The sequence below is a fragment of the Acanthochromis polyacanthus genome, chromosome 18 (genome assembly GCF_021347895.1).
Source record: "Acanthochromis polyacanthus isolate Apoly-LR-REF ecotype Palm Island chromosome 18, KAUST_Apoly_ChrSc, whole genome shotgun sequence".
Taxonomy (NCBI): Eukaryota; Metazoa; Chordata; class Actinopteri; family Pomacentridae; genus Acanthochromis; species Acanthochromis polyacanthus.
This window is the reverse complement of record NC_067130.1, coordinates 33,164,654-33,235,726: the sequence shown is the minus strand read 5'-3', so window position 1 is coordinate 33,235,726 and position 71,073 is coordinate 33,164,654. Positions and strand designations below refer to the sequence as shown.

Below are 71,073 nucleotides of genomic sequence, written 5' to 3'. Positions count from 1 at the left end.
CAATGCGTGCCATTACCAGAAGGTTTGCTGTGTCTCCCAGCACATTCTCAAGCACATGGAGGAGATTCCAGGAGACAGGCAGTTAGTCTGGGAGAGCTGGACAGGACTGTAGAAGGTCCTCAACCCATCAGCAGGACAGCTATCTGCTCCTTTGTGCAAGGAGGAACAGGATGAGCACTGCAATAGCTCTACAAAATGAGCTCCAGCAGACCACTGGTGTGAATGTGTCTGACCAAACAATCAGAAAGAGATGTAATGAGAGTGGTCTGAGGGCCCAGCGTCCTCTAGTGCCCGCTGTGCTCGCTGACCGGCACCATGGAGCTCGGCTGACATTTGCCATAGAACACAGGAATCTGCAGGTCCACCACTGGTGTCCTGTGCTTTTCACAGATGAGAGCAGGTTCACACTGAGCACATGTGACAGACATGAAAGGGTCTGGAGAAGCCGTGGAGAACGTTATGCTGCCTGTAACATTGTTCAGCATGACTGGTTTGGTGGTGGGTCAGTGATGGTGTGGGGAGGCATATCCATGGAGGGACACACAGACCTCTACAGGCTGGACAATGGCATTCTGACTGCCTTTAGGTATCAGGATGAAATCCTTTGACCCATTGTCAGACCCTACATTGGTGCAGTGGTCCTGGGTTCCTTCTGGTGCACGACAATGCCCAGTCTTATGTGGTAAGAGAACTCATGCAGTTCCTGGAGGATGAAGGAACTGATACCATTAGCTGGCCCCCACGCTCACCTGACCTGAATCCAATAGAACACCTTTGGAACATTATGTTTTGTTCCATCAGACACCATCAGGTTGCTCCTCAGACTGTCCAGGAGCTCAGTGATGCCCTGGTCCAGTTCTGGGAGGAGATACCCCAGGACACCATCTGTCGTCTCATTCAGAGCTTGTCCTGACATCGTCAGTCATGCATACAAGCACATGGAGGCCATACAAACTACTGAATACCATTTTGAGCTGCTGCCAAGGAATTTCAGAAAGATGGACCAGCCTGCCACATCAGTTTTCACTTTGATTTTGGGGTGTCTTGAATTTAGCCCTCCTGGGGGGTTGATCATTTTCATTCCCATCAAACAATGTGGCACTTTTCATTCCTAACACATTATCCAGTCCATAGCAATGCTAAGATCCAGTTTGTTTTTCTCCCGTATTGAAATATGATGTATTTTCTAAGTGTTCCTTTAATTTTTTTGAGCAGTGTATATATATATATATATATCATGGTAGAGACTGCGATTTGGTAGAATTGGAGTCTCTACCAGTAGAGACTGTGATCGCAATCTCTACTGATAGAAACTCCAATCCTACCAGTAGAGATTTGTCAGGGCTAAGGTTAGACTTTTAAGGTTAGGGTCAGGGGTCAGGGGTCAGATTTAAAGGTCAGGGTTAGTTAAGGTTAGGGTCAGGGGTCAGATTTAAAGGTCAGGGTTAGTTAAGGTTAGGGTCAGGGGTCAGATTTAAAGGTCAGGGTTAGTTAAGGTTAGGGTCAGGGGTCAGATTTAAAGGTCAGGGTTAGTTAAGGTTAGGGTCAGGGGTCAGATTTAAAGTTCCATCTCTACTGGTAGACACTCCAATTCTACCAAATTGCAGTCTCTACCCTGACATATATATATACATATACACACATTTTTAATTATATATATATAATTAAATATTACAATTACGATACGACAATATTACATAAAATATAAAAAATGTACAAACTAATTTAAATATTGAGGTGAACAATGTTTTTTATTGTACAAATTTCCCAGATTTAATTCAAGATTAAGGTTAAAATTCAGCAATATATAAAATTAAGTAAAGTACTACATGAACTCATTTCAATATTATTAATTAGTACATGATGATGATTAATTAATCATTAAGATGTTTAAATATGAAGGTTTACACCAACAATATGTTACACACGTGGACAAAATTGTTGGTACCCCTCAGTTAAAGAAGGAAAAACCCACAATTCTCACTGAAATCACTTGAAACTCACAAAAGTAACAATAAATAAAAATTTATTGAAAATTAAATAATCAAAATCAGCCATCACTTTTGAATTGTTGATTAACATAATTATTAAAAAAAACAAACTAATTAAATAGGGCTGGACAAAAATGATGGTACCCATAACTTAATATTTTGTTGCACAACCTTTTGAGGCAATCACTGCAATTAAACAATTTCTGTATTTGTCAATGAGCGTTCTGCAGCTGTCAACAGGTATTTTGGCCCACTCCTCATGAGCAAACAGCTCCAGTTGTCTCAGGTTTGATGGGTGTCTTCTCCAAATGGCATGTTTCAGCTCCTTCCACATATGTTCAATGGGATTCAGATCTGGGCTCATAGAAGGCCACTTTAGAATAGTCCAACGCTTTTCTCTCAGCCATTCTTGGGTGTTTTTGGCTGTGTGTTTTGGATCGTTGTCCTGTTGGAAGACCCATGACCTGCGACTGAGACCAAGCTTTCTGACACTAGGCAGCACATTTCTCTCCAGAATGCCTTGATAGTCTTCAGATTTCATCGTACCTTGCACACTTTCAAGACACCCTGTGCCAGATGCAGCAAAGCAGCCCCAAAACATTACTGAGCCTCCTCCATGTTTCACCGTAGGGACAGTGTTCTTTTCTTCGTATGCTTGGTTTTTGAGTCTATGAACATAGAGTTGATGTGCCTTACCAAAAAGCTCCAGTTTGGTCTCATCTGTCCAAAGGACATTCTCCCAGAAGCTTTGTGGCTTGTCAACATGCATTTTTGCAAATTCCAGTCTCGCTTTTTTATGAGTTTTTTTCAGCAGTGGTGTCCTCCTTGGTCGTCTCCCATGAAGTCCACTTTGGCTCAAACAACGACGAATGGTGCGATCTGACACTGATGTACCTTGGCCTTGGAGTTCACCTTTAATTTCTTTGGAGGTTGCTCTGGGCTCTTTGGATACAATTCCAACGATCCGTCTCTTCAATTTGTCATCAATTTTCCTCTTGCGGCCACGTCCAGGGAGGTTGGCTACTGTCCCGTGGGTCTTGAACTTCTGAATAATATGAGCCACTGTTGTCACAGGAACTTCAAGCTGTTTAGAGATGGTCTTATAGCCTTTACCTTTAAGATGTTTGTCTATAATTTTTTTTCGGATGTCCTGTGACAATTCTCCCCTTCGCTTTCTGTTGTCCATGTTCAGTGTGGTACACACCTTTTCACCAAACAGCAGGGTGACTACTTGTCTCCCTTTAAATAGGCAGACTGACTGATTATGAGTTTGGAAACACCTGTGATGTCAATTAAATGACACACCTGAGTTAATCATGTCACTCTGGTCAAATAGTTTTCAATCTTTTATAGAGGTACCATCATTTTTGTCCAGGCCTGTTTCATTAGTTTGTTTTTTTAAATAATTATGTTAATCAACAATTCAAAAGTAATGGCTGTTTTTGATTATTTAATTTTCAATAAATTTTTATTTATTGTTACTTTTGTGAGTTTCAAGTGATTTCAGTGAGAATTGTGGGTTTTTCCTTCTTTAACTGAGGGGTACCAACAATTTTGTCCACGTGTGTATATGAATTTATATCATTTTAAAGTGTAGAATACTACATATCATAGAAGTAATCATATAAACATAGATTTTCTGATAGATTCTTGCTTCTTTAACAGTTTTATCTCTAATCAGAGTTTACTTTGACCCAGATGTTCAGATCTGAGGCTGTTCTTCAGGTTTTTCCAGTAACATCTGGATATTTCATCCTCCTGTCCAGCCGTTCTCCTTCTGAACAGGAAAAACCTTCTTTACTCCGTTTGCTGACTCCTTCCTTCTGCTTTCACTAAATCACAGAAGCAGCTCTCTGTTTGTGACGCCTGCAGCAGAGTTTAAACCTCCAGAACATCTCAGGAGGTTTCAGTCGGTTCCTTTGAGGTTTCAGCCTGGATGCAGCTTTTTCTTTTCTTCTTCCTCCTCCTGGCCTCGTTTTCAGTCCTCACATGTGCAGAACATACGATTGTTTTCAGTTTGTGTCTAAATATCTGTGCATTAAAGTTTATATTTACTGTACATCTGGACAGAAACGCTTCTCAGAATACAGCGCCCTCCATAGTTATTGGCAGCCCTGGGTAAGATGTGTTCTTCAGCTTCTAATAAATTCAGTTTTTTATAAATAATATAGGACCACAATGGAAAAAAAGAGGAAAATCCAACATTTAATTAAAGTACATTCATTCAGTGGGTAAAAAAAGTCCCACATTAAGAAATAATTCTCTTACATCAATTGTCATGGAACCCAAAATATTTGTCAAAGGTTGACAAAAGTTTTTTTGTGGTTGTTTCATGTCTCTCTGTGGTCATTTTTTGTCTCTTTGTGGACATTTTGTTACTCTTTGTGGACATTTTGTGTCTCTGTTGTCATTTTGTCTCTCTGTGTCTATTTGTGGACATTTTGTGTCTATTTGTGGACATTTTGTTACTCTTTGTGGTCATTTTGTGTCTCTGTGGTCATTTTGTGACTCTTTGTGGACATTTTGTGTCTCTTTGTCGTCATTTTGTCTCTGTGTCTATTTGTGGACATTTTTTACTCTTTGTGGACATTTTGTTACTCTTTGTGGACATTTTGTGTCTTTGTGGACATTTTGTTACTCTTTGTGGACATTTTTTACTCTTTGTGGACATTTTGTGTATCTCATCATTTTGTCTCTCTTTGTGTCTATTTGTGGACGTTTTGTGACTATTTGTGGACATTTTGTTACTCTTTGTGGTCATTTTGTGTCTCTGTGGTCATTTTGTGACTCTTTGTGGATATTTTGTGTCTCTGTCGTCATTTTGTCTCTCTGTGTCTATTTGTGGACATTTTGTGTCTCTTTGTGGACATTTTGTGTCTTTGTGTAGACATTTTTTACTCTGTGGACATTTTGTGTCTTTGTGTGGACATTTTTTACTCTTTGTGGACATTTTGTGTATCTCATCATTTTGTCTCTCTTTGTGTCTATTTGTGGACGTTTTGTGACTATTTGTGGACACTTTGTTACTCTTTGTGGTCATTTTGTGTCTCTGTGGTCATTTTGTGTCTCTGTGGTCATTTTGTGACTCTTTGTGGATATTTTGTGTCTCTGTCGTCATTTTGTCTATTTGTGGACATTTTGTGTCTCTTTGTGGACATTTTGTTACTCTTTGTGGACATTTTGTGTCTCTTTGTGGACATTTTGTTACTCTTTGTGGACATTTTGTGTCTTTGTGTGGACATTTTTTACTCTTTGTGGACATTTTGTGTCTTTGTGTGGACATTTTTTACTCTTTGTGGACATTTTGTGTCTCTGTCATCATTTTGTCTCTCTTTGTGTCTATTTGTGGACATTTTGTGTCTTTTTGTGGACATTTTTTACTCTTTGTGGACATTTTGTGTCTCTTTGTGGACATTTTGTGTCTCTTTGTGTCTGTTTGTGGACATTTTGTGTCTCTTTGTCGTCATTTTGTGTCTGTTTGTGGACATTTTGTGTCTTTTGTGTGGACACTGTGTCTCTTTGTCGTCATTTTGTGTGTCTTTGTCATCATTTTGTGTCTCTGTCTCTTTGTGGACATTTTGTGTCTCTGTCGTCATTTTGTGTCTCTGTTGTCATTTTGTCTCTCTTTGTGTCTGTTTGTGGACATTTTGTGTCTGTTTGTGGACATTTTGTGTCATTGTGTGGACACTGTGTCTCTTTGTGGTCGTTTTGTGTGTCTTTAAATAATGCTGATAAGTAAATGCAGGTTTATTTCCATCCTCGTCTCATTCAGTCTCTGAAAGCTCACAGTTGTGGAACTGAAGCTGCTGACAGACGAGCAGCAGTTTGCAGAGGAAGCATTTCTGAGCGACACACTTCTTCTTCTTCAGCAGATTCAGCCTGAAGACGAGTAGAAACGAGCTGCTAATGAAGAATCTTTGAAGCACATCAAGGTCAGTTTGTAGCTTCTGCCTGACAGCTCCCAGTCTGTGATCAGAGTTTTACAGAGAATCAGCCGAGTCATGATTATTAAACTGGTGGGAATTAAAACCCCGAGGAACCAAACACATTCATGAGCTGACTGATCCCTTTGAGTTAAAATAATAAAAATAAGAACAGAATTACATTCACGTTGCTACAACCTTTCTTTAAGATAAAAACCTCAAGCTTTTATTCAGTTACTCAGCAGTTTTCTAAGTACAGACTCTAACAGACCAGAAGCAGTAAATAAATCATAACTGGAACCAAACGACCACAAAGGGACACAAAGCAACAAAAACAAGACATAACTACATGGAACAGATGGAAAGCTTCCAAAATGTGACACAAAACAAACACACAAAGAATTAAAATCACCACAAAGGGACACAATGAAACAGAGCATGAAGGAAAGTGACCATGAAGAGACACAAAACAAACAAAAACAAACAAAATCACCATAGAGACACAAAATTACCAACATGAGACACTAATCAACTGGAAAAATTACCACATAAAGTGACACAAAATGCCAAAAAATAAACCAGAGATGAAGAAACATGACGACAAACAAATGCAAAACAATGAAATCGCCCAAAAAGAAACACAACACAACCATGTTTCTGTGGACATTTTGTGTCTCTTTGTCGACATTTAACATCGTTTTGTGCTCGTTTTGTGTCTTCTTGTTGACATTTTGTGTCTCTTTGTGGTTGTTTTGTGTTTTTTGTGGACATTTTGTTTCTTTCTGTGGACATTTTGTGTCTTTTTGTGAATGTTATGTGTCTTTTTCGGTCATTTAGTGTCTGTGTTTTTTTGTGTTTTTGTGGACATTTTGTGTCTTTCTGTGGTCATTTCGTGTCTTTTTGTGGTTTTTTTGTGTTTTTGTGGAGATTTTGTGTCTCTTTGTGGACATTTTGTTTCAGTTTGTGGTTGTTTTGTGTCTTTGTGGTCATTTTGTGTCTCTTTGTGGACATTTTGTGTCTTAAGGTTGACATTTTGTATCTTTTTGTGGATATTTTGCATCTTTTTGTGGTTGTTTTGTGTGTTTTTGTGGACATTTTGTATCTTTTTGTGGTTGTTTTGTGTGTTTTTGTGGACATTTTGTATCTTTTTGTGGTTGTTTTGAATCTCTTTGTGGAAATTTTGTGTGTTTTGTGGTTGTTTTGTGTGTTTTTGTGGACATTTTGTATCTTTTTGTGGTTGTTTTGAATCTCTTTGTGGACATTTTGTGTGTTTTTGTGGTTGTTTTGTGTGTTTTTGTGGACATTTTGTATCTTTTTGTGGTTGTTTTGAATCTCTTTATGGACATTTTGTGTCTTTTTGTGGTTGTTTTGTGTGTTTTTGTGGACATTTTGTGTCTTTTTGTGGTTGTTTTGAATCTGTTTGTGGACATTTTGTGTCTTAATGTTGACATTTTGTATCTTTTTGTGGTTATTTTGTGTCTCTTTGTGGTTGTTTTTGGTCTCTTTGTGTCTTTTTGTGGTTGTTTTGTGGTACAGGGAACACAGACAACATCAAAGTGAGAACCTGCCAAACATCTAGAACCCTCCAGAGAAATGTGGAAGCAAAGCGTGACTCTGTGACCCGGAGATCTGCAGAATCAGCAGAAGCAGCAGCCGGCTGCATAAATGCATGAAGAAGCGTGTTGGAGGAAACGTCCACCTTCAGTCAAAGACCTGCAGCTTCACACTACACAACCTGGACAGATTCAGATGCTGCAGATAAACAGCTAATTAAAGCAGATAAACAGCAGAATGTCTCCCAGATAAACAACACAGGAAGCTACCGCTGTGACCTTTAGCATCTTTTCATGCTAATTATTTACCTGAGATGTGCTCAGAAAACACACCACGTCACCTTCACTTCAGAATAACTTCTCCAGGTAATTACTGGGAAACTTTCCACCCGAGTTCCTCTGAGTTAGCAAGTATTTAGCTGTAAATGTCCACAAATGTTGGCGCTAATTACAAGGTAAACAGAAAAAGTTTTAGCTTCACTGCTACATAAATTATATATTAACCAGCTGGGTTTTTAGTCAGCTTCTCTTAGAATGGAAACAATACTGCTACCACATATTAATTCATAAGAGCTGGAAAACAAAGGCAAAAACAAAACTACAGTGGCTGCGCTATGGCTAATTGAAACTACATTAGCTAATTTTGGTTAAATCTACATGCAAATTTGGGGAATAAACTGTCTTACAGCTTCAAATTCTCCATAATTTAGTTTTATATACCACATTTAAAAGCTAATATCTAATTTTGTAATCATAATGGAGAAAAAAAGGAGCACCAGCTGCAAAAATCCTAGAGTAGGCTAGCTTAAAAACAGAGAAAGTGTTAGCTGCCTCACTGCTAAAAGACACTTAGCATAAATACATAAAACTACAAATGTGGTGGAGACAACAGAATCTGTTTTTTTTTGCCAACTTTTAAATGTTATTTAGTCACAAGAACTAGAAAACAGATTACAAACAAAACACTCCGGCTAGTTACAGCTAGCACATGAGAGCTAGCCTGAGCTAAAGCTAATTTTTAAAAGCTAAATTCTTAAAATTTGATTTTAATATTTGAAAAACTTAATAAAAAATAAGTTTGAATTCCAAAAGACAATGACTAAATCTTAAATTAGAATATGCGAAAATCATAAACACTAGCACCTAAATTTCAATTAGCCTAGCTTGGAAAGGGAGCTAACTTTTTGTTGCTACAAAAATCAAGAGTAAATTCAGAATCTGCCTTTTTGACATCTTTCATTTTGACAAAATATTTACACCATCCAAGTTTTAATATTCTAATTAATGAGAAGTATAAAGCAGAGGATAAAAGTAGAGCTACAATGGCTAATATCCAGCTAGATAAAGCTGGCAGGTGACAGCTAGCGTAAGCTAAAGCTAATTTCTAGAAGCTTAATTCAAGAAAACTTATTTTAATGCTTCAAATTCTCAATAATTTAGTTTTATATCCTGCATGTAAAAGCTAATATCTGAATTTGTAATTACAATGGAGAAAAAATTAACACCAGGCACAAAATACTGGAGTAGCCTAGCTTAAAAATGGAGAAAGAGCTAACTGCCTCACTGCTAAAGCTGAACGTGAGAGCTAGCCTTAAAGCTAATTTTTAGAAGCTAAATTCTGGGGGAAAAAATGATTTTAACAATTAAATTTTGGCAGAAATAAATTTTTCTCTCCAAAAAGACAATAGCTTAATGTTAAATTAGAATAAAGAGAAAGAATAAATATTAGCCGTTAAATGATAATTAGCCTAGCTTGTAAATTAAGGTCATTTTAAAAACAAAATGACCAGAATCTGTCCTTCTGACTTGTTTCCTTTCTATAAAAATGACTATGCTATTGTAATTTTACCTTTTTAATTCATAAAAACTAGAAGACAGCAGCAAAATAAAACTTGTTAAAGCAAACTGGACATATAGCTGCTGCTAAAGCTAACAACACCAACTGCTGTCTTTGTAGCTTTACTGATATTTAGCTGTAATTTAGAAAGTTATTTTGTGATAAAAATTGATAAGACAAAGTAATAAAAATGGTCTTAGGTTATTTGTTGTGGTCAGTTTTGGAGGTTTTTGTCTGAAATGAAAACAGTAAAAGTGCTACAAACCCAAAACAAAAAGCTCAAAGAGGCTAAAAGAGGCTAACAGTCCTGATGACAGCTGATGGAGATCATTTTAATTCAGTCAGTTCATCTATTAGTTCAATAAAAATAAATATATGAGGGCCATTTTAACCCTCACACAGATGAAAATATATAAATGAGGAAGATAAAAAAGTGTGTATTGTGTGTGTGTGTGTGTGTGTGTGTGTGTGTGTGTGTGTGTGTGTGTATTGTGTTGTGGTCCTTCCTTCCTCTGCTCAGATCCAGTCTGACATTTACCATGTGGCAGCAGTGAACCCCTGAAGCACCACGGCCACTTTAACACGATAAAGTCCTGATTCGTTTGAACTCAACACAATTAGATTAACACACACACACACACACACACACACACACACACACACACACACACACACACACACACACACACACACACACACACACACACACACACACACACACACACACACACGATGTACATGTATTGAAAAGTAAAAATATTGTTTTTACGTGTTTTAACTGCTGATATTGTTTTACACTGGAAACACAGCACAGCAGTGTTTCTAATAGGATTAGTTTAGTTTTATTTGTTTTCTGGCCGTCATGTGCTGTTTGAAAGAATACAGAAGAAGTGGTGCCTCAGTTTAGTCTTTCTGTGGTAATTCTGAGGTTTATTGTCTCTTTTGTGGAAATTTTGTGTCTATGGACAGTTTTTTGATCATTTTGTGTCTTTTGTGGACAGTTTGTGTTGTTTTTGTGTCACTTTTTGATCATTTTGTGTATGTTTTTGATCATTTTGTGTCTTTTCTTGGTCATTTTGTGTCACTTTTTGTTTTTTTGTGTCTTTTCTTGGACATTTTGTGTCCATTTTGTGTTTTTTGTGTCTGTGATCATTTCGTCTCTTTCTGTGTCTTTTTGTGGACATTTTATGTTCTTTTGTGTCACTTTTTGATCATTTTGTGTATGTTTTTGATCATTTTGTGTCTTTTCTTGGTCATTTTGTGTCACTTTTTGGTTTTTTTGTGTCTTTTCTTGGACATTTTGTGTCCATTTTGTGTTTTTTGTGTCTGTGATCATTTCGTCTCTTTCTGTGTCTTTTTGTGGACTTTTTATGTTCTTTTGTGTCACTTTTTGGTCATTTTGCGTCCCTTCTTGTCATGTTTTGCATCATTAATTAAATTATAATGAATTCTCTTTACTGTTTCAGTGTTGCTCTTTGTTGTGATTCTGGTTTTGAAGAGCACATTAGAAGGTAGACTTTATTATTTCATCTAATTTCATGCTATTGTGCGTTTTTATTACTTTTGTTGTCAGCACATCTCACTGTGACCTGTTTATTCTGTTCAGGATTTTTACTGTTGGATTCATTCTCCTAAAGTGGGTTTAATTTTATCATCCTTCATCTTTTATTGCTGTTGTAAAGCATCTGCTTTTATTATTTCTCTCTGATCTCAGTGTCTCATTTTTACCTTCCAGACCGTTCCTTTATCTTCTGCTCTGCCGACAGATTTAACACAACTGAACACTTACTGGCTTTTATGTGTCTGTCTAGTTGTTTGGTGTATTTTTCTGGTCATTTTATGGTTATTTTGTGTCAATTTTTTGTCATTGTGGTAATTTTGTGTCTCTTTTTATTCATTTTTTTGTCTCTTTGTGGCTGTTTTGTGCCTTTTGGGGTAATTTTGTGTATTTTTGTGTCTTTTTTGTGCCTTTTTGGGGTCATCTTGTGTATTTTTGCGTCTCTTTGTGGCAGTTTTATGCCTTTTTGGGGTCATTTTGTGTCTCTTTGCAGCTGTTTTGTGCCTTTTGGGGATAATTTTGTGTATTTTGTGTCTCTTTGTGGCTGTTTTGTGTCTTTTTGGGGTCATTTTGTGTCTCTTTGCGGCTGTTTTGTGGCTTTTGGGGATCATTTTGTGTATTTTTGTGTCTCTTTGCGGCAGTTTTGTGCCTTTTGGGGATAATTTTGTCTATTTTTGTGTCTCTTTGTGGCTGTTTTATGCCTTTTTGGGGTCATTTTGTGTCTCTTTGCAGCTGTTTTGTGCCTTTTGGGGATAATTTTGTGTATTTTGTGTCTCTTTGTGGCTGTTTTGTGTCTTTTTGGGGTCATTTTGTGTCTCTTTGCGGCTGTTTTGTGGCTTTTGGGGATCATTTTGTGTATTTTGTGTCTCTTTGTGGCAGTTTTGTGCCTTTTGGGGATAATTTTGTCTATTTTTGTGTCTCTTTGTGGCTGTTTTATGCCTTTTGGGGTCATTTTGTGTCTCTTTGCGGCTGTTTTGTGCCTTTGGAGATCATTTTGTCTATTTTTGTGTCTCTTTGGTGCTGTTTTGTGCCTTTTGGGGATAATTTTGTGTATGTTTTTGTCTCTTTGTGGCTGTTTTGTGCCTTTTTGGGGTCATTTTGTGTCTCTTTGCGGCTGTTTTGTGCCTTTTGGAGATCATTTTGTCTATTTTTGTGTCTCTTTGCGGCAGTTTTGTGCCTTTTGGGGATAATTTTGTCTATTTTTGTGTCTCTTTGTGGCTGTTTTATGCCTTTTTGGGGTCATTTTGTGTCTCTTTGCAGCTGTTTTGTGCCTTTTGGGGATAATTTTGTGTATTTTGTGTCTCTTTGTGGCTGTTTTGTGCCTTTTGGGGTCATTTTGTGTCTCTTGCGGCTGTTTTGTGCCTTTTGGGGATAATTTTGTGTATGTTTTGTCTCTTTGTGGCTGTTTTGTGCCTTTTTGGGATCATTTTGTGTATTCTTTTGTCTCTTTGCGGTTGTTTTGTGTGTTTGTGGCCAGTTTTCATGTCTTTTCTTCCCGTTTATATCTTTTCGGATTGTTCAGTGTCACTTTGTGGTCATTTCTTATCATTTTGTGTCTGTGGTTGTTTTGGGTCTGTTTCCAGTTTTACTCCATAATTTCTGTCCGTGTTTTTAGCGTCGCCGCTTTTGTTCTCTACTGTAAAAAAAACTTAAAAATAAAGAGAAATCCAGTAGATATCAGGTGAGTCTGGCCTTCTGAGCTGCTCCTGTAGCTTCATAAAGGACAGAAGTGATGAATCATTAAAGCTACAGTGGAAAAGCCTCATGTTTGAGCTGTATGAAGTGTGGTTTAACCGGGTTACTGCTCCATTTCCAGCCTCCATCTGTCCGCTAATGTTCGTCTCGGCGGTTCGTCTTAATGCCGCCGTTTACTGGAACGTCCCAGAACACATTCATGCCATTATTGTGTCCTCGGTGAGAAACACGGCGGGTTGCTGTGAATAATTCACTCTGATTACATATTGATGCTCAGAAACATTACAGGGCACGGAGGCGGCAGCATCATCTCAAACAGAGTCACAACAACACGTTAGCAGAAGATTCAGTCCTTCCTGGTCTAAAACAACATTTCAGAGATCTGCATCTTCATTTGTAGGGGACACTTTGACCATTAAAGTGTTTGTTATAGATTTTTTGTTTAACTTCAAGGTTGTTGTGTGTTACTTTATGTTTTGCGTGTCTTTGTGAATATTTTGTGTCTCTGTGGTTGTTTTGTGTATTTTTGTGGTCATTTGCCTCTTATTGTGGTTGTTTTCTGCCTCTTTTTGTTTTTATTTATCACTTTGTGGGTTTCTTTCAGCATTTTGTGTCTCTTTTTTTGTCTTTTTCACGCCTCTGTGGTCATTTTGTGTCTCATTGTAGACATTTTGTGTCCATTGTTTGTTGTCCATCATTTTGTGTCTTTTTATTGTGTTTTATGTTCAATTTTGTCTCAGTAGACATTTTGTGTCTCTTTGTAGCCACTTCATATCAATTTTTGGTCATTTTGTTTCTCTTTGTGGTCATTTTGTGTCATATTATGTCTCCTTGCAGTCATTTTGTGGTAATTTTGTGTCTCTTTGTAGCCACTTCATATCAATTTGTGGTCATTTTCTGTCATTTTGTGTCTCTTATTAGTCATTTTGTGTCAACTTTTGGTCTTTATAATTTTGTGGTGTTTTTGTGTTAACTTTTGGTCTTTCTGTATAATTTGTGGTGTTTTTATGTCCATTTTCTGTCATTTTGTGTCTTTCCGTATGCTGCACCATCATAAACATTTCAGGGCATGGAGGTGGCAGCATCATTAAACGTGAAACATGTTAACTGGAGGTGTCGTCCAAGGGCGTCAGTTTTTAAAAGTGGGGGGGATGGAGACCACAGCACTTTGAGAAAATGTCGAAGAACGGCGGCAAAATGCCACAAGTTGGGCTCGAACTCACAACCACCAAACCAAAGGCGGAGACTCAAGCTGTAGAGCTATCGGTACATGTGAGTAGAAGGGTCTGTGGGCCGCTATAGTACTAATTCTCCCGGGCCGAAATTTTGTCCCTGTACGCCTCTGGTCGGAGCTTCCACTTGGCACGGGCGCAAATTTAGCATCTGCGCGTTTTTTTTGTTTGTTTTTTTTTTTAACCTCACGAAGGTGTGCTGCGTGTCTGTGCAACTCTCGGCCGAGTGCAGATGGTGCGTTCAGGAGCGTCGGAATTTTCTATACTACTGAAAATAACTGGGTTTACAACGGCTTACATGTGAAGAATTTGAATGTGTTGGAGACAAAATGACCCCTGACAAAAAGTGGGGGGACGCATCCCCACCGTCCCCCCCTAAACTGACGCCTATGGTGTCGTCACTACGACATGTATATTTTCTGACCTCGGCATGAACATGAATTTAACGTGTTCATGAACATACATGAAGCACACGAGGTTGACCTGCAGCTGCTGCTTTAATATTTAACAACCGACTGCATCAAAGATTCAATCCTTCCTGCTCAGAAACAACAGTTCAGAAACCTACAACTTCCTAGATTTCATTTTATGTTGTCTCCTTGTTGTTATTTTGTGTGATTTTGAAGTGTTTTAATGTTAATGTGGTCATTTTTGTGCGTTTTTGCCGCTACATGCATTCTTTTTTGTTATTTTTGTGCTCATTTTGTGTGTTTCTGTGGTTATTTTGCATCTTTTTTAGTTGTATTTGTCTCTTTTTTGTCCTCTTTTAAAAAATGTATTTCTTTTGCTGACGTTGTCATTTTGTGGTCATTTCACAAATCATTATTTGTAAAAATAGATATTTGATGTGAACTTCCAAATAGTTTTTCCTGTGACTTTACTAGATATTATCTGTGATTTGACAAAATGCAAGAAATCAGTAAAATAACAGGAAATTGTTGGAAAAAAAATGAGTTTAAGAAAACGGATTGCATTTTTTAGCAGCATAATCACAATTACAGTGTAGATTTCTGAAACTGAAAGTAAAATGAGCAGATATTTTTAATGACCACTCATTACTGGTAACTCGCTCAGAGATGTGAAATGTTCTTTCTGACTAATTAAACTCCAGGAATCTGCATCTTCTGTCTGCTAAAAGTCGAGGTTTCGCTCCGACATTTTCCTGGAAATGTCCAAAGATCATTAAGTCCACTCAGGTGTCAGATTTTCTCCCGCTGAGCTGCAGAGAGAAAAATTAAATCCGTTTCTTCACGTTTATGACGACAGCTTCACGGCTCCGAGGCTTCGGGCCGCTCGCCTCCTAATGTCTTTTTTATGACGCCACATTATGCCTCGTTTCTGTCAGTCCAGAAGTTCAGCAGCAAAGACCCACAAATCTGATCCGCTGACACGTTTGACAGACTCCAAAACCATGAAATACAGACTCTAATCCCAGGTTTACTGTGATTTCACGCCCGCTGATGGTTTAAACGACAGAACTGCTCCTCCTCGGCTGAATCTGCAGCTGGAATCAGTGTTTTCTAACAGAGCATGAAACGGTGTGAAAACGAGACGATTGCATGAATTTCACAGCGATTTCAGCTCATTGTTTAACTGTTTGGCTGCTTTCCTGCATTAAAGCACATGAAAGAAACTCCAAATATGATTTTCAGGATAATATGATTTTCAGGATAACTAAACCATAATTTTCCTCAATAAAGATAAATACTACCAAATAAATGAGAAACAAAATGACCAAAACAGACGAAAAACGACGACAACGTGACACAAAATGATCACAAAACAAGCCAGACGCAAGAATTTCCCTAAAAATACACAAAATGACCTCAAGAGAAGCACAACAAACGCAGAGATGCAAAAAACAACCGAGATGAAACACAAAACAAAACAGCAAAATGACCACAAAACAGCCAAACTACGACACAAAGTGAACAAAACAGAAGCAAAATGACTAAAATACTCACAAAATAACCAAGAAATGATCACAGACACACAAAACAACCAAAAAAAGACAACATACAAACAACAGAGATGAAAAATGAGCCAAAAAATCTGAAAAATTACCATAAAGACACGGAAAATGACTAAAGAAAGGCAAAAAACTAAGATTAAAAAAGAAATAAAATAAGCATAAACTGTCAGAAATCAACCAAAAAGAAATAAAAATGACCATAAACGGACTGGCATTTGCCAAGAACTACACAAAAAGACGATAAAGAGACGCAAAATGGTAAAATATTTGTTCAAAATCTGTATAATTAGAGGCGGAGGAGACCAAAAACAGTTTAAAAAATGGACACAAACATGTTTTTTAACTGCTGGATGTAAAAATACATCAGTATCTGACAACAAATTCACCTTACTGATGTAAAATATGATGTTTTATCCGTCTGATATGCAAATACGTCAAGACTGCCAGAAACCGACAGAAAATGTAAATATATCGACACAAAGAACCAAAACAACCACAGAAAGACCCACAAAACAACCATAAACCGACATAAAACGATTCACAAACTGACTCACATTTGCCAAAACTCCACACAAAAAGAGCATAAGGAGATGCAAAAGAACCAAAATGACCACAAAAAATCCCAAATGATCAAAGAAAATCACCACAAAAAGAAGCAAAAAGACCAAAAAAATGATCACAAAAATAGGAGATAAAAATGATCACAAAAAGACACAAAATGACCAAAGAAGACTCAACTGGAAGTCAACCAATACGAGATAAAATGAGCACAAACTGACACAAAATTGCCAAAAACCACACACAAAAACACTATACCAAACAAAATGACCTCAAAGAGACTCAAAATGGTGAAATATTTGTTCAAAACCTGTGTAATTAGAGGAGAAGGTGGAGGAGACCAAAAACAGTAAAAAAAATGGACATGAACACGTTTCGTAACTGTTTGTTCTAAAAGTATGTCAACAAATTCACCTTACTGATGTCAAACATGATGTTTTACCAGGTTTTTATAAATATCTCCTGAACCTGCTGCTGAAATCAGAGCACTTGACCCTACGTTAGCGCCTTTAGCTCGTCTCCAGAGGAAGTAAACAACACTTCCTGTTCAGAGGTTCAGGCTTTAAACGGCTTCATTATCACCTTCAGATCTGAGGACGTATTTATAGATCAGGTTTGTTTTAGTTTCATCAGGTGTCACAGAAGGAAACAACAGCCACAGTAGATATCCGATTCCGTTATTACTGTTTCTAACAACAGAGTTTCTACAATACTGAGTCTGGTTGGGGGTGTTGGTGTCTTTCTGGTTTTTAGGTCTGTTTATGGTGGTTTTGCATATTATTATCCCCCGCCTCCATGAAGTGGAAAAGGGGGATATAGGTTTGGCCTCCGTGCGTCCGTGCTTCCATCCGACATGAAGGGGACAGCTTTTCTCGGAAACTATTACAGGTAGGATTACGAAATTTAGTGTGTAGCTTCACACCGTGGACACCTTGATCAAGTTCGAAAATGAGACCTGTGCGATAATATTTAACAGAGTTATGGCCCTTGATCACTATTTTGGATACAGACTCATAGACATCACATGTGGCGGGGGATATTGATGACCATGTCGTCTTGTTGTGGCAGTTTCAGTGTCTATGAGGGTTCCAGGTGTCTGTGGTGGTTCTATGTCCATTTCAGGTGGTTTTAAATGTCCATACAGCCATTTGTAGTGTCTTTGGTGGTTTAATGTCTACTTCAGGTGATTTTTAATTGTCTTTGTAGACATTTTTACTGTTTGTGGTGTTGAGAGTCTTCGTTGGTCCATTCGTTGGTTTTACGTATTACTGTGGCAGTTTCAGTGTCTGAATGATGGTTTTAAGTGCTTATGTTTTGGTTTTATGTCCATTTCAGGTAGTTCTGCGTGTCTTTGAGGCCATTTTTAGTGTTTTGTAGTGTTTTGTGTCTCTTTTTGGTGGCTTTGCATATTATTGTGACAGTTTAAGTGTATCGTGGTGGTTTCAGGCCTATTTTAGGTAGTTTTCTGAGTCTTTGTATAATTTCTACGTTTTTGTGGTGGTTTAATGTCTACTTTAGAGGGGTTTGCATGTCTTTGTGGTCATTTTAGTGGTTTGGGGTGTTTTTGTGTCCGTTTATGATAATTTTGTTTGACTTTTTGGCCATCTTTAGTCTGTTATGGTGTTTTTATGTAAGATTGTGGCGTTTTTGTGTCTCTTTGGGGTGCTTTTATGTCTGTTTGTGGGGTTTTTGTGTCTCTTTGGGGTGTTTCTATGTCTGATTGTGGGGTTTTTGTGTCTCTTTGGGGTGCTTTTATGTCTGTTTGTGGGGTTTTTGTGTCTCTTTGGGGTGCTTTTATGTCTGTTTGTGGGGTTTTTGTGTCTCTTTGGGGTGCTTCTATGTCTGATTGTGAGGTTTTTGTGTCTCTTTGGGGTGTTTTTATGTCTGTTTGTGGGGTTTTTGTGTCTCTTTGGGATGCTTTTATGTGCCTTTGTGGTGTTGTTGAGTCCCATTGTGCTGGGTTTGCATGTCATTGTGGTGTTTAAGTGTCACAGTGGTTGTTTTTTTGTCTCTTTGCGGTGGTTTTAAGTGTCTTTTTGTTGGTTTTACCAGAAAGCAGTAAGTTCCAGATTCCATTATTTTCTGTTTCAGTCGATCCAACGAAACAGCAGACGGCTCAGAGTCTCAGCGAGTCCTTTATTCTCCCTTGAAGCAGAACACCACAGCACAGAGAGAAGATGCACACCGAGAGCTAAAGTCCAACTGAAATCACACTCATTCCTTCACTCAGATTAGTCTCTAACTTCTGGTTCCCCTGCTGTGAGGACAGCCTGTTATTAGTTAATAATTTAAATCAGTCTTTCAACCACACTGGTATTTTTTAATTAAATCTGACTACATTCAAATCTCAGTACTCTTACGGAGCAACCTGAAATCTGGTTCAGTTGTGGAGAAGAACAACCACAAAGAGGCACAAAATGATGAAAAGAGCAAAACAAAGAGATGGAAATAAATAAGATAAGAAACAAAAGAAACACGAGAAGAAGCTAAACGACCCCAAAACCACATAAAATGACCAAATAATGAATAATAATGACAAAAAGGATGCAAAATGACTCAAAAAACACATAAACCTAACAGAAAATGAAGAAAAATGACTATATAGAGACTCAGAATGATCAAATAAACCAGAAAAATCACCACAAAAAGACACAAAATGACAAAAATAAGACAAAATACAAACAACAGAGACACATAATGACCGAAAAAATGTAGAAAAACGACCACAAGGACATGGAAAACGACTAAAGGAAGGCAAAAAACTAAGATTAAAGAAAAAAGATTACAACAAAAAGACTCAAAATTACCAGAAACAAACAGCAAAAAAAAAAAGACAAAAAAGAGGCAACGTGACCACAGAGAGACAATTTTCCTGAAAATAGATTAAAAAAGAATGATTAAATGGCGTATCACCAATATAGAGATGCAAAACAACCAAGAACAAACACAAAAAGAAGCAAAATGACCACAAAGAGACACAAAATGACTAATAAATGAAGAACAATGACCAAAGACATGCAAAAATAGTTTAAATAATACAAAAAACTAACAGAAAATAAAGAAAAATAACTTTAAATAGACAAAGAATGGTCAAACAACCAAGCAAAATGACCATAAATGGACACAAAACAACCAAAATAAGACACAAACTGACTGCATTGTGACCACAAAGAGACACAAAATGACAAAAATAAGACAAAATACAAACAACAGAGACACAAAATGACCAAAAAATATAGAAAAAATGCCACAAAGAGACAGGAACAACTGAAGCAGGACAAAAAAACTAACAGTAAAAGAAGAATAAAGAGCACAGAAAGACTCAAAACTGACAAGAAGCAACGAGACCACAGAGAGACAACAATTTGCCTGAAAATATATTTAAAAAGGACGATTAAATGGAGCCACACCAACATAGAAACACAAAACAACCAAGAACAAACACAAAAAGAAGCAAAATGACCACAAAACAACCAAACTACGACACTAAATGAAAGAAACAGAAGAAAAATGACTAAGAAGATACACGAAATGACCACAAAGAGATGCAAAAACAACTAAAATCAAACACAAAACGATCACAAAGTGACCAAAACAGCCAGCAAGATGGAATTAGCACTAAAGGAAGCAAAAATGACCAGAAAAGAGTCAAGAAATTCTCATAAAGGAGGCAAATAGTAACCACAGAGACACAAAACGATGAAATATTATGACTTTTTTGGTGAAATTATGAGTTTATAAATGTTTCTGTTGTTTTGTTGTTCTACTGTATAAGATTCATCTAATTAAAAAACAACAAAACATCAGTTTTACCTCATTTTCTCATCAAATATCGACATGTTTCTGCTGTAAAAATCAGATTCTGGTGGGAATAAATGATCTTTTGGGTGTTTTAGTTTAATTTCAGTTGGACTTTGTGAACAACGAGCACTGATACTGGTTTAATACTGTACAAAAGCCCAGTCTAATGGTACACATGTTTAGTTCATTTCTGAAAAACATGCAGCTCAAACACCTACAGGCTGAGGAGGAGGAGGAGGAGGAGCGTCTTCATCAGGGCTTCACTCAGTTCACTTTAGGGTTCCTGTATTGCTTCAGCAGGAGCTCAGAGAAACAAAGAAAACAACCAGAAACACCGACAATAAACCAGAAACACCACGAATAAACCAGAAACGCCAAGAATAAACCATAGATAATCAATAATCAATCCGTCACTGGGGGATCTACAGGGTTTCTGTCAGATTAAACCAAACAAAGACCTCCAACATCCTGTAGAACCTCCAGAATAAAAGACCTAAAACACCTTTTTTAATCTCGTTGTGAAGCTGTGACATCTCTGAATCCATGTTGGTTCTCTTTTTGGTGGTTTTGGAGCCATTTTCAGTGTTCTGTGGTGGTTTTGTGACTACTTTGCATGGTTTTGCATGTCCTCCTGGTAATTTTTACAGTTTGTGTGATTGTTTTGTATCTCTTTGTGGTGGTTTTGTGTACGTTAGGGTGCCACAAAAAAATTAATTTTATAATTTTTATTGTCCCACCCCCTAAATGTGTTCATAATGTGAAATGAAAAAAAATGCCAAAGTTTGGATGTATTAAAATGATTTTACTGGTAGCTCAACCATACCAAAGTTACAAAAGTATGTGTAATATTCTGAAAACCTCCAAAATGACTAGTTCTGTCTAATGCTGCTGCTAATTCTGGAGTGACAATATGATGGTTTTGATTTGATTGAGAATGACTTTCTTGCAGACGCTTCGGTTGACTATGGTACTTTTGCAGGCTGAAGTCATCACCATTACAACTGGCTTCCTTCTCACCATCACTGCAACTGCTGAACTCTGCATAAGCTGCTGCTTCCAGCATCCGTTCAGCCTCTTTTGTCCTGCGTGTTTCTTCCACCAAGTGACGTTTTCTACATCTTTCTTCTTTCTGAGCTAGTGCTATGTCAACTGGACCCATGCTACCACGTCTCCCTTTTCCTCTCTGTGCCTGAAGAAATTCAGCCATACATTGGCATACAATCAGTTATGTAATACAAAGAAACATCCATCAATCCTCTATACACCGCTTTATCCTCACTAGGGTCATGGGGGGTGCTGGAGTCTATCCCAGCTGACTCTGGTGAAGGCAGGGGACACCCTGGACAGGTCACCAGTCTACATACACAGACACACAATCACACTCACATTCACACCTACGAACAATTTAGAGTAACCAATTAACCTCAGCATGTTTTTGGACTGTGGGAGGAAGCCGGAGTACCCGGAGAAAACCCACGCATGCACAGGGAGAACATGCAAACTCCATGCAGAAAGATCCCAGACCGGGATTTGAACCGGGGATCTTCTTGATGCAAGGCGAAAGTGCTAACCACTAGGCCACTGCGCAGCCCATACAAAGAAATAGTTAAATAACATTATATTTTAATATATAATACAGTGTTAAACACGCAGGCAATGACCGACCACTGAATATTTACTCTATGAAAATATTCCAGCCAATTGAGCTGCCACAAAATATGCATATATTTCTATGAAACTTTGCGTAGTTACTTTGCTTCATAAAAGGAAAAAAAACTAGGGGGTGGGACCCGAAAAATATTGAAAAAAATTTTGGCCATTATAGCCTGTGGCACCCTAGTGCACGTTTGTGATTGTTTAGTGTCTCTGTGGTGGTGTCTATTTTACGTATTTTTGTGTGTTATTGTCATTTTGTGGTGCTCTGCCTGCTTTAGGTGGTTTTACATGGCTCTGTAGTCATTTTAGGTGTTTTGTGTTGGTTTTCTGACTCTTCATAGTGGTTTTGTGTGCGCCCTTGTGGTGTTTTGTGTCTCTTTGTAGTGATTTTTGAGTTTCTTTTTGGTAGTTTTCTGTCTACTTTAGGTGGTTTTACATGTTGTTGGAGCCATTTCGGTGTTTTGTGTTGCTTTTGTGTCTCTTCCTGGTGTTTCTGAGTTCCTTTGTGGTGGTTTTGAGCAACCTCGGTCTAATTTCACACATCAGTGTGGTGTTTGAATATCATTGTGGTGGTTTTGTGTCTATTTTAGGTAGTTTTGTGTGTTATTGTCATTTTAGGTGGTTTTACATGGCTCTGTAGCCACTTTAGGTGTTTTGTGTTGGTTTTCTGTCTCTTCATGGTGGTTTGTGGTGGTTTTATGCCTATTTTGTGTAGTTTATGCTTCTTTATAGCTACTTTCAGTCTATGTGGTTGGTGTCTTGGCAGTAGTTTTAAGTGTATTTAGGTTATTTTTGCGTGTCTCTGTGGCCATTTTGAGTATCTTGGTGGTTTTGCCAATAACTGTGATAGTTTGAGTGTCTTTGCAGTGGTTGGTTTTTGTGTCTCATTGTCGACTTTTTGCCGGTCTTGTGGGTGTTTCACGTTCCACTGCCCTCTTAGGTCCTGATGCCCTAAAGGCCCAGTCTAAGAATTATTGTTGAATACAATTAGTGTACTATTCTTGCATTACTATAAAAGTATATCAAGCCACTGTGAGTTGAAGGTCTTTGAAAGTCTTGGAGTTCATTGGACGAACACTGCAGAAACCCTGTGTGATCGACCGATGAACACATGCAGAACAAACACATTAAAGAGGAGGACAGATTAAAGGCAGCGAGTAAAAGTGAACAGCTCAGCCCATGATGCCTCCAAGTATCACATTCACATGTACAGTTTCCATCCTTCATGCAATCTCTGTGGATTCTCAGCTTCCTGTTAAGCCCTATGGCTTAATGAGGTATTCCCAGAGAGAGGTCTAACATTCAGACTGGGGAATATGCCGAGGACAGAAAACCTCTAACGTATGTATAATGCACAAATCTCAGCTTTACATGGAGGAAATAAACAGAGGAAACAGAGACCAGCACGCTCCCATTTTTCCTGATCTTGTGTTCCTTCGGTGCCCATTTTTATCTCCGATAAAGGACACTTAGTGATATTTGTTCTCTTCCAGTAAAACCCTGAGGCGACTCTCCTCCACTCCCATGCATTCACGCCAACACACACAAACACACAGTCCTGTCTGTACTTTAAATTACTGAACACAGACCCTGTAGCCTCCTGACTTCTGTTTCAAAATACAATCAAATCATTCCTCTATATAATTACACTGTATTCTTAAACAACATTAAAGATAATTGATGCAGCCACTTGACTCTGAAATCTCTCTCTTTGTCAGTGCAGCTCTGACTCAGCTAACGGCACAAAATGGGCACAATTTCCTCCCTAATGTCTCGGAGTTTATGTTGATGCCACAGAAAGCCAATCCAGGGCAAATGTAGAGTGTACATAAAGAGGGAAATCATTTCCGATAAAAAGGTCCGTCTGTCCGCCGGCGGTTTTAAAATTCAATAACAGTTTTCACTCGAGAAGAACGTTCCCTTTGAGTCCCTGTTTATCCTCATGAAGATGGTGTAAATAACCTGGCGGGTCCAGAAAAAGAACTTAAAAACGGGGCTGGAGAAGTGTTGGTGCACACCTCATGAAGGGAGTTAAAGAAGAAGAATCAACAGAACAAGAACAGATCCCACCAGGACAACCAGAACGAAGGTGAACCTCTTCTCCTGAGTCGCCATCGATCTCGTAAAGTGATGCAGGCGTCAATTGAAAATGAGCAAAATTTCCTACCTAATGTCCCAGAGTTTATGTCAACACCACAGAAAAACAATCCCGATCAAAAGTAGAGAAAGACAGAATTCGTTTCTGATAAAGGTAAATCTGTCCACTGGTGGATCAAGTGGCTCAGTTTCCTTCTGAAGATGGTATAAATGACTGGACTGAGGCACAAATTGCGGTAGCCAATCCAGAAGAAGAATCTGAAAGGGGAATTTGCAAAGTGTCTGGGAATGCCACCTGATAATACCAGAAAAAAGGGAAAACTCCCACCCTGATGGCCCGCTCCTGAGTCACTATTGGCCTTGCAACAGGATGTGGGCATCCATTGAGTCTCATGGACCTTCTCAGGTACTAGTTTGATGCCGGACAACATGACCATGATGTTTTGATGCCAACAGTAGATGGACACAATATCCTCCCTAATGTCCAAGACTTGATGTCGATGCCACAGAAAGTCAAATGTAGAGTACAGACTGATAGAAATCCTTTCTGAAAAAGGTCCATCTCTCCACCAGTGGCTCTTGAACAATGACCCCTTCATGTCCGTAATCAGGATCCTTTTGACAATCCTATAACTGACTTGGTTGAGGCACAAATTGTGTTAACCAATCCAGAAGAAGCATCTGAAAGGGGAATTTGGAAAGTGTCTGTGAACACCACCTGATAAGAATACCAGAAGAGGAAAGGGAAAACTCCCACCCTGATGGCCTTCTCCTGAGTCACATTTGGCCTTACAACAGGATGTGGGCACCCCTCGAGTCTCATGGATCTCCTCAGGTACTAGTTTGATGCCGGAGAACATCACCATGGTGTTTTGATGCAAACAGTAGATGGATACAATATCCTCCCTCATGTCCCAGACTTGATGTCGATGCCACAGGAAGCCAAATGTAGAGAGTACAAAAGGATAGAAATCCTTTTCAATAAAGGTCCACCTATCCATCGGTGGCTCTAGAACAACAAACCCTTCAGGTCTCTGCTCAGTAGCCTTTTGATGATGCTGTAACTGACTGGTTGGAGGTGCAAATTGCAGTAGTCGATACAGAAAAAGAATCTGAAAGGGGAATTTGGGAAGTGTCTGTGAACACCACCTGATAATAATACAGAAAAAAATGGGAAAAACTCCCACTCTGATGGCCTTCTCCTGGGTCACAATTGGCCTTGCAACAGGATGTGGGCCTCAACTGAGTCTTGGGGATCTCCCCAGGTACTAGTTTGGTGGTGGATAATATGATCATGGTGTTTTAATCCCTGCATGTCAGCTAACAGTAGATGGACAAAAGATCCTCCCTCATGTCCAAGACTTGATGTGGATGCCATAGAAACTGAATCACAGTTAAATGTAAAAAAAAATACAGAACAAGGGTCCTTTCTGTCCACCAGTGGTTCAAAACATCATAACAGTTTCCACTCTAGAAGAACGTACCCTTTGTGTCCCTGCTCAGTATCCTCTTGAAGGCCCTCCTGAAGTCCTTGTTGAAGATGGTGTATATGACCGGGTTGAGGCACGAGTTGCAGTAGCCAATCCAGAAGAAGAATTTAAACAAAGGCTTGGGGATGCTGCAGGTGTTGGGGCACACCGCCATGAGGGAGTAAGAGAAGAAGAAGGGGAACCAGCAGATCACAAACACTCCCATCACGACGGCCAGGACAAATGTAAACCTTTTCTCCCGGTTTACCATGGCCTTGCGGCGGGATGTGGGCGTTCCCTGCACCTTGGGCATCTCCTCGGGTACCAGTTTGGTGCCAGATGATGTTGCCATGGTGTTTTTGTACCTGCAGGCCAGTTTCAGTGCCTGAACTTTGAAGCTTTTGCTTTGGGATGATTCAAATGTTTGTTTATCCGGCTTGTTTGCTTTTTCTCCTGTCGGAACACCTTCCTCACCGATATCCAGCTCGGCATCGGAGCCAAAGCTGGAGGTGTTGTCGGGGAGCGCTTCCCCGCCTTGGTCTGGGTGTTTCTGGGGAACTGGTTGGACTGTGTCATGAGGAGGATGGTGCTCAGCTGTGTCCTCAGTTGGTTGTTGAAGTGATGGCAGGTTGGAATCCGTTCCGGACATCGCGGCGTCGGCTTTCTCCCGTTGGCTGGAGCTTCGTTGTTCCCCATTCTGTTGTGACTGTTCAGACAACTTTGCGGCAGGTTCACCAGCGTTTCCTCCTGCTGCTGCTGCTGCTTTATGCTTCTGTCCAGGCAGACAGCGAGTGTGCTGCTTGGCGATCTGATAAATCCTTATGTACACCAGAATCATGATCACACAGGGGGCGAAGAATGAGCCAATGGTGGAGTAGAGGATGTACCAGCGCTCGTCATTTAGCTCGCAACCCTCTTCACCTCCTTCACTCTTGTCCAGCGTGAGAAGTGGCGGGAAGGAGATGACCGCCGAGATCAGCCACACGACGATAATGGCCGCCTTGATGCGTAGCGGGGTGCGTTTGGCACCGTAGGACACGGGCCGGGAGATGGACAGGTAGCGGTCCAGTGCTATTGCACACAGGTGGACAATAGAGGAGGTGCAGAAGAGGACGTCCAGCGCCAGGTAGATCTCACACCAGATGGAGCTGAACGCCCAGTAGCCCTGCAGCTCGTTGGCCAACGAGAAGGGAATGATGAGAGTGGCAACTAAAATGTCGGCGGCCGCCAGCGACACCAGGAAGAGGTTTTGAGCCCCCTTCAGGGAGCGGGACGTCAGGACGGCGATGATGACCAGGATGTTACCGACGATGGTGAGGAGCATCATGGAGGTGATGGCGATGGCGAAGGCGGCGGTGGCTTGAGGCGTGTAGGGCGAGGTCCTGACAGCGCTCCGGTTGGAGAACCGGGCGCCGGAGACGAGGCAAATGTTCCTGTTAGGGAGTCCGCCGAGCTCTGACAGGCAGGGAGCATCTGGAGCAGCTGCCATAGTGATGAGGGGGAATTTAAAGGGCGTATCCACGGTAACACATCAAATAACTTGACGTCCTCAGCGCTGAAGGGCAGATGGTTCCAGTCAAGATGATGCCATGTGATCTTTACATGAAGATCTACGAGAGACAAACATATTTAAAACACTGGTAAAATAATGTATAAAGTACATGTAACTGTAGTTATCTACAACACCAGTTAGTATGTTGACTGTTTCTCATTGAAGCAGTTAGGTGTTCTGTAAAATGTCAGACAACGGTGAAAAATGTCAATCAGTGTTGACAAATCTTTTTGTTTTTGGTCCATAACCTAAAAATATTCAGCTTTCTGTCGAAAAGGAATGAAGACACCAGAAAACATTCACATTTTAAAGCTGCAATCAGAGAATGTAGACAGTTTTTAGGGATATTCCAAGTTCACTCTAAACTCGAAGGCAATCAGAGGAACTTTTAGTCGATCCTGTATCTAAGCCTGGTTATTTGATTTTGTTTCTTGGCGTACATAAACTTGAAAAAGGCTGCCAAATCTGCTGTCAGATATCCTTTTGGAATGAGAACTGCTGTCTCCGTTTATCTCTGCTTGGTTTTAACGACTGTTTGCTGGCCAGAGGTCATTAACCACCTCAAAGAGACACAAAACCACAAAGAGACACAAAATGACCACAAATAGACACAAAAAACTACAAAAAGACACAAAATGACCACAAAGAGACACAAAAAACTACAAAGAGACACAAAATGACCAGAGAGACGCAAAACGACCACAAATAGACACAAAACAACCACAAACTGACCACAAGGAGACACAACATGACCACAAAGAAACTTAAAACGACCACAGAGACATAAAAAATCCATAAAAATTTGCAAAACAATCACAAAGAAACGTAAAAAGTCATTAGACTTTGTCATGGTGCTCCTTTACTAGCTAAACCCCTGCAGTGCTCTGTGCTTCTGCCAACAGGTAAATGTTTGCTACAGTATTAAACAGCATGAACTGCCACCTGGTGGAACAACCCGGTACTACAGATAATCTATAGTACTTGAACTGAGTTCTACTTGGAGGTCATTAACCTCCACAGAAGTCTTTGTCATGGTGCTCCTTTACTAGCTAAACTCCCACAATGCTCTCTGCTTTAACATGAACTGTGGTCTGAGTGATGCCTCCTCTGGTGTCTACAGGATTGCAGACGCTCCTCTGGTGGAAAAACCAGGAACTACAGCTGATCTGGCAGCAGGGGTTGAAAACTGTAACAAATGTTAAAAAGTAAAAACTGTGAAAATAATGGCAAATATCTGTAAAAAATAATATATCTATGTTTTGAACAATGTTTTTTGAGAAACTTACAATTTCTTTTTAGAAATGTCCTCATTTTGTTAAATTTTAAATAAAACATTTGTAAAATCATTGAAAAATATACAAATTTACACAATGACTGCATTGAAACACAGGCCAAAAGCAGAAATTTAAAGAATATCAAAAAGAGTTAAGATTTGAAAATTGATCCTTCTTTTACAGTGTATGACCATCAAACTACATTTTTTACTATAATTAAATCAACAAAAATATTATTTCATTCCAATTTAAAAGTATGTAAAGTCTGTAGGCAGAATTTGCAAGAAAAACTGTGTACACTGTAAAAATGAAAGTTTTTTAAACATGGCTTTAAACTGAGATTTAAACTAAATACTAATAAAATCAAGAATTTACTGTTAATTTACAGATTTTCTTTTTTTGGTAAAACTGCTGATAATTTCTATGAAATCACAGGAAATAATGTTAGTTTACATAATAGCTGTAAATAAACAGGCCAAAGCTGTGAATAATGTCCACATCTAAAATCTGTATTATTTAATTAAGTTGTTCCTTTTTACAAATGAGTAATTATTACATTTTGAAATGTGTTTATTTATTTTTAGTATTTACAAATTACAAACAAAAAAGACTAAATTTAAATGTGAAATCAGTTTTACAATATCTAAACTAAAAATATAGAATTACTTTAAAGATATTTGCTGCTATTTTCACCACTGTTTATCTTTTTTTTTACATTATTGTCTTTTTTCCTTCTAGTTTTTACAGTTTTTTTTTTACAGTGCATCAGTTCTTCCTCCTAAATCAGATAAATGTGAATTTCTGCACCCAGAGCTGATTTTATTCAGAATAAAATTTAATAAACAGATAAAATTCCATTTAAATTCTCTGTTTTCTTCATTAAAACTGCAGCATAAATAATATTAGTTTTAAAAATCTGTGGATAAACTGAATTAAACTCTCCATCTGCTTTTTTTTTAATCTCCACGTTAATCTAAATTCTGCTGAATTTACTAGAACTTTCATCTCCACAGTAATCTGAATAGAAATGAACTTACAGGAACATGAAGATCTTCATCTGCAGCCTCCATCCGTCTCTCAACTTTTTAAGTGTTAGTCTCCAATAAAAAGGCAGAATGTGAGAGAAAATCAAAGTCTCAGATAAATAATCCAGTTTCCATCCAGAGAAGCAGCAGCTCGATGCTAAAGTTTCCTCCAGAAGCACCGACTCCTCCGGGCTGCTGTGTCCGCCTACAGCTGCCTCTCTCCGGGCTCCGCTCCTCTCGCTGCCGCGGCTCCGGATGAAGTGACGCGCAGGATGCGGACGCGCGCTTTTTACGCGCAGCGGAGGATGAGGAGGATGGAGAGAAAAAGACGTTTATCCATCAGCAGAGGATGAGGATGGAGAGAAAAAGACGTTTATCCATCAGCAGAGGATGAGGATGGAGAGAAAAAGACGTTTATCCATCAGCAGAGGCAGTTTTAGCTCCTATTCACAGGTTTAGATGAATTATTTCACACAGAAACACAAACTGGGTTCATCTTTGTTTTTATTTTTATTCATTTTTTAGGGGTTTTGTGTGTCTCTGGGCTCAATGTATAAATAAAATCAATATGTTTAGATTTATCTGCTGTCCCTCTACACTTCAAAAAATAATCTGGAAGCAACATTTATTTATTAAATAAATAACAGGAAATATCTGCAAAACAATTATATTTTTATCTGGTTTTATTACAGATTTTTTTTTTTTTTACAAAATAACTAATTATTAGTGTTTTAAAATGCAGATTTTATTTGTTTCTTTTTTCCCCAAATAAATTTTTAAAAATTCTGTGATTTTACAGGATAGTAAAGAAAATATGTAAAAAAAAAATAAAAAAAAAACATTTTTCAGTCCTTGATATGCAGATTTTTCTTATTTATGAAAAAACCGTAAAATAATTTACATTTTTTGCTTATTTAAGCACAGTATTTTGATATTGAGATGTTTTTTAATAGATTTTTGTTTGCTTATTTTTTTATCAGTTTTAACAGACAGTGCATTAAAAAAAACTCTGGGCATAGTTATAGAATAACTTTAAATTATGCTTCAAAAAACCAAAAAATATATTTAGAACAAATATATTTTTAAATTTAACAAATTCAGAAACAAAAGTTTATTAAAAAATGTACATTGTGCGAAATAAATAAATTCTATTTTAACTGATTTCAAAACAGCGATTTCCAAAATAGTAAAATACTATTTGTAAAAATGCAGATTATTTTTAATGTAGACAGTATTTACAGTTTTGATCTCTTTATTGTTTTTCAAATAAATTAAAACTTTTCAGGAAATGGTATAGAAACTATGCAAAATAACAGTTAGCTTTTTTACATTATTAAACAAGTTTTTTGCTTATTTAAATACAGTATTTTAAAATGGATGTTATTTACAGATTTTAGTTTTTTCATTTTTACAGTTTAAATGTAGATTTGACATTTTTTTAAAATAGTTTTTCCAAATTCATTACACAAAATAAAAAAAACTATTTTTTAAAATCCTCAATATACACATTTTTCTTTCGATTAATGGCAAAAACCTGAAAAATAAAACTTTTTTTGCTTATTTAAATACAGTATTTTGACATTTATAGATTTTTATTCATTTTATTATTTTACAGTTTATATGTAAATTATTACTTTTAAAATAATTTGATCAGATATTGTCTGCAAATTAAAATAAAAAAACTGCAAACATTTAGCAATAATAATTATATTTTTAATGGGCAAAAACTGTAAAATGAGATTTTTTGAGAGAGATTAATGTGGACATTATTTACAGTTTTGACCGGTTTTATTCTCTAATAAATTAAAATTTATTCTGTGATTTTACAGCAAAACCTGTCAAATGATTTGTTTGTTTTGTTGTTTTTTTTAAACAATATTTTTATATAGACATTATTTACAGATTTTTTGCATATTTATTTTTACCGTTTACATGCCAATTAACACTTTTTAAAAATGATTTTAATTCAATTCAATTCAATTCAATTTTATTTATATAGCGTCAATTACAGTCAACTCGTCTCAAGACGCTTTACAGAACCCAAATGCCTGACCTGATTTTAGCAGATATTGTCTGAAATTTTTCTTTTTAAAAAGTGAAAAACTAATTACAGCTAAAAACTGAACAGTATTCGTTGTTCTTTTCAATACAGTAGATTCACTGTTTAGCATTATTAAGGTTGCATTTTTAATTTATTTTTTGTAACTACCAGCTGCCAGATTTTCACGGGTTTGTTTTTGGTACATTTTTATCATTTTTGTCCTATTAATTTTTTTTCATTAAACTGGATCTAAATTGGTTTAAATCAGCTCCACCTTCTCTGGCAGGAATATTGACTTTTACTGCAGTACTTTAACTCCATGTTGTTGATCTGCAGGTAGGATTCATCTTTTAGTACTGCAGTGCTTTAATAAAAGGTCAGAATCCTTCATTCAGATGAACAGAACTCTGCAGATCTCCGATGCTAATATTAGACGATGGATGGAGCTTCTGTCAGGAGGAACTGGGTCTGGACAACGTTGGAGATTTATCAGCTTCCATTTATACCCAGAAGACCAACGTGGAGATGCAGGACGACATCTGGGACAAACAGGAAGTAAAGTGTGTCGGCAGAGTTCAACCTGGATCTGAAGACCAGTTTATGGAGGTCGAAGAGGAAAAAAGGTTCTGGTGCTGCTTCTGTTGTCGGGTTTTATTTGATCAGACCTGGTGAAGCCGAGAATCTGAATCAGGGTTAGCTGTGTCACAATCTGTCAGTCAGCAACATCACTCAAAAACAAACTAACGGATTTGGATGAAATTTTCATTGAAGGTCAGAAAAGACAAGGACCAAGTGATTAGATTTTGGCAGTGATGCAGATTTGTTAAACATTTCTGTATCTTTGCCAGATAGCAGCACGGCGTCACTGTAACCATGACAACAAGTGAACACTACATCAGCTGATTGTGATCCTACTACAAATCCACCTCTGAGGACTTATCAGGACTTATCCATCAGAAATGACACAAGGAACAAAATTGTGGGGGTGTTTCTGAGTTCCATCCATTCCCTCCTGCTACATATTTAGGTCACGTGATCCGGTATCCGTACATAACGTCCACATGCATGACACACGCCTGTGCTCAGCTCAAGGTCATTGTGTTTGTGGGTTCATCTGTATTAAATGGACACATTCTATGCTGCTGTGATTTCAGATCATCAATAACTAATAATCAAATGCTGCATTTCTGACAATGCAATATGGGGGAATGAGCAGCCTTGGAGGAGGACTGAGTTATTGCTGTTTTTGTAATGGAAATTTTGTTTTAACGGATAAAATAAATAAATAAAATTGCAAATGCAAATTGCTAACTATTTTCAGCCAATAATTTAAATTTATTTGCACACTTGGCTAACTATTTTTTACAATTAGCTAAATATTTATTGCTTTTAACCAACTGATTTACTTTTAGCAAACAAATTATTTGTTACTGTCAACTGCAAACCATATTTTTGGTTAATACTTGTGCAATTTTAGCTAGCCATTTATTACTTTTAAGCTAGGTATTGCTGTTAGCTAGTTATTTTTTACTTTTAGCTAGGTATTTTTTATGCTTTCAGTTAACAATTTATTACTTTTAAGCTAGCTATTATTTTTAGCTAGCTATTTATTACCTTTAACTCATTACTTGTTAGGTAGCTATCTATTTCTTTTCAGCTCACTATTTATTGCTTTTCAGCTAGCTTTTGTTTTTAGCTAGCTTTTTATTGCTTGTTAGCTAGCTATTTATTACTTATAGCTAGCTTTTCATCACATAGTAGCTATTTATTACTTTTCAGCTAGCTTTTTATCACTTGTTAACTAGCTATTAGTTTTAGTTTAGGTATTAGCGAGATTTTCATTTCTTTTCGGTTCACTATTATTTTTGACGTAGCTATTAATTTTAGCTAACAGTTTATTCCTTTAAGCTAACTAATTTTTACCTTTAGCTAAGCATTTGTTACTTCTAGCTAACTATTTATTGCTTTTCTCCAACTTTTTATTCAGTTTAGCTATTTATTTATTAGTTAGCTGTTATTATTTCTGTTGTTGTAATTGAAATTTTGCCTTAATTTTTAAGATAAAATAAATCAAAGTGTAAATTCAGATGTAAAGTGTCGGTTAGGACGACATCCGCCCACTTTCTGTACATTTTGAAGTTGTGAAGCACATTTAGTCTGTTTTCTGATGTTTCTTAAACTACATTAACAGATAAAAATGATCAGGAGACAATGTGAACTGAAAATAATTTGAATAATTCTTGGTTTTGTTTCATAATAGTGGATCCTTGACAGTGATTTGCTGAGTTTCCCTCACATTTACATTCTTCTGACAGTAAAAAAGCAGAATAAAGATGCCTGTATTTCCCATCATCCATCACAAATAACCTGATTTTGCTCAGTTTCAGGCTAAACCACTGAGAGTTCTATTTCCATGTTTGCAGAAAAAGCACATGATTTCCTCTAATTACTCCTGTAATTAAAACACCATTAGAGCCTGTTTATGGTTCCTGTTTCTTTTTGATTAAAAACCTGCAATCTATTTTTAACGTTCTAATAAGAGCCGTCCTGGATATCTAATATAATGGAAATGTATTCAGGCTCCTCTCTGTGGGAGGAAAAAAGATTAATGTTGTGCAGAGACTGGCTGGGACTGTCGGTCATTTATGAGCATCTGAATTCATCACATATGCAGCTTTTTTCTCACATCGGGTGCTTTTGTCGTCGCTTTTAGACTGGATTTTAATGTATTTGTAAGTTCATTTCCAACTTTAACGTCGTTTCCACAGAGTTATGCCACTATCTAATGTTGAATTCTTCTATAGAAACGACCCTAAGCCTTCAGAGGGAGGAAAGCTTCGGATGGCAGGTTTTTCTGTGCAGCTGGTTTCCTGTCGCCCAGGTGGGCAGCAGGAAAATGACTCTGACATTTACCCCTGACATCCAGCATCAAACAGCAGAGAGGCTAAAAGAATAGAAACGTCGGTTAATGTGCAGTCCGGCTGACAGAATGAGGACAAAACGTGAAAATCTACAACGAACATCACAGCAAACTGACAGGATTTAAAAAGTCAGAGGTCAAGAATGTACGAGAGATGTTTAGACGGACACCAAATGAAAACTTTTGTTCTGTATTTTAGTCTTTTTGTTGAACAAAGGTCAGAAAAAAAACATCTACAGTAACTATAGCATTTTTATGAAATGTGAGTCGTCTTTGACACATTTCTACACCGTGTCCCGACTGGACAACAGGTTTGTTTGTTTGGTTCCAGCTGGTCCATCAGAGACTGTCTGGTTGGTTGTCTGGTCCAACTGTCAGGTCCCACTATGTAGATTTCCTGCTTGATGAAAATGCATCAAACTCACAACCAGATAGTGGAAATGTTGTTACCACGGCCAAGAGTAAGGGTAGAGATGCTAGTCTTACAGAGTCTGAGATTCGTGAACCTGCTATTGCTCTTCAAAATGTAGAAAAAACTGGTCAGCAGGAAGCTCAAGAACTCGGCAGAAGCATCCACTGGGTGCAGAAGTGGCGGCAAAGGGACTCAATTTGGGCAACTTTCAAGCCATAGTTAAAGATTTGAATCCTTCTAGACAGGTTTTGAGTCAGTATGGATGCACGTTAAGTCATATTTGACAAGAATTTGGACAACTTTTGAGTCATTTTAAAAAAGATTGGGTCATTCTGAAAAGGTTTTAAGTGAGTTTGAACTCATTATGGGAGGTTTGAGTTATTTTGGACAAGTTCTGGTAACTCGGACAAATTTTCAGTCATTTTGGACAAAATCTGAGTCATCGCTGACAAATATCTACAGTATTTTTTGCCTCATTTGTCACAGTATTGTCTCAATATTCAAGTACAGGACTTTTGAACAACTTTGGGTCATTCTAGACAAGGCTGAAGTCATTTTTGAAAAGATACACTATTTTGGACACATTTTGAATCAATCCAGAAAGGACTGGAGTAAAGTCATTTTTAAAGGATTGGGTCATTCTAGAAAGGCTTCAAGTGAAGTGACTGAGCAAGTTTGAAGGGATTTAGGACTTTTGAAGCCATTCTGGACAAGTTTTTAGTCAACACTGATGCATGTTCACTTATATTTGACATGTTTTCAATAACTATGGACATGGATTGAGGAACTGACACCTTTCAAGCCATTTAAAAAAAGATTTAGGTCATTTTGGACATGTTCTGGGTAATTTGGACACATTTTCAGTCATTTTGGACTGAAGTGGGTCAACTATCAAGTCATTTTAGAGGATTAGATCATTCTGGAAAGGTTTTAAGTGACTGAGTAAGTTTGAAATCATTTTGGAAGGTTTTCTGAGTTATTCTGGACATTGTCTGGGTAATTGACACATTTCAATCATTTCGGACAAAACTTGAGTCTGATATCTACAGCATGTGGAGCCACTTTTTTACTTGAACTCTTGGAAACATGTTGATTTCAGATTGTCATTTTTTGTAATAGAGACATTCAGCTTTTTTTTATATTTCATTTGGTACATTTCTGAGTTCTTTCTCCTTCATTCTGTTTCCATGGAGCTGCAGGTCTTTATGCTGAAAAATGAACCAAGAACTTAAAAAAACAAAACAAAAAACAAACACATCAGAAACAGCTGCTGAGCATTGGGAGGGTTAATTAATGTGTCAGTAAAACATGAAGATCAGCTGGTTCCATTCTGTCTTATTGCTGATCCATTAAACTGTGTGAACTTTCTCGTCATTTCACTGCAAACATGCTAACGCTAATTAAAGCTCAAACTTCCCTCTGGGACGGCATCTCCATTAATTCCTATTGTCACAGCAGGAGCGGCTAATTAGCGACAAAAAGAAGACGTTGGACATGGCTCTGTGGAGCAAACAGTTTATTGAGAAGTGGGTCAGAGCGGCCGGGTGGAGTTACTGCGCCACCTGCTGGTGGAGTTGAGCTGCAGCAGGGAGGCAGGAGGAGCTGCAGTGATGGAGGACGAGGAGCTGTGGTTGGTTCTGTTGGCGCCGAGGTCAGAGGTCACGGCGTCGGCCATGTGTGAGCTTCCATCGCCGTGCGTCTTCCTGGTTCCAGTTTCATGTTTCACAGAATCTGGAGAAGAAAAGAAAATTAAATGTGATCATTTGTTTTTAGCCTTCAGTGCAACGAAAAGAAAAACAGTCACACAATGAGTCAACAACATTGAGATGACAACAGGGACTTTTTGTGTCTTATTGTGGTCGTTTCCATTGTCTGTCACCATGTAGTGTCTTTCAGTTGTCATTCTGTCTCTTTGTGGTCGGTTTGTGTTTCTTTCAGGTGTTTTCCGTCTTTTCATGTCAACCTCTGTTCAGAGTTTGTCTTTTTTGCTGTCATTTTTTCTTATTGGGAGCTTTGTGTCTGTGGTTGTGTTGCGTCACCACTTTGCGCCTTAATTGTCATTTTCTGTCCTTTCGGGATCGGTTTATGTCTCTGAGGTGTTTCCCGTCTTTGTGTTGACCTCTTGACAGTTTGTGTGTCTTTATGGTCATTTTACATAGTTTTGTCATGTCGCTTTGTGGTCAGTTTGTGTTTCTTTAGGTGTTTTCCATCTTTTTGTGTTGACAGTTTGTTTTTTTGCCATCACTTGGGTCTCTATGGCCGTTTTGCATCCGTTTAAAGTTTGAGTTTTTGTTTTATATCCGTTTGTCTCTTTGTGGTTGTTTATTGTTTTGTCACCATTGTGGGTCTTAACAGTCATTTCTGTTCTTTTGTGTATCTGTTGATAATTTGTGGGGTTTTTGCTGTCATTTGTATGTTATTGTGATAATTTGTGTCTATTTGTAGTACTTTTCCATCTTTTGGGTGGTCTCTGGATGTTTTATGTCTTTAGTGTTTTTTCATCGTTTTGTGTTTTTGTCGTTGTGTAACTTTTGTGGTCATTTTGTGTCTGTCATTCTGTTGACAGTTTGTGTGCCTTTGTGGACAGGTTACATAGTTTTGTCATCATTTTATGCCTTTTTGTGGTCGGTTTGTATCTCTTTTAGGTGTTTTCCATCTTTTCCTGTTGACCTCTGTGGACAGTTTGTGTTTTTTGCGGTCATTTGGGTCTTATTTTGGTCTCTTTTTTTGTTTTATTATCAGTTTACTTTTGTGTTTTTGGTACTTCTCCAACCTTTCAATGTCTTTGGGTTTTTTTTTATGTTTCTTTTAAATGGTTTTTCATCTTATGGTGTCTCTTTGTGGTTGTTTTGTCACCATTTGTGTCTTTGAATTGTCAGTTTCTGTCCTTTTCTGATCATTTTACATAGTTTTCCTCATTTTGTCTCTTTGTGGTCAGTTTGTATCTTTCTGTTGAGAGTTTGTTTTTTGCAGTCATTTGGCAATTTTTTATTCTCTGAGGTAGTTTTCCATCTTTTTGTCCATTTATGGTTGTTTTGCCACAATTGTGTCTCTTTGAGGTCATTTTCGGTCCTTTTGTGGCCACTTTGTGTAACTGTAAATAGAGGTCAACACAGAAAGACACTAAACACCTGAAAGAAACACAAACCGACAACAAAGGACATAAAATGACGACAAAACTATGTAAAATGACCACAAAGACACAAACTGTCAACAGAATAACAAAAACATACAAAATCACTGCATAGACACACAAACTGTCAGTTTGTGGTTTTTTTAGCTGTCATTTGTGTCTTCGTGGTACTTTTGTCTTTTTTAGCGTCCTTGGTCTTTTATTAACTCTTTTTAATGTTTTTTTTCATATTTTTGTGGTCATTTTATGTCTACAGTTTGTGTCTTCTTGCAGTAATCTTTGTTCATTTTCCACAGTTTATGGTGATTTTAAATCTTTCTGCAGCTGTGTAGTGACCTCTTGTGGTCAGTTTGTGTTTCTTAGAGTCATTTTGTCTCTTTATGGTCCCTGAGCAGCTCTGTGTATATTTTGCAACTATTGTTGTGATTTTGTCTGTCTGTGGTCATTTGATGGTTATTTTTGTCTGGTTTCAGATGTTTTCCATCTTTTTTGTGATCACTTTATGTCTGCGTGATTTTTTCTCTTGCTATGCTTATTTCTTGTCTTTTTATTGTCATTTTGCATCTTTATGTTGTCATTTCTGGCTCTATGATCATTTTGTGTCTGTAGTAATTTGTTTTCCTTTGTGGTAATTTCTGTCCCTTTTTGGTGATTTTCGATGTTATTGTGGACATTTTGTGTCTCTGTGGTCATTTTTTTGTGTCTTTCTCGCTGCTTTGTCTCTTTCTGGTCATTTTGTACCTCTCTGGTCATTTTCTGTCTCTTTGTGGTTGTTTAGCGTCCTGCTGTGATTGTTGTTCTACTTTTTGGAGTCATTTCATATCTCTTTGTGGTCATTTTTACCCCCCGCCTCCACGAAGTGGAAAAGGGGGATATAGGTTTGGCCTCCGTGCCTCCGTGCTTCCGTCCGACATGAAGGGGACGGCTTTTCTCGGAAACTATTACAGCTAGGATTACTAAATTTAGTGTGTAGCTTCACACCATGGACACCTTGATCAAGTTCAAAAATGAGACCTGTGCGATAATATTTAACAGAGTTATGGCCCTTTATCACTATTCTGGATATAGACTCATAGACACATGTGGCGGGGGATATTGATGACCATGTCGTCTTGTTTTTTTTTTTACATTTTTGTGAATAATTTGAGTATTTTCTTTGTCATGTCTTTCCCTTTGTGAACATTTGTATCTCACAGTCGGATTTTTGTCTTTTGTGATCTTTTTAATTGTCTCTGGTCATTTTCCATCTTTTTGTGGCCATTTTCTTCGTCTTTATGGTTTGTCTTGTAGTCATTTTGTGTCTTTTTATGGTCATTTGTGTCTCTGAGTAGTGGTTTTCCATATTTTTGTGGTCATTTTGTGGTCGGTTTGCATCTCCTTGTGATCATTCTGTGCCTTTGTGTTGATACTGCTCAGTAAATTGTTGTACTCTATAGACGTACCACAGTTGTAAAGTTCTTTTACTCTCTTGACGTCCGTCTCGGTCATTTTCACTCTCTGTCCCATCCCAGTCACGTCTTTCTTAGCGACAATGGTTGGCAAACCGTTGGATGAAAAGAAGCCGCTGACAGAAATAACATATAAATAACTTTTACAGAACGATACAAATCTGATTCCATGCCTTTTTTTTCTGGGACTCTTTACCTGCCGTAGTGCATGATGGACGTGGTGTCATACGCGAGGTTAAAGGTTTCACCATCATACATTTGGAAGTTTTTCTCCTTCCCTGAAACACAAAAACACTTTAAAACAAACAGGATTTATTTCTTTTAATGATAAAAATGTAAAATCGGTGATTAAAGATCTCATGGACCTACCTGGGGAACGCTGCTTTGCAAGGAAGAGAAATTCTTGGCAAAAATGTTGGTTGTTAGAGAATCAAAGTTAAATAAAGTGAAGTAAAGGTTCCTCAACACTCAGGAGGAATGAAGTAAGACATCCGTGTTTTAGGCCAGAATGTTGATCTCTAACCAGTGGAGGTTCTACCACACCACTTATAATGCAGTTCTGAGATCCACCCAGAGGAGTTTTACAACAACGAACATCTCAAAGTATCGGAGTAAGAACTAAGAATCCTCTTGGATGAAACGTCCTCAAGAACCCAAACCTTCTAAAGATGCATTTAGTGTCATTATAAGGCGTCTTTCCACTGAAGAAACTCAAGATGGTGCAAAAATTTACAGGAACAGCTCCATAATCATTGTTTTCAGACTTTTTGTTTCCATGTGGTGTAAAGTCCAACAACTCTGAGCGCTCTAAAACGACGGCAAACAGCCGTTAATGGACGCAATTCTGGTTCTGTGTAGGAAACAGAACAATGGAAGTTTGCTTTGTTCGCCTGTATGGTGAATTTTGTGTTGCTGCTGATGATGTTAGGGTAGAGAAAGCCATTATTGTTGTCATCTCTAGTGAAACCAATCAGACGTGGAAGCACCTACACTGGAAAATGAACATTTTCTGCCCTAAAAACTGCGATGGAAGAAGTTCTAGAGGGACGGTTTTGACCCCAATCCGAGTCTGATACCACGTTCCCAGATAACACACCTCAAGTATTGTAGACTAGCTGTAGTACCCGTTTGTTCCATCATCTAATCTTTAACACTGCACTGACCTGAGGATGTGGGCAGGTCAAGGGTGTTGTTGGGGGTTTAGCCAGTAAAAGGGCACCATGACAAAGATTTCTGTGATGCTAAATGACGTCTGGGATACTTAACGACTCCCCTCTTGTTGCCAATATCATGCATCCATTAATCAAAACAACAATATTTTTACAAGACAAGCAACCATGGTGCTCACTTTGAGAAAAATTACTCCGATTTACAGCACTTACATTTAAAAACAAACAAAAATAACCAGCAAAAGCAGCTGAATTAGTGGTTAGCATCTAAAGTTTGTTATGGATCCATGGCACGTTCTGGACTGTTTTTGTTTCCATGTGGATTTTTGGAAGTCTTCAAGTGGTGCTTTTGAGCCACAATTACACATTATGGAGGTAGAGTGGGTGGATTTCAAGTTTTTCTAACCGGTACTGTTCCAAGTGTGGTTACCTGACATGATGTTTTCGGACAGGATGGTGATGTACTGTCCACGGTCTGTCCTCGTGTGTTCATGGTGGAATCCCAGAGCGTGGAGGACCTCATGGACGATGTTTCCCACGATGCACTGGGGGCCAACGAACACCAGCTGCTTGCCGCCTTTGTAGCCGACAAATGACGCACATCTGGAGGAAAACATTACAAAATTTCTTGTCACTGACTAAAATTACAGAAAATTAAAGCTGCTGTGATGATTGATTGGATTCCAGACGAGTCCACAATGAGCAAAAAACAGACATGCAACAACAGTTTTACTGCAGCCTAGCACCACAAGTAACAACTAAAACATCCTAAAAAACAGAGACCGAGCAAGAAAGAGACTAGTGAGGGAGGCCACCAAGACACCTATGACTGGACTAGAGTTCACCAGAAGACATGTGGAGACTCTGAAGACACCTGGAAGAAGGTTCTTTGGTCTGAGGAGACCAGGATGGAGCTTTATGTCCATCAGACTAGATGATGTGTTTGATGGACACCAAACACTGAACATCATCACCAGAAACACAGAAACACACCATCCTCACGGTGGAGCATGGTGGTGGCAGCATCATGGTGTTCCTCAGCAGCAGGTCCTTAAAGGCTTGCAAAGGTAGAGGGCAAATGAAATCCTGGAGGACAACCTGATGCAGTCTGAAGAGAACTGAGACTTTGAGAAGATCAGTTTTCCATCCAGATGATGAGTCGAAGCAAACAGACAAAGATCCTCAGAGATGGTTTGAAGACAACAATGTGGAAGTTCTGGAGTCCAGTCCTCAATCCAACTGACAGTGTCTGGACCTGAAAAGTCCTGTTTTCTGAGGATCCCTGTGGAACCTGAGAGAGTGTGAACAGTTTTATGAAGAAGAATGAGGTAAAACTGCAGTATCCAGATGTTCAGACTGATGGACACCAACAGGGTCCATCATGGAACTAAACATTCATCTACTAAATCCTGACAGGAAGGAGGTGATTGGTTGGAACATGAGTCCAGCTCTACCTACCCTTTGCTGGGTCTGAAGAACAGGTAGTCTGTCTCGGTGGTCCTCTCGTGGAAGGTGATGCAGGTGTGTTTGGACAACATCTCCATGGCAGCCAGGATGTCTCCAGTCCGGCTGACTGGAAAACAAACCGACTGTGAATCAAAGACTCCAGAGATCTTTAACCGTCACCACCACCAGTCTTCTTACCCAGATCTGAGCTGATCTCGTACGGTATCTTCGTCGTCAGCCACCTGGAGCCCACAGCATTCCTGTCGTCCTGGAGATACAAAGTTAGGTTTTAATATTAATAAAACATCTCAATTTTATCCTCAGATTGAAGAAAAGACTCTCAGTAATCTCCTAAATCAGAAAACAAATGATTTTACCCACTGATAGAACTATGTCTCCCTCCCTCAGAGCAAAATCGTTGGACATCAGCTCTGCAAAACAAAACACAAAGAAATATACCAAACAGAGTCAAGTTTTCTAGAAGCAGCTCAATAAAACCAAAAAATTCTGAAGGTTGTTTAACCCCGAACCCTAAAAGTCGAGTTTTGAAAGGAGAGTTTAATTTAAAAAGTTGCCACAATTAAGACATTTATCAACCAGAAACCGTGAAAAGCAAAAAGAATTGTTGGATTTTCAACTTTCCAACAGAACCTGAAGGGATCAAGTGGTTCTAACTGGAGAAATAGCCAAATCTAACCTCAAATTCAAGTTATTCTGGACAATTCCTAAGTAGGTATGGACAACATTACATTACGTTGGACAAGTTTAAGTTTTTTTAGTTGCTCGAAAGTATCTTCAACAACTGGCTCCTCTGCTCACTGTTTCTGAGCCATGCTACACTTCACTGTCAGTGTAATTGTCCAAAAAGATTAAAACCTTCTCTAACAAAACTTAAAACTTGTCTAAAGTAAAATAAAATTGTCCAAGATTGACTGAAATTTTGTCCAAAATAACAAAAAATGTCACATGACTCAGAATCGATCCAAACCTACCAATGAATCGTCTGAAACGCCTCCAAAACTGCAAAAAACCTCCAAAAAAGTTGTCTAAAATAACTTTAAAACGTGTCCAAAGTAACAACAAATGTCAAAAATGATTAAAATGTGTCCAAACCTACTTAAGAATTGTGCAGGATAACTCGAAAATTCTCCATAACTACATGAAACTAGTTCAAAGTGACTAAAATTTAGTTTAAAACGATAGAAGCTTCCCCATGCTGAATGGATCTCTAACAACCTGCTCCTCTGTTCACGGTTTGAGCCATGCTGCACTTTACTCTCAGTTTAATTGTCCAAAACAACTCAAAAACTGTCCACAATGACTAAAAACGTGTCTAAAATAAATTTTTTTTTTTTTTTTTCTGTCTTTTTTCTGTCTAAAATAAATTAAAACTTGTCAAAAGTAATCTAAAGTTGTCCAAAGTAACAAAAGATATTATAGATGATTCAAAACCAAGCCTAACCTACCTATAAATCGTCCAAATCACCTTAAAAAATGGTCTAAAATAACTTTAAAACTTAACCAAAGTAACAAAAACTGTCCAAAACGACTAAGATCTTGTCCAAACCTACTTAAGAATCATCCAAAGCAACTTGAATACGCTCCATAGTTGCATTAAACTGGTTCAAAAATGACTCGAATTTCGTTTAAAATGACGATAGAAAGATGCTCACCATGCTGGATGGATGTCAGACTACTTCTGTTCTCTGTGTCTGAGCCATTTCTTGTTTTATTTTTGTGTAAAGTTGTTAAAACGGCCCGTTAATAAAACTCACCCTGTAACGTTTCTGGGTTGGAGTCCATGTAATGAACGGCTCTGATGATCCAGTCCTCCTGATCTGAAGAAAAAACATGTTTATTCAACTGAAAACATCAAAAATATTCTTCAAAAAGCTTTAAAGTCAGAGCAAACGTCACCTGGTTTCTGGTCTGGTCGAGGACTGCAGCTCCCTGAAACAAACCACAAGAAAACCTTCAGTTTGTTTGTCTAAACTGCAGCAGATTTTAAGGTTCTTTTTTTCTTACCAGGTTCGAGGTTTTCGGTGAACAGAAAAGCAACAACGAGCAGCTGCAGCATGTTGACGGAGCACCAGCAGCAAACTGACCTTCCACCTCCAAGATAACCTCGTCAGAGTCTGAATGAAATCAGCTGTGAGACTCCAGTCCGACTCCTTCCTCCGATTCGAGGTCCAGTTCTGCTCCACAAACCCAGATCTTCACCTTTACTGGAAACAAATACGCGTTTCTGATCATCAGAAACATTTAAACTGAGGTCGAGGAGCAGAAACATCAAGAAAACACAATGAAGTTCAACAAATAAAGCAGATAAAGTACTAGTAGAATAAATAAATCTGTACATAAAACACATTAAAATACTAAATATACAAAAAAGCACCCAAAAATAAAGAAATATGTGCAGATTAGCTGTTTTTAAGTGTTTTATTTGTTGGTTTGAGCTTCTTTAATGTGATTTTTCTTATTTTTTCTACATTTTTTGAGGTTTTGAGTCATTCTGACGTCGAGTTTTCTTCACTACATTTATTTTTAGTCAATATACAGAATGCTTACTTTCATCTATTTGATGCACAATGGAGCTTTATTGCTTTTAGCATTTATTGTAAATTAAAAAACACTCTTTCTGTGATTGCAGCTTCTTAAATGTGATTATTTCTGGATTATTTTTATTTTAAGAATAGAAAACTTTTGTTATTTTCCCACATCCAAACTCACTTCAACGAGCTTAATATCTACTTATAAAAGACCTACCGACTTAATCATATTCTTAAATATTTTAAATTTCCTCTTTGCTGATGTAATATTGCAAATATTATTTATTAAAAAATGTATTTTATCATAATATTGTTGCGCATATTGTTTTGCATTTTACAGTTGTATATTTTGATGTACTACTTTTTTATAACTGTTGTTGGATTGTGTGAATGCACCGGCATGATTGTTGCTTTATTTAATTGGACTATTTTGTTTTATTTCTATAAATAATAACCAACTGTGGCTCATTAGTTGTTGGTTTAACTGTTAAAATCTCAAGAAATAATCTTTAAAAGTAAACTAAACTAGATTAAAACGTCTCCTTAAAAATAAAAAGCTCAAATAATTCAAATTAGAATGAAATATGTTGAAAAATCCGCAGTTTTTCTCATGTATTTGCTTATATTTGTGCTTCCTGTTGCAGCCTGCAGGAGGCGCTGAGACCGGAAGATGAAGAAAAACCGTAGAAGAAGAAAAACTTCCGGTAGAAAACGTAAACACACGTGTTAAAATACTCTGCAGGTAACTTAAATGACTGTTTTTACTCATTTAAACGTTACTTTTACAATCGTTTCGTCCACCCAGAATCTGTTTCTTCTTTCGGCTTCATGTCTGATGATTTCAGAGCCGAAAAATGTTCTGTTTTTAGCGGAAATAACCGGAAGTGAGGGTTAGGAGCTAGCAGCTAACGAAGCTAAAAGTGTGTTTAGTTAAAAATAATCTGGGATTTAGACAAAATAGTTTAGCTGTTAATGTGTTTCTAATGGTTTTAATGCTTTTCTGGCGGTCCCACGGTGTTAAAATCAACGTTAGATTCAATAAAACGACAGAAAACTGGACTCTTTTGACTAATTTTATTATCTGACGGTGATGTTTTCGTAAAATATTTGTTTAAATTAACTGTAGCTAAAACAAACAGTAAAAAATAAAGACACTTACTGGGTTCTAAAGGTGTTAAATATCTCAGTTAAAGTCTTCAAACTGTGTTAAACTCACTGTCAGATGTTTAAAACCTTTTTTCAGCACAAAAATGGCTGATTGGTGATTTTCCTGCTTTTTCACGTGAATCTAACATTAAATCGGGTTTCAGGATTTTCATGATTAATATTTTTAAACTTTAGTTTTTATTAGTACGTAATATTTTGCCAATATTTTCAGACATTTTAATAATATTTTTATGCATTTTAGATATGTGTCACGTATTTTAATAATATATTTCAGACATGTTATTAGTATTTTTATGCATTTTTTAAAAAACTGTTTAAAGTCTTTACTTACTTAAAATACTTTAGTTGTTTTAGACATGTCTCAGATATTTTAATCATTTTAAAAAATATATTAATGTGTTTCCCACACATTTGTTAAAATTTGTGGGCATTTTTAGGACAGTTAATTTTAATGTTTTGACTTTAGGAATTATTTTTTTAGATATTTTCAAACGTGTGTCAGATTTTAAAATTCATCTTATTTGGCTTATTTTCAAATATTTCAGTGTTTTGGCAATTTAGGGTTTTTTGTTGTTTTTGGATATTTGTTACTAAATATATATTCTTTGAGAACTTTAGTAAATATTTTTAAAATGTTATTTATATTTTTCAGACATTTTTATTCTTATGTATCTATAAAAATTCACTTAAAGCTTTGAAAGTGTAAATGTTTCCCTCCAAAGTCATTATTTAATCGTTTTCCAGTGATGACGAGGTGGGCCAGAGCCAACAACGTCCACAAACACAAACCAGCCGAGGCGACGCCCTGGAACCAGCTGAGAGGACGAGGAGGAGGAGGAGGAAGATCTGGAGGACGAGGAGCAGATGGAGGTGAAGGAGGAAGTCATGGAGGTCAGAGAGATCCTCTGAGGAAAACTCAACCCGTAAAGAAACCGAACCGTAAGAAGAAAGAATACGTGGACGAAGACGTGAACGGCTTCCTGGAGTTTCTGCAGCAGAACGGAGGAACGAAGGACGAAGAGAAAGAAGTGAGGGCGGACATTCAGACGGCCTTAAAGAAGGACAGGAGGAGAGAAGAGCGGAGGGTGAAGAGGCAGAACGACAAGAAGACCAAAATGGTGATTTAAAGAGACGTCCTGCTTTGAACTTTTACTGAGAAATTAGATTATTTTTAAACTGATCTCACGTTTGAAACAAAATCCAGCTTCTTGTTGCTCCTCAGGAAAATAAAACTAAACTACAGGAAGATTTTGAGTCTTAATTTAAGTTTCAGCTGAGGTTCTGAAGCTTTAAAAAGTCTGAAATATTCAGAAAAATCATTTAAAATGTTCAGAAAATCTCATCTACTCTGATAAAAAGTAAATAGTTTTCATTTAATTGGGTAATTCTGCTGCATGTTTTATTAAATAATGAGTAAAATCACTAATAATTACTTTTAAATGTGATTTTACTGTAAAACAACTGCTGCATTTTAAAGACATTTCATTGATATTTTTCTAGATGTTTATATTTTATTTTTTGCTTGGGATTTTTTCAGAATCATTTTCTTTGTAGTTTTGCTCATATTACTAATATTTTAAAAATATTTTAATACAAAAAAATCTTAATTTTATTTCAAGAATCATAAATAGTTTATTTGTATTTTTTCTCTGGCCAGTAGTTTTGTTTCATTAAAATTTATAAATTTGGTTGTTTAATATTTAATTCTTTCAGCAGATTTTTTAAAGACATTTTAATAACATTTTTCCAGATATTTATTTATTATTTGTTGTTGTGGGAGGCTTCAAGTACAAACATTGCACAAACATTTAAACAAATGTTTAAAATTCATTTTCAGATGAGAAAAAATCTTCAGTTTCAATTACAGAACTCTAAAGTGTAGTTGTTTTATTTTTAAATTGTTTTTTTTAGCGTTTTCTGGCGAGTAGCTTTACATTTATAGTAAAATGTAATTTGTTTGTTTGTTTTGTCTTTTATTGTTTATTTTAACAATATAATTTTTATAATATTTTCCCAGACATTTATTCACTTTAAAATAAGAAAAAGTCTTGAATTTTATTTTGACAATTCTAAAATATATATATTATTTATTTTTAAATATTTTTAAAGCCTTCTTTGGTCTGTAGTTTCACATTTTAGTCACATTTTTTTATTAAGTTGCTTATTTTTACATTTTATTCTTTATTCCGGTACTCTTATTCCAGATATTTGTGTATTTTCTGTTTTAATGAGCGGATTTTTATTACAAACTTTGTCTAATATTTTGTTTTTTTTTAAATTAATTTTCAGATGACAAGTTTAGAATTTAATTTACAGAATTGCAGATTTTTAAAAAAATTTTAAATATATTTTTATGACCTTTTTGATTTCAGCTGAATCAGACCAGAGGACGTGTTTTATTCTCTGATATTTTAAAATATGTGTGTGGACTTTAAATAGCAGGTTATTGTCTGTTTCCTGCTGTTGGTCAGGTGTTAAAACGTTTCTAAAACGTGTAAAAGCGTTTAATGTCTGATCTTCTGGTCCTCAGGTGTGTTTTAACTGCAGGAAGCCGGGTCACGGTTTGTCCGACTGTCCGGAGGCCGACAGAGACGAGGAGATGGGACGAGACGTTTGTTACCGCTGTGGATCCACCGAACACGAAATCCACAAATGTAGAGCCAAGGTGGACCCGGCCATGGGTGAGACCAACATCTGGATGAGCTGCCCTAACATCTGGATCCAGCATGTGGGCTGAAGCTGCTTCTGTTCTAACACACATCATCCGTTACCTGTTCTGTCTGTCGTGGTTTTTTCCAGGTGAGTTCCCGTTTGCTAAATGCTTCATCTGCTCTCAGACCGGTCATCTCTCCAGATCCTGTCCCGACAACCCAAAAGGACTTTATGCTCAAGGTACCGACAGATAAACGCGAGGATCAATCATCAGTTTATTATTGATCAGAGCAGCTGCTGGTGGGATTTAAATATTCATAATAAATCTAAATATTAATCAACTATTTAAAACAAAATATCAATAAACTATTTATTTTTTTATATATTTAAATTTAAATATTAATGTGTTTTAATTTATAATATTATTTACATTAAATATTGATATATTTAAATATTCATATATTTTACATTTGAATATGGATATATTTTAATGTGCATATTAGTATAATATTTTACATTTATATATTATAATATTTAAATCTATTAATAGACTACATTAATTTAGATGCTAATGTGATGCTTCAATTTAAATAGAATATTTTAATTTAAATAATATATTTAGGTGTTTTTAATCATTAGATGCTGTGAAAGAAATAAGCTTTTTTTTCTAATGGTCACACCATTCATATTTATTTTAAAAACAAGTCCTTTTTTCAGACATGATTTTAATTTGAAAATGTTTTGCAAACATTTCCAGATATTTTATTAATATTTTTCGGTATCTTTTAAACATTTTTTTTAGCTTTTAACAACAAGAAGAGTTTTATTAATATATTTTAATAATATTTTCCATTTTATTAATACATTTTGGACCTTTTTAAGCATTTTATAACTTTTTGGAAAATGTTTTTAGATATTTCCTTAAAACTTTTCTTAAATGTTATGATTTTTTTTTTCATTTGGACTTTTTGTGTTTTAGAAATGTTTTTTTATATATTTTTCTGACATTTTAATAATATTCAAATATTTATTTGAATATTTGAACTTTCACTTTATTTATTTTAAATTAAAATATTTTTATTGTTTACATTTTATTAATATTTTTCCAGATTTTTTCTGTAAGTCTGAGACAGTTTAGGTATTTTTCACAAAATGTATAATTTTATTAATTTGTTAAAAATATATTTTAAAACATTTAAATGTTCAATTTGTGGTCTTTTTTTTAAACAATTTTTAGTTAGAAAATATTTTCAGACACTTTGTGATTCTCTGCTTCATTTAAATAATATTTTCAGACATTTATTTCTGTTTTTGTTGTTTGATGTTCTGCAGCTTTAATTAAAGTCGATTTATTTATCGTTTTCATATTTTAGGAGGCTGCTGTCGTGTTTGTGGTTCGGTGGAACATTTCCAGAAGGATTGTCCAGAACATCAGGCAGCCAGTGAGTGTCTGGATTATTACTGATGATCGATCGATTATTGGAGGTTTTATTGACGCTGTGATTTGGTTCCAGCGAACTCGGTGACGGTCGGCTGGTTGTCCAACAACATGAGCGCCGACCACGAAGACGTCCACGTCCCTCTGAAGAAGACCAAGACCAGGACGCCCAAAGTGGTCCACTTCTGATCATTAATAAAAGATCCTTCAGGTTTGAAACGTTTCTGTTAATAAAGAATTTATATTAAATGTGAAATCTGGAGTTTGTTCTGATTTATTATCCTGTAAAAATACAAATGTTTGCTTTGAAATAAAAGTCTGTTTTTGAGCTGAAAACCATTTTTATGTCAAATTAATCCGTGTTTTCTGGACGCTTTCTTCATTTTTTACTAGTTTCATGGAGCTTGTTCTTGTTTTTTCAGACATTTTATTGAGCTTTATTTTTGTCTTAGTTTTGATTTAATATCGTGTAAAATGATAAAAGTTTGATTTAAGTTAAAATCTGTTTCTGAGCTTAAAACCACTGTTAGATTGTAGAAATGCTCATGTACATTTTTTAGATTTTTTTCCACTTAATTGTGCTTTTTAGACATTTTATTGAGGTTTGTAGGTGTTTGATGGTCTTTCTTTTACATTTTTAGATCTTAATATCTTACTAGTTGTGAATTATGTTCAAACATTTAATGATTAAAAACATGTTTGGGTCATTTTAGACCATTTGAATCATTCTGGATAATTTCTGAGCAGTTCTGAGTCGCTGCAGACTGAACATTCTCAGTTTGGCAAACTTTTGATTTTTTAAAAATCATTCTGGACAAACAAAGTAAATTAAGGCCATTTTTAGTCATTTCTGACCTTTGAGGGATAAAAAACACTGAGTTCTGTTAAAAACCTGCTCAGTTTTAGGTCTCACAGTCTGAACACTGAACCTGGTTTCTGTTTAACTCCATTTTATCCACATTTTTGGACTTTTTTTTTAATCATTTCATGTCACAAATTTTATATGATTTTTTAAAACTTTTTGTGTTAATTTTGGAACAATAACTGAGTGATCCTGAACACGTTTTCAGACACTTGGACCAAATCTTGGAGCATTTCTGAGTCCTCGTGGACTGAATTTTGGTCAGTTTGCTAAATTTTGAACAATTTTAAGTCAGTTTGAAAATTTTCACTTCATTCTAAAAAAAGTAATTTTGGACAAATTTCAAGTAAATTAAGATTTTTGAATAATTTCTGAAAACCTTTTGTGTCGTGTTGACCATTTTTCATCACCATTTTCTCTACATCCAGCTCTAAGCATGAATATTATGGGATGCATCCTGGTGTTAACAGAAACAGTCACTGGTTCCCTCTGATTGTTCACCACAGAAAACTTACTTTGGGCTCATTTAAAGTCGTTCCATTTTCTGATTCGTCTGATTTACCTGAAACTTTAAATATTGAAATATCTAATACTTTAAAAGATAAAAGGTTTAAAAAATGCCCATAAATCTGAGTTTGTTTAAACAACAACATCTGAGGAACTGTTAAAGATAAAAACCTGAAAGTTTCTCTCTTATTTCTCATCATGTCATTGATTCAGAATCTGGAATATCGGACAGAAGATCAATAATCTCTGATTGTGGGGGAGATTAAATTACAGCCAGAAATGTGATGGGAGCAGGTCGGGGTGGATGGACGGGTCAACAAAACGTATCAGTAATGAGTACGAAATAAAAGTGAATTCGTCATGAAAAGTTCCATTTTTGAGCTCATAATAATCCAGAAGTTAACCAGTGATGCTTTCTGATCCTCATGTAGCTGCAGCTCACAATAATAGAAAACTAAACATGCAGAACACTTTAATAGGAAATACTTGGTCACAAAGATGGAATTAAAGGTCTTCTAGTGGAACTTTTAGAACTGATTGAGCAGGTTTGACAAGTGGAACGACAGAAACTAAAATATTAGTAGATAGTCTGATTCAGTCTAATCCATAACCAGATTATTGATCTACTGTTCAATATTAGATTCTGAATCAATGACATGATGAGAAATAAGAGAGAAACTTTCAGATTTTTGTCTTTTAACAGTTCCTCAGATGTTGCTGAAGTAACCAGTAGACTTTGTAGGGTTCGTATGCTGGTGGTGGAGATTGTCCTGTTTGAAGCACACTTGTTTTACCTCAGTAGAAGGTTTAAGATCTAATATTCCCCCTAAAAAAAGTCTAATAGTTCCTCAGATGTTCAGACAGACTCAGATTTAAACATGAGAAAAAACCTGATGGAAGTGGATCAACGCGCAGATTTTAATAAAAAATATCTGATAAAGTGTTGAATATATGAAGCTAAAACTTCAGATATCTTCATAAATATTCATATCTGATGCTCTGAAAGTCCCAGGTGGAGCTGAAGGTTCTGCTGGTTTCTGATAATAAAACTGAGAATGACTGGTGATGAATGTTTTTTATTATTTATGAACCTGCTGTTGGGTTTCAATGAACAAACGTCTGGTCTATAAAACGTCCCTCAGGCTTCAACGTAAAAAAGCAGCAAACATTCGTCTTCTGAAGCCTCCAGGTGAACATTTTCTCGACCCCAACGATGAACTAATCGTTGAAACAGTTCGACGGCGTTTAGTCCGATAAAAGACGATGAGGTCCAGAAGAAAGCGTCCTCGTATTTCTGAATAAAAACTCTAGAAACCTGCTGCTCTATCTCAGAGCCAGGATGTGGACCTGGTAGATCTCCTTGGGAAAGTTCATCTGCTGCTCCTCGTGGACGATCCGGAGTCCGGCCGAGTCCACCAGGCGGCGGACGATGGCCAGGTCCCGGCAGACGCTGCTGTCCACCTCATCGGGGACGACGCCTTCGTACGAAACGTTGTCCTTGATGACGATGAGGCCGTTTGGACGGAGAGCTTTCTGACAGCGACGCAGGAAACTCACCAGGTGTTCATCTGTCAGGTGACCTGCAGGAAAGATTCAGAGTTAAAACGGAACCCAAACGGACTTCTAGCTCAGAAAACACAACTCAGATGAACCTTAAGCTGTAGGACAGTCTCCATGGACCCGTCCATCCACCCCGACCTCCTCCAAAGACTTTTGGATTTAAAATGAAACCACAACGAGTTTCTGTCTCACAAACCCAACTCACGTGAGCGTTCCTGTTTGATTTAAACTTTCATTGACAGGAACGTCACCATGGAGCTCTGAGACAAAAGTCATCCTTCATGTTTGGAGTAGAAACATGGAAAAACTGAAAATACATCATACCACAGATCAGCAGCTCAAAATAATATTTTCTGACATTTTAGTAAAATTGTAAGCAGTTTTTTGTTTTCTGTTTTTAAAGAAACACTTTGATATAAGACACTTTATTCATATTTTTAATATGAATGTATTTCAGACATTTCATTAGTATTTCTTGGAAATTTTTAGCCACATTATTTTATTAACATATTTCTAAAGTTGCATTAATATTTTGTAGATTTTTACATTTTTATTTTAATTATTTTTGAACATGTTAATTATTAGGTTTTAGAAATATTTTTCTGACTTTTTCTTCTTTTTTGGGACAACTAATATTTTTCTGAAATTGGATTCATATTTTGTAAAGTTTTAAAACTGAACAGGTTTTTTTGGGACTTGTTATAAGAAATGCTTTTAATATTTTTTTACGCGTTTTTGGACATTTAAAAAATACATATTTTAAATAGATTTTTGTTGTAATGTCTCAGGGAACATTTTTCTTATTTTTTGCAGACGTTTCTGTTGCACAAAAATATTTTATTTACATTTGCTGGACTGCTTTTTCCTTTTTATTTTTTTTCTCTAATATTTGTTTCAAAAATATGTTGTTAAAATGTCATTCATATTTGTGCATATTTATTAATTATTTAATTAAAATTATTTTTCAGACGTGCCTCAGACATTTTATATATTTCTGAAAAATATATAGTTTTAGAAAAAAAATCTGGCATTTTATTAATATTACTTTTACAAATTCTAGTAATAGTTTACTTCCTGAAATATTATTACAACTTCAATGTGCGAAGTTGGTCAATGGGCAATTTTTACGAAGAATTTCATCAATAATTTACTAATATCTTTATAAATATTCATATTTTATGCTGTAATCAAACCAATCAGAGGAGGTCAGGAGAAGTCGTTCTTTAATATTATAATTAGAGATATAAGATCTGTTGTTATTGTCTTTGTCTAATAAACACTTTTCAGCTTCAGGAACCTCCAGGAACCTCCAGGAACCTTCAGGAACCTTCAGGAACCTTCAGGATCCGGACTCACCGATGACCCACTGGATCCAGATCACGTCGTATCTTCCGGCCTCCGGTTTGAAGTCCTGCAGGCCACAGCAGAAGTAGTTTCCGACCCTCTTGGCTTCTTCTCCCAGGTAGGGTTTGGCTTTATCCAGGAACTCCTGCGTCACGTCCACCAGGTCCACGGTCTTAAAGAGCGGCAGCAGCAGCCGCTTGGAGATCCGACCGATGCCAGCGCCACAGTCCAGAGCACAGCCGGGACTCGTCTTCCCCTCGCCTTCCTACACAGAAGTTAGATATAATAATACAAGCATGATACCGCCGCCACCGTGCTTGACAGGAGGTTTGGTGTTCTCACAAACAGAAATGTTAATATTTGGTTTAGTTGGTCCATTTCCACCTCAGTTTGCTCGTTTTCTGTTAGTTTAATGCCTACATTTGGCTGTTCTGTCTCATTTCTGTTGTTTTGTGGCTGGTTTTGGTCATTTTATGCTTCATTTTGGTTGTTTTGTGTGTTTTATGGTCATTTTTTATGTAAATCCACAGAGCATGATACTGCCACCTCCATGCTTGATGGTAGGTTTGGTGTTCTTGGGGTTAAAGGCCTCAGCCTCAGTTTTTCTTCCATCTGACCACAGAACTTTCCTCCAGAAGGTCTTTTCTTTGTCCATGTGATCAAACAGAGTGGAGCTTTAAGGTTCTGCTTCTGGAGGAAGAACTTCCTTTTTGCAAACGGCACTGAAAGTGGGTCGATGGGCAGTTTGAAATAACTTCTATCGAGGATAAAGTTTGGTCTATTGTGTTGATGGCTGAGCAGAAGGTTTGTGATGATTTCAGATGGAAAAACCCAAATATTGTCGATTCCTTCTGGGCTGAGATTTAAACTAAATGTCTATCTGGAGTCAGTAAGTGCAAATAAACTGCTAAAACAAGCTTCTTACTCCGAGGAACTTCTGCAGGAAGGCCTTGGAGCCGTTGATGTCGATGCTGGAGATGCTGCCGTAGCCTCCTAACATCCCGTCCACGGTGGGAGGAACCTCCCTCCAGTAGTCCTCAGCGTTGGAGTAGAAGCTGGCCTCGTCTTCTGCGATGTCGCCCATCCTGTCCACAGAAAACGCAGGAAAAATCAATAACCAGATCAATAAACAGATCAATAATCACCACCTGGACTCTCAGCAGCATGCAGGCTGGAGTCCTCACAACTAATACGGTTCTGTCGTGGTTTGTCAGCTTGTTTTTTAGACAATATTTTATGATATTTTAAGGACTTTTTTCTTTCATGTTTTTAGACATGTCTAACATATTTTATTCATATATTTTAATCATATTTTCAGACATTCTCTTAGATAGTTTTAGGCATTTTACTGTTGTTCTCAGATAGTTGTTACTAATAGTTTTCTGAAATTGTATGAATATTTTGCAGATTTTTTTATAATATTTTCCTGGACATGTTAATAGTTATGTTATAGAAATGTTTTAAACTATTTGTTTTTGTCTTTTTCTGTTTTTGGATATTTAAAAATATATATTTTGAACTTATTATTCTTTAGTTGACATGAAAAAAAATATTTTAGTTGTTTTTTCTACATTCTTAGTATGTTTTTCTGCTAAGTCCCAACATTTTATTTATATTTGCTGGAATTTTTTTTTCTTTTCTGGAAATTAAAAAAATATATATTTTGAATTTTTTTTCTGTCATGTATCAGACAACAATTAAAAAAAATTTCAGACATTTTAGTTATATTAAAATATTTCATTTATATGTACTAAATATATATATTTTTAGACATTTTCCATGTTTTATATTTTTGGAAATAAAAGTCATGTTATAAAAAAGGGAAACACGGTGGATTCATGTGTTCATTTCTGATGTTATTGCTGAGAACTGACATTCTTTTATTAGCACACATTAGTTTATCTGCAAATGAGCTTTAATCCACATCACTGACATAAAACAATTAAAATACAGCTGGAAAAGAACAGGAAGAAGTAACGGTGGTAATTAAACCGAGGTCATCAGGAACATGGAGAATATGCAGAAACACGAAGAAATATTTTTGTTTTTTTTATTTTTTAGGGATTTTTCTTTTGGGGGGGGTAGAAAAAAGATGGGGTGAGGTTGAAGAGGTGAGGAAGGTTTTTTGGATGATAGAGGATGGATGGAGAGGTGAAGATAATAATAATACATTTTATTTATAGGCACCTTTCAAGACACTCAAGATCACTGTACAGAGGAAACAGATAAAACAGATTCAAATATACAGTTTAAAACATCAGAATTTTAAGAAAACTTAGAAGAAAATTTGGCAATTTTAAAACGATGAGATGAAGGAAGGATGGAGAGGTGAAGATGAGATGGAGGAAGGATGGAGAGGTGAAGATGAGATGGAGGAAGGACGGAGAGGTGAAGATGAGATGGAGGAAGGACGGAGAGGTGAAGATGAGATGGAGGAAGGACGGAGAGGTGAAGATGAGATGGAGGAAGGACGGAGAGGTGAAGATGAGATGGAGGAAGGACGGAGAGGTGAAGATGAGATGGAGGAAGGACGGAGAGGTGAAGATGAGATGGAGGAAGGACGGAGAGGTGAAGATGAGATGGAGGAAGGACGGAGAGGTGAAGATGAGATGGAGGAAGGACGGAGAGGTGAAGATGAGATGGAGGAAGGACGGAGAGGTGAAGATGAGATGGAGGAAGGATGGAGAGGTGAAGATGAGATGGAGGAAGGACGGAGAGGTGAAGATGAGATGGAGGAAGGACGGAGAGGTGAAGATGAGATGGAGGAAGGATGGAGAGGTGAAGATGAGATGGAGGAAGGACGGAGAGGTGAAGATGAGATGGAGGAAGGACGGAGAGGTGAAGATGAGATGGAGGAAGGATGGAGAGGTGAAGATGAGATGGAGGAAGGATGGAGAGGTGAAGATGAGATGGAGGAAAGACGGTGGAGGTAGAGGCAGAAATGATGAGACCTGAAGGAGGGAGAAAAAGTGGGAGTGGAGGGTGAGGAAGGGGTGAGTCAGAGGACGCTCATGAGCATGGTCCACCTCAGGACTTCCTGAACAGCCAGCTCCAGCAGCCCCCCTTCTTTCGTTTCTTCTTCTGTTGCTGCTTCACCTCCAGGTCTCGAGTCTCCTCCTGCAGCTTGATCTCGTCTTCTTGCAGCTCTTTATTTCCATCTTCTGTTTCAGTTCTTCCTTCTCGCTCTGCAGATTCTCATACCTCACCTCCATTTCTGCCTTTTCTTGCTCCAGGTCTTTTTTCTTGTCCTGGAGTCTTTGATTCTCTCCTGTCTTTCTTTTCTGTCTCCAGTTCAGCAATCTTTCCCTGGATTTCTGGATTGTTTTGCTCCAGGATCTCGCTCACCTCTTCTTCCATCTTCAGAGAAGTCTCCTTCATTTCCTCTTTCTGTTCCTCCACTTCTGACTTCTGTTTGCTGGCTGAAGCATTCTGAGCTTCTAGAACTTTCCACAGTCTTTCACGTTCTTTCCTCTCAGCTTGAAGTTCTTTCTTGATCTCTTCTTTTTTTGGTTCTCCAGCTCTATTCTGTCCAGCCTGAGTTTATCCTCGACGTCTTGCAGCTCGTAGGTCCTCTGTTCGAGCTGTTCCACGTCTTCCTTCAGGTCCAGAAGTGAGACTTTTTCTTTTAGCAGATTTAGTCTAAGCTGCTCGAGCTCTTTCTGACATGCCAGGACTTCTTTGTGATGCTCGTCCAGCCCCATTTTTCTGTCTTTGTCCTTCGTTTCAGCTTCTATTCGCTTTTTCACGACGTCTATTTTCTCCTCGTGCAGGTCTTTTGCCTTCTACTCGAGATCTTTCTTGACTTTCTCAATCTCCTTTCTCTCCTCATCGAAGGCCTTCTTCTGCTGTTGCATTTCTTTACTGTCGTCCAGAGATTTGCCGCCTTCTCTCTGCAGGTTCTGGGCGGCTTTAAGACCAGCTGAAAGACTCTGGTTCTCATTTTTCAGTTTCAGGATCTCTCTGTCTTTGAGTTCCAGCTGCTCTCGCATTTCATCAACGTCGTCCATGTAGTCTCCCCAGTTCATGGACGATGTTTTCATGTTATTGAAGGAAACCTCAAAGTCCTGTTGGTCGTCAGACTCCAAGGTGTTCTCAGCCGGTTCTTTGACCTGCATTTACTGTCAGCTACTGGGCTGAAGTGTGGAGCACAAGTTTGTCAGCAACAAAAAATATTCAATAATAAAAGAGAAAAAATGGCAAATTTACTGGTTGAACATGGGCGAGCCGATGAAAAATTTACCCTCACTGTCTCAAATTTTAGTGGCAGCCAGGAGCGCTGCTCTTGATTTTTTCTTTTATTTTCATTTTTTAGCTCCTGGATGTTTGAATTCAGTCTGTTTTTATTATTTCAGTTCAACTCTGTGATTAAAAGTCCTTCATCCACATTCAAGAGGACGTTTAGTCAAAGTTTCCACTTCAGCTGTTTATAGAAGCACCAAGGCCAAAACACACACACACACACACACACACACACACACACACACACACACACACACACACACACACACACACACACACACACACACACACACACACACACACACACACACACACACACACCAGGTCAGCTGTCAGCGCTCGTCTTAGACCTGAAATTGTTTCTGAAGCTCTGACCAACAGCAGAGTGACTGAAAGATTCACGTCAGTCGACCAGAAAACACAGTTTATAGTTAGAATTTAAAGTCATAGGATGTAAACATCACAACAATAACGTGTGTGTAAAACAACAGAAACATCCTTTAAAGCTTTAAACCACACACAGTATGAAATATATCTAAATATTCTGATAGTAATCATTTAGCTGAAGAGCACCTGAAGCTCATGGTAGGTTAAAGGGAGCATTTAAATAATAATAATGGTAATAATATGTTGTCATATAAATGGTTTATTTCTGTACAAAGTTCCCCAACAACTGCAGCTAATAATTATCACCACTGTTGATTATTTTCTAGATTAATTTTTTGTCTTTAAAATGTCAGAAAATGGTGAAAAATTTTAAATTTTCATCTGCAAATGTCTGGTTTTGTACAAAGATCTTCAATTTACCAGGAAAAAACTAAAATAATCACAGAACGTTGATTTTTTTTTTGGGGAAGTTTGCTAAAATCTATGATCAAAACTGATAACTGTGTTTTTTGGTTGAACAGAGATGTCATCTTTGGCTTTAAAACACTGAAAATTTATATTTTCATCATTCTGTGACATCTTAAAAGACAAAACAGTAAAAAATAATCTCTAAAAAATAAGCAAGTTAATAATAAATGAAAATAATAGTAGATTAATTTATATTTTTTTATTTCCTGCCTAAAGTCACATCTGTCTAAAATTCACAGAGTCCTGTTTTAATTTAAATTCATCCTCAATTATTTCCTGAATTAATCAATCAGCTGAAAATGATAAAATCAAACACTGAAGACTTACTCCAAAATGAGAAAATTAATTGCTATTTTATGTTTTATCCTAACACGTTTAAAGTGATTGAAATAAATATGACGTATATTAATATTTTAAGTGAATGAATAAGTTGGTTACAGTAATTTAAAAACAAAACAAAAACACAAACCATTTTTTATTGGCTCACGTCAGTACTTTAATTGTGTTGCTTTATTTTCACTGTCTGATTATTTAAAGATGCATTAAACTGCTAATTTCTCCGTTTTAAATATGTAAAAATATAACGCTTACAGATTTTAAATGTCTTTAAGAGGGAGATAATCTTAATCTTAAGTCTTAACTTTAACTGACTTAATTTTGTAGCTTGCCATCCTGTTTTGTTTTATTTTATTTTACAAATCAACTGAATTTCCACTTGTTGCAGCATATTAGATAGTTCAGACTGTGTTAGATGTGCTAAAAATATAAACTTAATGTAATTTGATAGATGTCTCATTTTAACTGCAAAATATTTTTTCTCAGAGCTTTCTGAGTTTGAAATGGACTCATTAATCCTGTGTTGAACTATTCTTCATTTTTTCTTCATTATATTGTATTAAATGGGTTCATATTTACAGAATTGTATCATGTTGGGAGATGGAATGATTCTGTAAATTGTTTTAGATTGTAAATGTTCCAGAACATTTCTCAGCTCTGCAGCTTTGATACTAAACCTTTAAAATATGACACCTGGCTAACTTGTGAACTAGCTAACATTAGCAGGTAGCTTTCCGTTATGTGCCGTTTTAATGACACACAGTGAGTTTAAACTGACTCTCGTGCAGTGTGTGTGTGTGTGTGTGTATTAAAGTGTGTTTTAATGAGTGTAATGATGTGTTTGTGTGAATTTAACATGAAGTTGTGTGTTTTCAGGTCCTACACGTGCTAACTTTAAGCTAACCGTTAGCCTACTAGCTGCTGCTGCGACGCTAAAAGTGAGACTTTTTCATTCATAAACTTGATTAAAACGGTTCTTTAAATCAGCCACTGACCTGGTCCTCCGTCAGCAGCAGCCTCCTGTCCCTCTCCGGTCCTCGGGCAGCCTCCCCCGGTGTCTCCGGTGTCTCCTGTGTCTCCGTGTTGCTATTTGGGACCAGCGGCGTCATTTCCTTATTTGGTTCCCGGAAGCGGCAGTGACGCAGCGCCGCCTACTGGACGTCACCGTGAACTTCTGGGTCCACGGTGAATGGAAGGAAGGTTAAAAGAAAAAAAAGAACAGGAATCTTCCGCTAAACCATCTCTGATTTACTTTGAAGTTTAATATGATGAAATATAGATATTTAAAATTCTACTTGTGAAATTTCAACTTCATTTATCAAATATTTTCTGAGATATTTGGTTTTAAAAACTGCCTGTCAGGATTTTTTTTTACTTAAGCTGAAATTTGAGTCAATTTGAGTAAAATGATAACTGGGAAATTTTAGTTTAATCTATCTAATATTTTTCAAGACAACTCTTTAAAAACTCTGCCTGTCGACTCATTTTTATCAGGTTTTTTCTCATTTTAATCTGAGTCTGAACAACAACAACATCTGAGGAACTATTCGAATTTTTTAGGGTAAATATTAGATCTTAAACCTTCCATTGAGGTAAAAACAAATGTCTTTCATGTATTTTTTGTGTGTTTCTACATGTTTTTAAACAGGACAATCTACACCACCAGTATACGTACCCTACAAATCTACTGGTTACTTCAACAACATCTGAGGAACTATTAAAGATAAAAACCTGAAAGTTTCTCTCTAATTTCTCATCATGTCATTGATTCATAATCTAGAATATTGGACAAGTAGATCAAATAATCTCTGATTATGGAGGAGTTTAAATAAGATTTTTAAAAAATTGAAGTCATCATAAAAACTTCCATCTTTGAGCTCATTAACAAAAAACTGATAATCCAGAAGTCAACTCGGGTGCTGCACAGTGAGGTAGTGGTTAGCACTTTCGCCTTGCAGCAAGAAGATCCCCGGTTCAAATCCCGGCCTGAGCCTGGGATCTTTCTGCATGGAGTCTGCATGTTCTCCCTGTGCATGCGTGGGTTTCCTCCGGGTACTCCGGCTTCCTCCCACAGTCCAAAAACATGCTGAGGTTAATTGGTTACTCTAAATTGTCCGTAGGTGTGAATGTGAGTGTGATTGTGTGTCTGTATATGTAGCCCTGTGACAGACTGGTGACCTGTCCAGGGTGTCCCCTGCCTTCACCAGAGTCAGCTGGGATAGACTCCAGCACCCCCCATGGCCCTAGTGAGGATAAAGCGGTGTATAGAGAATGGATGGATGGATGTAGCTGCAGGTCACAGTAATACAAAACTAAACATGTAGAATACTTTAATATGAAATTCTTGGTCACAAAAATGGAAAGAAAGTTAATTTTAATTGAATTTCACAGCTGATTGAGCTGGTATGGCAAGTTGTAGCACGAAAACAATAACATTGGTGGACAGTCTGATCTGAGTAGAACAGAGTTATGGAGTGAATGTTTTTTAAATCTGGGAATATTTTTCATTTTTGGACTCTGCTTTGTAGGCATAAACCCTGCACTGATACTTCCCAAAGAAACAACACAAAACTGCAAGATAAGTCTCTTCCAAACTAAAGTTTATGTCTGCAAAGTGAAATCTGAAAATGCAAAATGTGCGCATATTAGTTTTCTTTTTACTTATTCTGAAATTAGTTATTAAATTAAACCCAGTTAAATCCATTGTTAAAATCAGAAGGATGATAGAACATGAGTAAATCTGACGAAAGCAGGACGTTCTCAAAACCTGAGAAACCGTGAAGAAAGAGACCAGAGAGGGAGGCCACCAAGACACCTATGAGTCCTTCAGAATAAGAGTCTCCTTTGGCAGTGTTTTCCTGACCTCACCAGGCGTAAACTAACCGTGACGTCACCCGTTGGTTTCAACGCCGAGAAAATGAAGCCCGGATTTTGCTACTTCCTGGTCGCCGTTTTGGATTTTTTGGAGCCAGTGACGTAAAAAGCGTCATCAAACAGACTGGACCGGAGAGCAACTAGGGGCAGGACCAGTCAATGGGAATGTCTATCAAGTATAGCCACGCCCCCTGGCTCCGCCAACTTTAACGATTTATTTAAAATTCAGTATTGATTTATTGTAAGATCGGCCACCTGATCTCTCATTTTGACCATGAAAACTAACGGGGAAAAAAAATCCTGAGCTGTAGAAAATCAGTCTATCAAATTTTATTTTTTCCAAAAATGAATTGGGGTCTATGGAGCAAAAGCTTTTTGGAGCCAACCCTAGTGGACGGCGTGATATTGCAAGTTTTTGACACTTCCGGATTGGCTTCAGTTCTGGAGCCAGATGCTACGTCCACTATATATACAGTCTATGGACCTCACCCAACCGTCCAATATATTGAAAGAGACTAAAAACAACCGCAAACCATACAGTCTTTGTATTTGTAGTTTCTCCAGATGTTTTTGTTGTGATACTTGTTTCATGTTTATTTTTGGTCGTTTTTCGTCTGTTTGCAGCTTAATTGCATCTCCTTTAGTTTGTTTTTTCTGTATAGCTGCTGGCATCTCAGTGAGGTTGTTTTCCCGTTAAATACACTGAATAAACTACCACTACTTCATCAGCTTTTCAAAGTGTGGCAGTTCCATGATGCAGAGCTGCAGTACCTGAAGTGAACCACAGGAGGGCAGTGTAGCATAAAGCTACAACCATCAGCTCCTGTCTGGTTCAGCTTTGGGAAGTTTACCGTCAGTAGAATGCGACTCCATCTGAATTCTGTCTTAAAAACACAATGAAACCGTGACCTGAATCTGACACATTCCTACCTTCCAGATTCCAAATGCATTCACTAAAATTAACACATTTTGTCCTTAATTGTTCCCCTTTTACACCAACAGAGTAAAGCCTCCACCAGAGATTCATTTTCATCTAAATATCTCAGATATTTAATTGAAGCTAATCTGTTGCTGGTTTCGCTTAGATTCCAGCCTGTGGAAGCTCTAAACCAGCAGCAGGACGGCCGTCGTTCTCCTCGGCCACCACTGAGGGGAGCTCCAGCGCAAAAAAAGGAATAACATTTTAAAAAAGGAGAAATTTTTTTTTTTTTTTTGTCACAGCTCAGGTCCAGGATTCAGTGTTGGAGATTTATTCATTCCTGCACAGAACGGAGTAAACCAGTAGGAAGGAAGACATCAGATATGAGAGGATGAGGTGCAGGTTAGTATGCAGAGGATACGGCACAACACGGGAAAAACACGTGGGCTTATGAAATGCAAACACTTACTACATGGATATAACACTAAAGACACGCAAAAACAGATACTGGTAATTTCACTTCACATCATGATGCTGCCACTACCATGCTTCCATAGACTGTATATAAAGATGGATGTAGCATCTGGCTCCAAAAATGAAGCCCACCCGGAAGTGTCAAAAACTTGCAATATCACACCGTCCGCTAGGGTTGGCTCCAAAAAGCTTTTTCTCCATAGACCCCAATTCATTTTTGGAAAAAATAAAATTTGATAGACTGATTTTCTACAGCTCAGGATTTTTTTCTGTTAGTTTTCATGGCCAAAATGAGAGATCAGGTGGCCGATCTTAAAATAAATCAATACTGAATTTTATATAAATCGTTAAAGTTGGCGGAGCCAGGGGGCGTGGCTATACTTGATAGACAGTCTTGTCTGGAATGATTGACAGATCCTTTAGGGCCTCTGCGGTAAAATGTGGGCGGGATAAGAGAGTCTTCAGCCAATCCTGCCCCTAGTTGCTCTCCGGTCCAGCCTGTTTGATGACGCTTTTTACGTCACTGGCTCCAAAAAATCCAAAATGGCGACCAGGAAGTAGCAAAATCTGGGCTTCATTTTCTCAGCGTTGAAACCAACGGGTGATGTCACGGTTAGTTTACGCCTGCATGCTTCACATCATGATGCTGCCACCACCATGCTTCACTTCATGATGCTGCCACCACCGTGCTTCTCGTCATGATGCTGCCTCCACCATGCTTCATATCATGATGCTGCCACCACCATGCTTCACTTCATGATGCTGCCACCACCGTGCTTCATTTATGATGCTGCCTCCACCATGCTTCACTTCATGATGCTGCCACCACCGTGCTTCATTTATGATGCTGCCACCACCATGCTTCACTTCATGATGCTGCCACCACCGTGCTTCATTTATGATGCTGCCTCCACCATGCTTCACATCATGATGCTGCCTCCACCGTGCTTCACGTGATGATGCTTTTCATCATTTTTTTTGCATAAAATTTACCTTTTTAGTAAATATTTGTAAAAAAAAATAATTAAATTGACGATGAATCAATGCTGAGAAGCAATTGAAGTTGGAAATGTGCTAGCAACATGAATATTTTATCATTATTATCTGTTTGAAACATGAATGTTTGCTCAAAGATGCCTTGATTGGGATAATGCGATCTCTCACCATGTACCATTAATGCAGGAAAATGTCGTGTTGGCTGTTGGGTTGTAAAATGTAAAATGTTAAACACCCACCAGAGACAGCGTGTTGTGCAGCAGACCCGTGAACATGTCTGCAGGCCGCTGCTGCTGCCACCGGTGACACCGAGGTCACGTCCTCTGCACCGTTTCTGGGAATTAGACGGTTTTAATGACCTGAGGAGGAGCCGAGGATTCACCGAGGAAACACTGGGATGGAGCAGAGACCGAAAACAAAGTCAGTTTTACGTGTTAGAGCTCATTATTTTATGACTTTAGGGCTACAGAGTTAGCACAGTGGGCTAAATACATATTAGAAAAAACTTAGGCTGTGCTTTTGGTTTGAACTGACTGGCAGAGGAGTGAAATAATGCGCAAGAAGTCAAGTTTTGTTATAGAAAATGAAACTCCACAGAGACACTTGAGGGATTTATAGTTTCTTAATTAAATGTTGAGTTTTCTGATATGGGTGCATAAAAAGCTGAGAAGCAACAAAGAGAAGGAAAGCAGTGAGGAGGAAACGCCTCACGGTTGAAGCTGCTGCACGGTTGCATTGGTGCATTTTCTTATAAATATTTCAGGGCTGTAAACTCTCCTTCAACTCGCTGCTGCCGAGGCCGGACTGCAGAGAAAATAAACTGACCTGACAGAATCCTCAGCTTGGTGGAGCCATTGTGTTGTCGGCTTCGTGTTTCCAACCAGAACAATTCTCTAAAAACACCAGAAACAACAACATCTATAGGTTCTTCATACACTCAACAAAAATATAAACGCAGCGCTTGTTTTTGTTCCCATTTTTTATGAGATGAACTCAAAGATCTAAAACTTTTTCCACATATACAATATCACCATTTCTCTCCAATATTGTTCACAAATCTGTTTAATCTGTGATAGTGAGCACTTCTCCTTTGCTGAGATAATCCATCCCACCTCACAGGTGTGCCTTAGACTGCCCACAATAAAAGGACACTCTGAAAGTGTTGCATTTATATTTTTGTTGAGTGTATGTGGCACCAAGTCTCAGGTGGTGTAGATATTTAAAACATGGTTCACACATGTGTAGTTTCATTTTTGTATAATTTCCTGAAACAACTGGTGACTTAATGAACGTTATTCAAACAGGAAGAGGAACTGAGGGTGATTTTCTGCAGGATTATTCATCTCAAACCTTCTGTTCAACCATCTCTGCTTTACTTGAACTATTTTAATTACGAACTGAAGATATTTAAAATGGTATCTGTGAAATTTAAGCTTCATATATGAAATACTTTTCAAGATGACTCGTTTAAAATCTTCCTGTTGACCCGCTTCCATCAGGTTTTGATCTCATATTCTAACTTGAGTCTGTCTGAACAACAACATCTGAGGAACTATTAGATTTTCTTTTGGGAAATATTAGATCTTAAACCTTCCATTGAGGTAAAACAAGCGTGCTTCAAACAGAACAATCTCCACCACCAGTATACGAACCCTACAAAGTCTACTGGTTACTTCAGCAACATCTGAGGAACTATTAAAGATAAAAACCTGAAAGTTTCTCTCTTATATCTCTTCATGCTATTAAATCAGAATCTGTAATATTGGACAAGTAGATCAGACAATCTCTGGTTATGCAGGAGAAGAAATTACAGCCAGAAATGTGATGGGAGGAGGTCGGGGTGGATGGACGGCTCAAATGTGGAAAACAAAATGAAAAGTGCTTTGAGCTCGTAATAACTAAAAAATTAAAAATCCAGAAGTCATCCAGTGATATTTTCTGACCCACGTGTAGCTGCAGGTCACCATAATACAAAAATAAACATGTAGAATACTTTAATATGAAATATTTGGTCACAAAAATGAAAAGAAAATTATTTTAGTTGAACTTTTCTAACTGGCAGAGGATGTTTGACAAGTTGTAGCACAAAAACAATAACACTGGAAGATAAAATTAACTCTCCCATAATGAATTTATAATAGTCATGGTTAAAGTCCAACGTTTTGTTGACCCGTCCATCCACCCCAACTTCCTCCCATCACATTTCTGGCTTTAATTTCTTCTCCTCCATAACCGGAGATTATTTTATCTACTTGTCCAATATTCCAGATTCTGAATCAATGACATGATGAGAAAGAAGAGAGAAACTTTCAGGTTTTTATCTTTAATAGTTCCTCAGATGTTGTTGAAGTAACCAGTAGACTTTGTAGGGTTCGTATACTGGTGGTGGAGATTGTCCTGTTTGAAAACATCTAATTTAATCTCCCCCATAATCAGAGATTAATTAATCTACTTGTCCAGTAATGCAGATTCTGAACCAATGGAGCAATTCTTTTGATATTTGGTGTTAAATTTCACTGACGGAATTTGAATATCCAGTTTGTGTTAAAAATTTAGTTTACAGTCAAGAAAAATGGTCAAATTTATACAGTTCAGCATTTCTAGTACCGATTAGTATTAAAACCCACGGGTATAAATCTACAAAAGTCTGTCTGTAGCATGTAAATATATAGTATCCAACAGATGAATTCTTCCCTCTAAGGCGTAATCCTGAATGGTGCATGTGAACACAAACTGCTGGACATCAGTTTATCTCACTTCTTTCCTTCATCTCCGTCTGAAAGTCACCAAATGTTGAGTCAGTGCGTCATTGTGGTGATTCAGACGCTACAGTGTTTGTGTGAAGCTGCACACAACTCAGAGCTGCTGGAAGTAAAAGAGCTGAAGAAACGCAGCAAAAAACCAGCGAACTGAACTGACGATATTCAGCGAATCAGCAGCTTTTAGCAGAAAATCTTCTAACTGGAGCCTCAGAGAGCTCAGCTGTGCTTCATACTGTGGCTCTGCTTCATTAAAAATAATATTAAAAGACCACAGAACAACCAGAATGTGTTAATTTAGTCCAAAATAACAGTTTACTGATGTATTAACCTGCCTTAGTGAAGCCCATTAGAACATCACAATGCCATTCCATCTCTTATGTCAGACTGCCCAAAACCGAGGCTCATACCAAACCATGAACTTTAAGGTGTAAGGTTTAAGGTACCGTTGCATCTTTACTACTTATGGCCCACTATCAGAAGGTTTAGTTGTTAAATGGCCTGTTTATGGCTGAATGACAGCGCCCCCTAGTGGCTTATATAATTAGAACAGGAGCCAAAGAAGAAGTTGAGCGATCCAAGAAGTCAGTGTAGGGAGGAGGTTGGGGCAGATGGATGAATCAACAAGACATTGGACTTTAGCAAAAAAAAGTGATTTATTTTATCTTTAACAGTAAATGACTGAGTCTTTGGTGTGGCTTTTGAGTTCCTTAATCATCACAGTCAATTACTTTGTATTTATTTATTATTTTTGAATTTTTTAAAAACAATTACTAAAAATGCAAAAAACAAACAAAAAAATTCTTTGCAAAACCAAAAATGTACCAGAACCATCCAGAACCAAGATTCCTTTCAAACCAGGGGTGGACCGGGGCAGAAAATCAGCCCAGACCGGCCCACGACGTTATCGGTCGACTGAATCAAGCACTAATTTTTGAACGACAAAAAACTGACAGAGAGGTCGGATTTTCAGAACAAAAATTCAAAAACATCCCTCGAGACCTATACAAACGTGTTGGCAAGTTGGAAAAAAAAAATATTGCAATCCAGTCGAGTATTCAACTAAAATTCAAAGTGGTCCAGTCTGAGAAAATGTGTTAAAGCAAAGATCTGGAACATCATAATCTCAAACCTGAATTAGTGCGATAGCTATATGTCTGTATAGCTATATGCCTCTTTCTGCATTCTTCATATGGGATGGAAATAAAGTAACGGTGGTTTAGCACATCCATCAAAGGCCTGTAGGTGTGAAGCAGGAAGTCCTCCACAGTGAGGATGTGAGTCTCCTCCTCCTCCTTCAGGACCATCTCTGTGTCCAGGGTGTTATTAACGCCATGAGACTTCTCAAACTTCACCGGGTTCTCCAGCCACGCGTAGATCCTCCTCATCATGGCGTCCATGTCCAGAGCAGTGATGACATCGTACTGCTTAAAGCCATCTTCACCAACTTCTATCTGATCTTGGAGCTTGAAGAAGTCATCCTGATGGACCAGCAGCAGTTGGGCAGGTTCTTGATCAGACGGTTGGTGAGGCTGGTTTTCCCTCCATCGGTTACGCCGCCGATGTCGATGATGTACTTCATGTTCTCGCATCGGTCAAAGCTCAGAAAAAGGGTCAAAAACATCAACAAAAAACGGGTCGGGAGCGATCGGACGTGAAAGAAAGCTGAAAAAGAGAAGCATGCAGCAGGAAACATCAACTACTGGAGTCCTCCATGGACCTTGAGTTTAGTGAGTAAGGTCAGAGCAGAAAGGGAGCTGCTACTCTGACGCCGTTCTACCACCCAGAGAGGACCTCTTTCTGCTGTCGCTGCTACACATACTGCCCTAGTGGAGGTTTTAGGTGGAATATTCCTTTTAACAGCCCCTCAGGTCTCTTTGAGGATTTTGGATGGAATACTCGGTTAAACCACCGGTTTTGGCGCGAGCTATCACGCGATTTCAGAACAAGATTTGCGTTCTAGCGTCCTGAGCTTTGGATACAGACCACAACAAAGAGCGATCACCAGGTAATGTGGAGGTTTTCGTTCACTTCTCATCTCTAGTATGTTGTGGGACACTCATTGAGACTATCCAAGCCGGTCAGTGTGGGGAAAAAGCGCTTTTAGGGCGGACTTTGACGTGGGGGGGCAAGTTGCCCCATACTTTTCGCTAGCTGAGCTGCTAAGCTGCCTGCCTGGCTAAATACTGGAGCTATGTCGAAAATTAATTTCTCCATCACTCACATGTATGAAATGACATGAAAACAGACCCCAGGTTGAAAAAAAACAAAGTTCCCCTTTAAAATGACCAACATAAAAAATATATAGCTGTAAAGTTAAAGTTTCACACTAAAGATGAATCACTGATGAACATTTAATGGCTTTAACTCAATTATTATGAGGAAACAGAAATCCTTTTCTAATATTTCTCTCAAATATGTTTGTCTATAAATATACTGGACATCAATAAAAATGTCTGCATAGTGAAATCTATGAAGTCCATCTGCATTTATATGTAAATAAATTATATATATATATGTTATATATATATATATAACACTTATATATATAAGTGTTAGCTAGCTGCTCCACTTGCTCTGAATATTTTTGTTCTCGTCTTTGTCAAGCCCAAATGATAAATTAATCCATATTCTGACTACATTACCGACAACAGCATCCATGGAGTGACCAGAAGTTAGCCGACCTAGCGGAAGTGCTAATGAGGTCTGCTGTGGAAGTGATTATTACTGTCACACATGTAGCTTTTAAAATAAATCCTGTCCAAGACACAGAGCTGTAGCTCTGTTTCAGTGTGAGCTCTAATGTTTGTCTGTGTGACTGTGTCTGACTTCCTCTAATAAAATCCTCTGTTTACTGGGAGCTGCAGCCACAGATATACATCTATCTACTGATTCATATCTACTGATTCCACTATCTACTGATTCATATCTGTACACACTAGTCTGGTCCGATGCAGTCTCCATGATGACGTTTCATGACTACGTGAGAACCAGGTACGGACAGTTACGTACTGAGAAACAGCCATAGTCTTCTTACCTCAACGGTACAAAGCTGCTCGTCTTCTCCTCCATCAGGAAACGTCTTCAAAGCTTCTTCAAATCCAAACGAAATACAATCAAATCATCAAACTAACGCCATTGGTGCATTCAAGTGCAGTCGGAGAACGAAGTTGCGTTCAGGAGCGTTGGCAATCGGAGTATCAGTAATACAAATTTCCAATGAAAATTTTGGAGGGGCACACAGGGTGGCCAAGATCTGCCACTGAATTGAACACTTTCACATTTTTCCGTCTTATCTCTCTCCCCTTATATCCCTGCTGCTTAATGGGAGAACTGAGCTGCAGGTTGTCCTGCCGGTATTTTGAATCGTGGTCTGAATGATGTCAGGGTCGTTCTCAAACATATTTAGAGCTCATTGGTCAGTCTGGTACGATATTTAGTTTGGATTATATTCAGTAGCGTCACATGGGATGTCTGAATTCATATGTAATTGTTCTTTGTGTTTCCTGAGCTGATAACCAACGACGTGAACACTGGAAAGGTAGCAGCGACCCGTGAAATTTAAAATGTCATTACAATATACTGATTACAGGTCCGGGGGAACCTGTTGACCAGCCCCACTAGACACCGGCCCACCGGGACAGAACCCGGTATGCCAGATGGCCAGTCCACCCCCGTGTCAAACCGGGAATTTTGTGTAAGGTAGCATTACATCTTTACGGATCATGATCCACCATCACTAGGTTTACTTTACGTTCAGGTGACAGCGCCCTCTAGTGG

General features: G+C 37.6%; 5 protein-coding genes across 5 annotated transcripts; 1 reads left to right on the top strand and 4 right to left on the bottom strand.

Annotated features, from left to right (window-relative positions):
• Positions 1–18,435: 18,435 nt before the first annotated feature.
• LOC110961012 (alpha-2B adrenergic receptor) lies at positions 18,436–29,438 on the bottom strand. Its single transcript, XM_022208460.2, has 2 exons — positions 29,206–29,438; positions 18,436–26,952 (listed from the first exon to the last, which is right to left on the bottom strand). The coding sequence occupies exon 2, from the start codon at positions 26,829–26,831 to the stop codon at positions 25,344–25,346; it is 1,488 nt and encodes a 495-aa protein (XP_022064152.2). The 5' UTR covers positions 26,832–26,952; positions 29,206–29,438; the 3' UTR covers positions 18,436–25,343.
• Positions 29,439–39,339: 9,901 nt separating this feature from the next.
• LOC110961003 (low choriolytic enzyme) lies at positions 39,340–43,839 on the bottom strand. The gene is made up of 7 exons (XM_022208451.2): positions 43,788–43,839; positions 43,538–43,600; positions 42,144–42,193; positions 41,961–42,030; positions 41,775–41,889; positions 40,747–40,919; positions 39,340–39,425 (listed from the first exon to the last, which is right to left on the bottom strand). The coding sequence occupies exons 1-7, from the start codon at positions 43,837–43,839 to the stop codon at positions 39,340–39,342; spliced, it is 609 nt and encodes a 202-aa protein (XP_022064143.2).
• A 1,122-nt stretch (positions 43,840–44,961) lies between these two features.
• Positions 44,962–49,824, top strand: zcchc9 (zinc finger, CCHC domain containing 9). The gene is made up of 6 exons (XM_022208453.2): positions 44,962–45,053; positions 46,223–46,596; positions 48,009–48,159; positions 48,278–48,370; positions 49,504–49,572; positions 49,645–49,824. The coding sequence occupies exons 2-6, from the start codon at positions 46,225–46,227 to the stop codon at positions 49,755–49,757; spliced, it is 798 nt and encodes a 265-aa protein (XP_022064145.1). The 5' UTR covers positions 44,962–45,053; positions 46,223–46,224; the 3' UTR covers positions 49,758–49,824.
• A 2,173-nt stretch (positions 49,825–51,997) lies between these two features.
• ntmt1 (N-terminal Xaa-Pro-Lys N-methyltransferase 1) lies at positions 51,998–60,410 on the bottom strand. Its single transcript, XM_022208459.2, has 4 exons — positions 60,267–60,410; positions 54,767–54,926; positions 53,854–54,106; positions 51,998–52,517 (listed from the first exon to the last, which is right to left on the bottom strand). Exons 2-4 carry the CDS (start codon positions 54,923–54,925, stop codon positions 52,261–52,263), a joined length of 669 nt encoding a protein of 222 aa, XP_022064151.2. The 5' UTR covers position 54,926; positions 60,267–60,410; the 3' UTR covers positions 51,998–52,260.
• A 7,520-nt stretch (positions 60,411–67,930) lies between these two features.
• LOC127530975 (nicotinamide riboside kinase 2-like) lies at positions 67,931–70,661 on the bottom strand. Its single transcript, XM_051938999.1, has 2 exons — positions 70,331–70,661; positions 67,931–68,958 (listed from the first exon to the last, which is right to left on the bottom strand). The coding sequence occupies exon 2, from the start codon at positions 68,883–68,885 to the stop codon at positions 68,412–68,414; it is 474 nt and encodes a 157-aa protein (XP_051794959.1). The 5' UTR covers positions 68,886–68,958; positions 70,331–70,661; the 3' UTR covers positions 67,931–68,411.
• Between the last annotated feature and the right edge of the window lie 412 nt (positions 70,662–71,073).

Bases quoted from the DNA above. Each gene is read 5' to 3' on its own strand.
- LOC110961012 (XM_022208460.2), bottom strand. From the start codon at position 26,831: ATGGCAGCTGCTCCAGATGCTCCCTGCCTGTCAGAGCTCGGCGGACTC.
- LOC110961003 (XM_022208451.2), bottom strand. From the start codon at position 43,839: ATGCTGCAGCTGCTCGTTGTTGCTTTTCTGTTCACCGAAAACCTCGAA. The intron at 43,601-43,787 runs GTAAGAAAAAAA...TTTTTTCTTCAG, and splicing joins CACCGAAAACCTCGAACCTG to ATCAGGAGGACTGGATCATC. The intron at 42,194-43,537 runs GTGAGTTTTATT...TTTGTTTTGCAG, and splicing joins CAACCCAGAAACGTTACAGG to AGCTGATGTCCAACGATTTT.
- zcchc9 (XM_022208453.2), top strand. From the start codon at position 46,225: ATGACGAGGTGGGCCAGAGCCAACAACGTCCACAAACACAAACCAGCC. The intron at 48,160-48,277 runs GTGAGACCAACA...GGTTTTTTCCAG, and splicing joins CAAGGTGGACCCGGCCATGG to GTGAGTTCCCGTTTGCTAAA. The intron at 48,371-49,503 runs GTACCGACAGAT...TTCATATTTTAG, and splicing joins AAAAGGACTTTATGCTCAAG to GAGGCTGCTGTCGTGTTTGT.
- ntmt1 (XM_022208459.2), bottom strand. From the start codon at position 54,925: ATGGGCGACATCGCAGAAGACGAGGCCAGCTTCTACTCCAACGCTGAG. The intron at 54,107-54,766 runs GTAAGAAGCTTG...ACTTCTGTGTAG, and splicing joins TCCTGCAGAAGTTCCTCGGA to GAAGGCGAGGGGAAGACGAG. The intron at 52,518-53,853 runs GTGAGTCCGGAT...TCTTTCCTGCAG, and splicing joins CTGGATCCAGTGGGTCATCG to GTCACCTGACAGATGAACAC.
- LOC127530975 (XM_051938999.1), bottom strand. From the start codon at position 68,885: ATGCGAGAACATGAAGTACATCATCGACATCGGCGGCGTAACCGATGG.